At 34.2% G+C, this 72,089-nt stretch overlaps 3 protein-coding genes and 1 long non-coding RNA gene across 4 annotated transcripts; 1 reads left to right on the top strand and 3 right to left on the bottom strand.

The window, feature by feature from the left end:
- Nucleotides 1-1,284: 1,284 nt before the first annotated feature.
- LOC104649319 (uncharacterized) lies at nucleotides 1,285-2,151 on the bottom strand. Its single transcript, XM_010328212.1, has 3 exons — nucleotides 2,050-2,151; nucleotides 1,634-1,725; nucleotides 1,285-1,564 (listed from the first exon to the last, which is right to left on the bottom strand). The coding sequence occupies exons 1-3, from the start codon at nucleotides 2,149-2,151 to the stop codon at nucleotides 1,285-1,287; spliced, it is 474 nt and encodes a 157-aa protein (XP_010326514.1).
- Nucleotides 2,152-22,853: 20,702 nt separating this feature from the next.
- LOC138338608 (uncharacterized) lies at nucleotides 22,854-23,384 on the bottom strand. The gene has a single exon (XM_069289586.1). The coding sequence runs from the start codon at nucleotides 23,382-23,384 to the stop codon at nucleotides 22,854-22,856; it is 531 nt and encodes a 176-aa protein (XP_069145687.1).
- Nucleotides 23,385-28,510: 5,126 nt separating this feature from the next.
- Nucleotides 28,511-53,682, top strand: LOC104649318 (uncharacterized). Its single transcript, XM_026033068.2, has 3 exons — nucleotides 28,511-28,517; nucleotides 29,182-29,283; nucleotides 53,121-53,682. The coding sequence occupies exons 1-3, from the start codon at nucleotides 28,511-28,513 to the stop codon at nucleotides 53,489-53,491; spliced, it is 480 nt and encodes a 159-aa protein (XP_025888853.1). The 3' UTR covers nucleotides 53,492-53,682.
- A 7,501-nt stretch (nucleotides 53,683-61,183) lies between these two features.
- LOC138338300 (uncharacterized) lies at nucleotides 61,184-69,174 on the bottom strand. The gene is made up of 3 exons (XR_011211739.1): nucleotides 68,911-69,174; nucleotides 65,397-68,208; nucleotides 61,184-61,925 (listed from the first exon to the last, which is right to left on the bottom strand). It is a non-coding gene; the product is annotated as an uncharacterized lncRNA (long non-coding RNA).
- Nucleotides 69,175-72,089: the final 2,915 nt, after the last annotated feature.

The raw sequence follows: 72,089 nt of genomic DNA, 5'->3' as shown, positions 1-72,089 counted from the left end.
ATATTGACCATAACAGGTCCGAAAGGCTTTCTTTGGGACATCTCTATCCCTAACCCTAAGCTGATGATACCTTGAACAAAGATCAATCTTAGAGAACAAATTAGACCCTTGGAGCTGATCAAACAAATCATCTATTCTGGGAAGTTGATACTTATTCTATATAGTGACTTTGTGGAGCTGCCGATAATCTAGTCACATTCTAAGGGTCCCATTTTTCTTCTTTACAAACAACACTAGAGCACCCCATGTGGATATGCTCGGCTGAATGAAACCCTTGTCAATGAGATCTTTTAAATGAAGCTGCAACTCTTTGGGTTCTGCTGGAGCGATTCTATAAGAAGGAATTGAGATTGGTTTAATATCGGGTTCTAAGTCGATATCAAAGTCAATCTCTCGAAGGGGAGGGACTCCAGACAAATCTATAGGAAACACATCTAGGAACTCATTCACTAAGGCACTTAGTCTATGAAAGGATTGTCATTATCTAAATCATTAACACTCACAAGATTGCATAGTAACCCATTGGACATCATCTTATTAGCCTTAAGATTTTAAATCAAGGGATTCAAACTACTCGAATTGTACCCCTCCCAGATTAACTCTTCGTCATTGAGGAAGCAAAATTTACCACTTTACTACGACATTCCAAGCAAGAATAACAACTGTGAAGCCATTCCATACCAAAAATAACATCAAAATCATGCATGGGTAGTTCAACCAAGTCCACACATATAGTTTTACCACATACAACTATTGGGCAATCCTTGTTTACTCTATCAGTTCTTACACTTTCTCCTTAAGGCGTACTAACAAATATAGGATCATGCAGAACTTCAGGTAGTATTTCAAAAGTAAGAGCAAGCAGAGGAGTCACAAAGAAAAGTGTATACCCTGGATGAAGTAGATCATAAACAGAAATTGAGAATACTTGCAGCATACCTATGACCACGTCAAAGAAATTCTCCCTCTCCTCCCTGCCCTTCAGGGCATATAATATGGTCCTGTTGGGAGGCTCGGCTGCTACTGTACTATGTGGGTTAGGCCTTTGCTGAGCATTACTTCCATCCTGACCTCTATTTGTGGACAGTCTCGGACCATGTGTCCACTGTTATAACAACCAAAGCAAGCATTAGTGCCCTATCTGCACTATCCACTGTGAGCTCGGCCACACTTAACACAGTTCTTCTTAGGACAATGTATCTCACCTCCATTGACCCTCTTGGGTTCAGGTCTGCATCCTCTAGGTGTTGTTCTCCTCTAAGAGTTAGAATTGCCAAAACTCTGTTACCCCTTCTTGAAACTGGGCTTCTCACGGACGCCAAAATTGTTTCTGTGGCCTCCATGGCTGGGACCTGCCTGATCTTGATGCGTAGGCCTCCTAATATCATGAAAACCTCTATTTTTGCGGTTGTCCTCTACCTGTTGGACATGCACCATAAACCTTGAAAGGTCCATATTATCATGGAGCATCGCAAACCGATACTCATCCTCCAGGTTTCTATTTTTTCCTGTGACGAACCAGCTCATTTCATCGATGTTGTTCGAAACCAGGTAAGTTGCATACCTGGATAATTTAACCAAAGCTCAGTACTTTCCTCATTCTTGATGTTAAATACTAAGGAAAGCAACATACCTTGATAGATTAACAAAGTTCAGGGAATACTCCCTGACCGTCATAGAGCCTTGTTTAAGGTTGATGAACTCTTCAACCTTGGCTTTCCTCATCTATCTGGGGAAGAAATTCTATAGAAATGAGGTCTTGAACAGCTCCTAAGTGACTAGCACTCCACCCAAAACACGTTTATCTTACCACATCTTGAACCAAGTCTGTGCAACATCCTTGAGCTGATAGAAAGCCAGCTTAGCCTTCTAAGTATTTGTGGCCCCTATAGGCACCAAAATCTTATGTACTTCATCCACAAACTCCTGAGGATCTTTAGATGTCTTAGACCCTATGAAAATAGGAGGGTTTATCCCCGTAAAGTCTTACAGCCTATCAGCCATGCTGCGAACCAGTGGGTTTTCTCTCTGAACATCCGGTCAGTTTACTTGGGCAGTCATAGCCTGAGCCTGCATCGTAATGGCCTGTGCCATCTGAGCCAGAGATGCCCTCACCTCAGCATCAATCAACCTAGCTGGGCTAACTGGCATGACCACTCCTTCATCTAGAGCCTGGGGTGGATTCTGATTACCCCTAGTAGCTGCTCCTCGCCTCCTCTAACCCTTAGTTCTCCAAGTGTTCATTATCTAAAAAACAATAGTAACGCTCATAACACCAAGAACTCAGACATTAGGAAAAGCACGATAAGATCTGAAGAAGGGATATTTTTCCTACGCATCACGCAGTCTCTAATCCAGGATAGTTGTGCTCTTCACTACCATGACATAGAAACCACTCAATGTGGTTGATCTGAACTCAGTATTCTCAGAATTTAAGCTATTTTTCTAATACAAATTTTGTCGCGAGTGGAATCTAGATCCCAAACGAGACCAGCCTCATTGACCTCTCAGAGGTTACAGACAAGCCTACTTACGTCATTCTTACTTTACATAGGTTAAAATTTATGGAAAATTTGAAACTGTTTGCTTCTTAAGATACTTATAAAATATCCTCGTTAATACCTAATTGTTCGCCATCAACCATCTAAAATTATGAGATAAGCAACTGAAAGAAATACTTCAATTCTTATTGAGTGTATACTTGCCAAAATGGAACCAATATATACTCTGAATAAAAACAGGAAAGAAACACTAGTGGAACATGCTCCACTAGCTCAACTCTAAAACTAAGCTAGAACATAAAAGAGTAGCATCCTCGAAAGCATAAGGACCTACCAAAACCGGATGAATGTTGATCGTCCAGAATAACTACAGCGATGATCCTGTAGCTCTATCGTCCACCTGAGCATTCACCTAAAATAGTAAAGTTTGTATAGGTTGAGTACACACTTGTACTAAGTATGGGCATATTCAATCACACACTAAGGACATGCATGAGAAAGAATAGTTCTTCTCTAACAACCTGATTATGGGAAGTCAAGTCAGTGGACTTGCCAAATTTGGATTATGAAAGTCAGTGAACAGTCTAAATTTGGATTACGAAAATTCATGAGCTTCCTCGATTGGTATTAGGAAATTCATGCCATGAGAATAACATGAATAATCATAAATATCATATTTCACCCAACAAATAAGATATAACACATATCTTCCTTCATATTATTCATTCATATGCCATGAGATCTTGGAATCATGGACTTGACATTAAGACTTTCCAAAATGAGGGCTCAACATATGGGACCTCAACTAGGGAGTCTTTATTAGCAAACACAGAGCCTGCTTCATTCATTTATACATATTTCATTTCATTTCGTTCATAGGCTAGAGTGGTCAAAAGCTATATGTAGGGTGTAGTTTAAGACTTTCATCGGGTTTGCTGTGCAATGATCTATAATAACCTAATGTCACTATCTGAGTCTAGATCACCTCTTGATTATCCTATTCTAACCCTTTTTGGTATCATTCATTTCATTATGTTCTTCATATGAGGCTGGCCTCCTTTATTCATTGGGAACTTTAACTTTAACCGATATAGATCATGTGAGCATCATGAAATCCAGTGTCGCTCCAAACCAAAAAGAGGTGGAATAACCAGCCAAAGTGACCCTAAACATGCTAGAGTACATGGAAATTTAACCATATTAGATCCCTATATTGTCTGTATAGGTTCGAAGACTAGAAGATATTAGGAAACCCATACCCGGAAAGTCGGACAGTCTCATGTCATGAGAGTTATGTGAACCTCTGCCCTTCCCGAAAGAAGGCATCAACCGCTCATAGCTAGCCTATTGGTGCTCAGCATAAAGTTCCATTTCATTCATCTCATACGTCATGCAAGCTAGCTTCTAGTATGAGGACATCATAGCTAATTAGATGATTTCTCATCTCATTATTAGTATCAAGTGTGTTAATCTCAATATTTTCATTAGAGTGTTTATAGAGTCTGATCTCTTCATTTACTTCACACTCTCGTAGGTGAGTACGTTTTGGTGAAATTTACTTACGCTCATTTGAGATTTGCTCTCATCTTTTACATTAGCTTCATATCATGTTTTCACCTCATTCATTAACATTAGCACATTTTCTCTTCCTGATTATTCACCCCATTTTACGTGAATGTTCATTTCATCATATGCCAATGCACTTGGCCATCCACTGTATTTCACACTCTTACTTAACCCTTCTAGGTTTTCATCATTTCATTGTTTATTTCATCATTTGTTTGTTGATTTCATCATTTCTTTGTTCATTTCATCATTTCATTGTTCATTTCATTTCATACATCTTAGGTATACTTACTTTTATACGTATGTTATACTTATGAGTCTATATATACAAGCCATGAGGCTTCATTCATAGTTCGTGAAGTAATATATACATTCCCAAGATTATGTAGTACAAGACTTATGTATCTTGTATATATGCCAATATCATGATTTCATCTAAGTAGGTGACATTATTCTTGGATATTTTGTTCACGTATGACTTATGTGTCAATACTGAAGTTTGGGCAACGGAACCCAAGTTCGAATCTCTTGGATAACACTTTACATTTTCACTGATTTTATTTTTAATTTCTATGATATTGGGACTCTAGATTAAACCCCAACATTAATAATATATTTTTGATTCTCTATTTGGTTTTCCTCTTAAATTGGACGAAGGGTTGTGGGTTTGAACCCCCCACAACCCCTTTTTATTTTACATTAACATCACTTTACTCATTTTTTCCCAAACCAAGAGGTTGTAGAATCAAACCTCCATAGCCTCTTTGATTTTTATCATTAAATTCGCTGGAATAAGGAGGTTTGGGGTACGAACCTCCATAGCCTCCTTATTTTAATTTAATTTCACTAGGGGCTTGAGAGGTTGTGGGTTTGAATACCACTCATCCCATTTGTTTGCTTAGTTATTTTCTTCTCTTTCTCCTCCAGTTCGCGAGTTTGAATCCCCAGCCCCTTTGTTTTTTTTTCTTTTCTTTTCTGGCGAATTTACACTGGCCAGGTTCTATTCCCCTTAGTCTCATTTTCTTTTTCCCTTCTCGTGATCCAGTAGCCAGGTTCGATTCCCCCCAGCCCCATTTTCTTTTTTTTATTGGCAAATACACAGTGGCAAAAGGGTGAGTTCACAGGTTCGAATCCTGATGGCCTCACCTCTTTAAAATGTGTAAATTTCCAGATTTCTTGGTTAAACATTAGCCTAAAATAATATTGCATAGTTGCTGAAAATTTTAGTCACTCTTTAACTCATTTTCATCAACATTTTCACATGATTCAAAGGGTGCACTCATAAATCGTTTTGATACATTTTTAGGCGTCTCTTTCATAAGTTTATTTGGCTAAAAGATTGTTATTCTAGCAACCATATTTCATTACAATGAGCATCTCTTTTCATACCCATTTCACTCATAAAATACACATGATAGGAGTTTTAGTTTGGGAATTAGTCAAACTAGGACTCCTTATTAATTAAAATAAAAAAAACCTTATTTAATTAGCTTAGTGAAAGGACCATTGTGCCCTTAAAATTTCTGTTTTTAAATAATAATTAAATCACCTTAAGTACTTATCCTATTCATTTTTAGGTTTGTTACAATTTGAGCTTAATTGGTTATTCTGATAGTGATTCGGCTTGAAGTATAGATGACATGAAGAGTACTTCTGTTATGCTTTCTTATTTGGATCAAGTATTTGTTCTTGGTTATCAGAAAAGCAAAGTGTTGTTGCTCAATCCATTGCCGAAGCAGAATATTTTTCAGCATCCAAGGCTACATCGCTATTTGGCTTAGGAGAATATTTGAAGATATTCGTGAAACAAAAAACGAGATTGTTCTATTTTGTGATAACAAATCAGCAATTACAATTGCCAAGAATCAAGTCAGCCATGAAAGATCCAATCATATTTACATCAAGTATCACTTTATCCGAGAAGCACAAGTGAAAGGCGAAATTCAGTTGCATTATTATCAGACAGGAGAACAACTTGCTGACATCTTCACCAAAGCACTTCCTAGAGAAAAAAATTGCTATCTTCGAGAACGCATTGGAGTTATCAAGCAAATGCATTAAGGGGGAGTGTTGGATTAATTATTCAACTTTTAGTCTTCCGAAATTGTTTCTTAGTTTTTCAATAAGTCTCTTTAAAATTTTGTAGTACATGTATCTAGTAAATTGTGATACATGTGTTTACTTATTTGTGCAAGACTTTTTGTTTTCTATTTTGAGTAGTATAAATAATGATGTAGTTGATGATTTTAATCATCTCAAGTGGCCTTAAGTAGCCTAGAATAAACTTGAGCATTCTCTAAAGAAATTTATTTTCCTTCCATATTTCCTACAAACTATACACTCCAACTTCACGGTTGTACTTTTACCCCCTTAAAATATTTTAAAGCTAAATTATTTGCTCCCTAATGTTGGGGTGACAAAGAAAGTGTATTTCACATTCTCAAAGAGAGTGAGAGACAAAATTTTTTTAATTAAAACTTTAACTTTAAATGATTTCCCTATTTCATATTAAGTTTTTGATTTTCTAAATTTCTATCTTTTACTCTAGTGTCTTTTATATGTTTTTATTTTTTCGTTTCTTTCTTCTTCAACACTTTGCCAAATTTATGTTGCCGAAAAATAGAATGGATTCATCTCACCTTTCAGCTAGGGGTGTACATGACCGGATTTGTTAGGTTTTTTAAAATATGAAACCAAACCATTTGTGTTGAACTTTTCAATTCATAAAACCAAACCAAACCAATAAATCTCAGATTTTTCAACTTCGGGTTTTTTCGAGTTTCTTCGGATTTTTTCGATAAAGTATTCAATCAAACATATAATTTACTTGTATTTAAAATATTTCTTTATTCCTACAACTATCTATGTTATTTCTCAAGAAAATAATAAAAAATATTATATGATTAATGACCCTTCAATTTTCTTCAAAACCCCACTTCTCCCAAACTCTCAGAAATCCCAAAACCCTAACCCCACCAGTTTCTACTCTGTCTCCTTTGTGTGTTCTCTTGTCGGTGTTCGAAGGCGGGATCGGAGGTTGGTGTTGAAATATCACCCACTCATTCACTCCACTACAGTTTAGAGATATTTCATTTCCTTTTGCTTAATGAATTTTAGTTCATTTTCTTTTGGAAACAAATAGATTGTATATGGGTCTTGACTTAGGGAAAAATTTGCATGTTAAACTTGATAAAATTTGGTTCTATGTCCCTTCGAATGATAGAAAATGAATGGGTTGGGGGTGGAATTTATGTAAATTAAATATGCTTGTTGATTTTACGACTTAGGGCTTGATAGTCTCGTAGAATCTGTGTTCAAAATATGCGAAATTGAAGCCTTAAGGATGACGAATTAGTCTTGAACTTGCGATCTGCTTAAAAGTGTTATAATGTGTTTTTAAAACCATGCTGTGAAACCTGTCTCTGACCAACAACACGAGACCCTATCTACGGATCATCGATGGAGTCCGTCAATGGCTAAAATATAAAATTCTTAACTTTGGAATGCCAGAAGTGGACTACTGTCCGTCAATTGATCGACGAGCCATTCTGTACGTCCGTCTTTTTTAATAAAACTATAATTCCTGAGAAATTCTGAATTATTCTAAGTGTCAGCTGACGGAAGTTGACTACGGTTCATCCATTAATTGATGGGACATTCTGCATAACCATCGTTTCTAAATGAGAGGTCTGTGGAATGTCAACTTCTAAAATTATGTAAGTGTCCACCGATGAACACTATCGACGGACCGTCGATAGTTTCTGTCTCCTAATACTGCAATTTTGCACTGGCCTGGGTCTTATGTATCAATATTCTGTTTTGATCATTTTGCTTGTGTAGTTTGATTACATTGAGACTAATGGCCCCGAAACAAGACCTCGTTTATTAGAGGGGTAGGTCCAAGTCCGTGGCACCTTTTCGGCGGTTGATAGGTATATCCGATGATGAGCAAGATTTAAAATATGTGCCCCTTGCACTCGGACCTCGACACCAGCTGCTAGAGCCACTTGAGGCACCCCAAAATGGTGGCGTCCAATGTAGTCACTGCCTCCCAGTATGATGAGGATCGCAGACAAACCGACAAACTGTCTAGGTCTGCCTCAGGTTCTGAGGGAGCATCGTGCTCTAAGGAGGCTTCAGGTTTAGAGTCGGCCCACTCCTGGGGTCGAATAAGGCCACTGCCTCTGGTTATGGATCACTGGGATCCACTCTCCCAGATTTTCCTACTCGCAATGCCTTGTCAGATGAGGCCAAGAGTTCGGAGTGTGCTCCGACATAACAACATGAGGTCCCTACACCGGTTTCTGATAATCCCAGCCGGTGGTGCGTAGATGGCCAGTACCCAGTCTACAGGGATTCAAAGGTTTTGAATGATAAGGGGGTGATGACGCGTTTTGTGACAGTCAAGCGGCGAGTTCTTAAAGGTAGCCTATTCACACAAGCTCGATTGGATGGCCAGGAGTATGGGGTCCTACAGTGAGGAGAATGTGCGAGAGTTCTACGCCTCATGTGTAGAGACACTTCGAGGTGCTTTGGATAGGTAGTTGAACCCCGCCAAATACGACCCACTCACAGATATTCTAGTTCAAGGATGTCGGGTGGACATTTATTCTACTTCCATTTGCCGCTTCCTGTGCAGTGGATTCACTGAGGTCGCGAGGGTTCCCCTCAATCCAGAGTTCGACTGCAGGTGGGAGTTGTTAAAGAGTGTCCAGTTTCAGCGAAGCAGAGATCAGAGAGAGTCCACCAAGAGGTGGATTGCACAACAACTCTTCATTGACGGTGAGGAAGCATATTGGATGTTGGACCCTTTTCAAGAAGGCCAACCTCACCTTTGCAGCCATGTTCTTCTGGTTATTATTCTTCCACTGCCTTTCTCCCACGACATTAGATAATATCCTTACATGGGATAGAGCGGTCATGGTAGTAGCATGGTATCCACGTTGGAGATCGACTTCGCGAGGTTTTTGATCTCCGATACATAAAAGGGCCTTTAAGAACTCTACCACTTATTCGTTCGCCTGTATGATTTTCCAGTTTTGCAGTGATGCTGGAGTGACCCTCTATCTCTTTAAAGTCATTCGTACTCCAACCGGGATTGTGGATATCGGTCTCATCAGGGATGAGGCCAATGTGGTTGCACCACGATGAGGGCCCAGAGTTGATTTGTAGACACTGAGTGAGAACTTGCGGATATTATAGAGCAAGCCCAAGGGGCAAATCCTGTAATTTTGAGCCTATCGATATGACCCCAGCCTATTTTGCCCCTAACACTAGTAGGGCACCTAGTTCCTCCCGGTCTACACAACCATTAGCAGTATTGGTCCTGATTGCTAGGGTCCAGAAGCTAGATGCCCAGATGGCCACCTTGCTACATCATATTCAGCCTTTGATGCAAAAATCCATTGCCGAGGTTGAGGACCGAATTGAGAAGAAGGTGGCTCAGCAGAAAGAACGGAAGATTCAAGCGGTCCACCAGAGCCTAGATGCATTTGAGCTGTGAGTACTAGCACGCTCAACCCCCACTATTGATTTGACTACTCTTTAAGAGGTTGTGGCGAGTCTACGGGTAGATGTTGACAGCATACTAGAGATAAGGGTACCCAGCCTGAGACAGCACCAGTTAAGATAACGGAGGATACAATGTTTGCTGCACTTTTCACTAATCTATTGCACCACCACCTTAGCCTCGTGAGCGTGAAAAGCGGCACCATTCCAGCCGTACATCTGTAGGAGATGAGGCTCGTGCTAGGAATAAAGAGCGGACAGATCTTGAGGCGGCGACGAGAGCCTCATTAATTGATGATGAGACCCACCAGATGAGGGCTTGAGAGTTTTCTGTTGGGGCATCAAGCTCCAGAGTAGAGGTTGTTGAGAGAAGCACCACTAAGGGTGCGGATACTGATGTGGTCACTACTGAGGGTGCGGGTTACATGAAGCTGGACCCGCCTGCTTGTTGATCTTCGGCGCTATGCACCTCAGTTTTGCTTCACTTGCCACCCTATCTTTATATTTCTTATGTATTGGGGACAATTGTATGTTTTTTTGTTTGGGGGTGCGGTAAATGGAAAGTGAGTGCTATGGTGATGTCTGAGTATCCTAACTCACGATCCTCTTTTGGTGGTTTTTTTGCCTTTGATTTTTCACACCAAGAGACTGATACTTTATTATTGAACTGGCGTGTATCGTAACTTGTACAAAGTATGAAAGTGACAAATGAAGCATGATGGCTAAACACGAATGATATCTCGTTCTACGAGAGTGCTTGAAGGAATAGGCATAATGAATATTTAATGTTGGCTCTAATCATGACATAGATTTGCACCCACTGCATGATCCTCAATCTAAAACTCAAACTAGATAACCCATAATCTAATAGTGTAATGAGGTGTCAAGAGAGTGTGAGAAAATTTGAATGTTCCGCTGTAGGTACCGAGCTAGAACTTGCACGTGTGGTCCTACAAAAGGAATCTGTGTTAGACAATTAGGAAAGGATCATAGTCCCTTGTTCAAGAAAACATCTATCCTAAAGTGAAGTGATACAGATGAAATTGTTATACCTTTTCTATCCAAATATTTTGAGCCTATAATAGACCTTTCTTTTCTTCACCAACTCAACTTCCCTGGGTATAATATGTTGGACTTGGTCCCTCCTTGGACATGTGCACTTCAACTTAGGCCAACAACATAAGTTGAGGGTGGATAATGCAGAAACTGACCTCGTCTTGGCCCTAACTTAACCTTGGGTAGTGTGTACCTCGTTCATGGCAAAGCGATAAGTTAAGGGTGGCTATTATGAGTGATGACCCGAAAATTGGGTATAAAAGAGTAAAGTGGAAAATAAAAGAAACAGTGAACAAGAGAAGAGACTCGGTCAAAATTGTCAATTGAATAAAGAAAAGAAAAGAGAAAAAGAGTGTTAAATAAAAAGAAGTAAGAGTCACTTCCACAAAAGAGAAAGAAAGGAGAAAATAAGGCAAAGATGACAAGAAAAAATAGGCCATACTAGATAATGAAAGAGGTAGGACGCTTAGTCATAATGTCAAGGAGCAGAACAACTTACTAAAAAGTACCCACATTTGCCATACCTTACATGAGCCTACTTTACAAGCCAACGTCTTATCGTAATCCTAAGAGTCTAATATGGTGAACTTTAGTTGTGCAAATAAGGGCAAGCCTATGGAGACAAGTACCAATTAGGTGTGAATTTATTTTGAGCGTGAGTGTTGAAAAATGATCCTTATACTCAAAGTTAAAATCACTGTGTCAAAAAGGAGGATATCTTTTGAAGTGAGGGCACTAGTTACAATATCGGAAAGTTGGTATTTTGGCGAGAGACAAGAGAGTAGAGGTGTCGGTGCATAGTGAGTCTGTGTCATGGTCTGACCCATATGAGTAAGTCTATAAAGCCTAAGAGGAGAAACAGTCTATCAAGCCTAAGAGGAGAAACATGCACTAAAGCAACGGGAAAGTCAGGATTGATAACCATGTCATTGCAAAAGCTTAAAAAAGAATACTTGTAACAAATTTTTATATTGAATCATAGTGCGTCGCTTGAGGACAAACAAGGAATTTAAGTTGAGGGTATTGATGTACCGTGGTTTCACGAAACATTTAATGCTTTTTCCTTAAGATTGGTGTGTGTGTAGAGCCTTTTTGTAATAATTTTAATATGTGTTTATCTATGTTTTGCCAGAAAGTTGTCCAAAACCAAAATGCAGAAGGCTGTGAAGAATTAGTGCATAGGTGACCCACGAAGGCCATCGACTGACCATTGGTGGTGACTGTCGACTGTAGGTTCAGGCATCTATAAGCAACTAGGGGAATTACGACTAAGTGTGGGGCTATATAGGATGGACAGTCTGTCGGGGGACCGTCCTGTCAACACGTTAATCTGATAAGAGAATTTCCTAGTACCCGATGTTGAAGAAAAGCTAAGTACGGAACTATGAGAAGCATCGACGGACCATAGGTAAATCGACGAATCGTGTTGTTGGTTCGTCGATTGAATCAGACAATATGCAAAGTGAAGGTCGAGAAAAGATGCTAAGCATGAACTTATGGAGGCAGTCGACAGTCCATCGATCAAACGACGGACCATCTATGGGGGTCGTCGATTGAAGCCGCATTATGTACAAACATTCCTTATTTGAATTCCTTTTAATTTAGGACTGTGTTTTTATAAATAGGGTGTAAAATCTCGTTTTGGGAGGTTGGATTCTATTACTAGTTTCAAGTTTTTTTCTTTGAGATTTGTCTTTGTAACTTGGGCATTAATTCAAATTTTTGGATTTGGTTTTTAATATAATTGTGTGATTTCAAGTTGAATTACTTGATTTACTTCGAATTTGACAAAGGAAGTTCATGATTTATTATTTTTAAACCATGAATCGTGTTCTTCTATGCATGGGTAACTAAATCCAGAACTCGGGTTGTGGGAACCATGGGTGATTAACAAAATAACCTAGCTAGATAACAATTCTTAAATATGTTATTGCATCCATCGATAATTCTTTCGTTTAGAAGTCTTTTTGATGAGTGCACGCGTTAGAAATTTCCTTATTGCTACTTGCCGGGCCAGGGGGTACTTAATAAAAAAAGAATTATCAACATAGATTTAGTGGGATAGTATCTAATAAGATAGTTTCAATTGGTGCAAATTAATAACTAAGACATTCATCGAATATGATGCTTAATATGAAGTAAAAGTAAGGGTTAGTAACTTCGACACACATAGCTGGACCAAGGTACGGGGTGAAATTCTCTAAATGTCGGACCAAAGATGTAGAGATACATAACTTATCACTTTTCATGCAAAACACTAGGGAAGAATTGTTATCAGTAGGATTATGGCGTTATGAACCTTTGAGGAACACTTACACCCTAGTTTCTCTCACAACTTGATAAACACCAATAATTCTCTCTTGCTACTTGTTTGATTTCACAATATTACAATACTTTGTTTCACAAACCCCCCCTCCTTTAATTACTAGTTTTCGGAAAGGACTTGACTTAATAGATGTAATCGTGCGTTGAAGTTAAGTCTATATTATTTTCCTCGTGGGATCGACTCCAACCTAATAGTTGGGTTTTTTACTTGATACGACTGCTTATACTTCTTTAGATAAGTGTAATTTGAGCGTATCAGCCCTCTCATCCCACAATAAAATGGTTCCGCCTCTTGTTCCACTAGCTTCCAGACAAGCCTGTCTGATCTATATACCTCCCCATCTGATTCACTACTTCTGCAATATTCTCCTCATGCTTAGTTTCTTGGAGAGAGATAATGTTTTCCCTCCATTCAGAAATGAAGCTTTTGACAGTCTCCCTTTTCTCCTTATTATTCATTCCCCGAAAATTCCACGACACTAGATGAAACTTCATATTGTAACTAGAGTGATGTTCCTCCCTTTTTCCTATTCCTTGAGCTTTTGAATGTTACATCAAACGAGAAAAGACATTTAAAGTCTTCTGCATCTTTGATTTTGTTCTTTTTATCTTTAGTGCCTTGTTCCACTCTTCTTTCTTGTCTAGAAGTAATTATATGGCCTTCTCTTCATAGCCTTGGAAATGAATTCTAAAGATCTTCCCTAATTTGATCAGATTCTGTTGGACTCAAGAGGGATTTCGTTGTTGCTGCAGAATTGGGATGACTTCCTGCACTTTCCAATCAATAATTTATGTATTTGAATTTAGTATCACTAGCCCTTTCCCCCTAATTTCTGTGCTACTACTGATTCCATCCTTGTAATTGTAATGGTGAATTTCTTTTACCATAACCATCGTAGTTTTCCTATTTTCATCTTCAGATATCATCATAACAACCTTTGCATATGTACTCTTTTCTGGTGAGACTGTTATACTTGCATGCATAACTTCAATGTTGCATACAAAGCCCTGTTCTTCTGATCGGTTAGGCTTTCCTCCTTATAAGTCATTAAAAATGACTTGAGATGCATTGTATTGGCCTTTGGATCCTTTAAATATATGATAGTTATGGGCTTTTGTACAATGCCCAAATCCAATTTCTCATTCAAAAACATAAATGCTTCTCATGTGACCCACTTGTACTAGACATTCCAGTTGTCAACACAGAGCCCAAGTGCTGAGTTGTACCCAAATCCCTAAAAAGGTTTTTTATCCGATATTACCGTTGTATGCAACTTCTATACCTTACGTAAAGTCATTAACTAGGAAAAATCTTTGTCCTCTTCTCCTTCAGTTTCCCTATGACTTTCTCGCAGCAATTCAAACCTTAGTTTGCCCTCCACCCAAATAGGGAAGTAATATTTTATCCCATCACATGAAATGGAATCCTCAAATGATAGATTTCTTCCATCATTCTTCACCGGGATTTTCTCTCATTTCATGCTTCCTTTCTTCTTTCGTTGCACCCCATCCTCCACATACTTTCCCTACGCCTTTAAATATCTTCTTGGACCACAAACGTAGGGGGGATCCCTACTACTTTAATCTATGTTTCTCTCACAAAGGTAGTGTGGGAGACGCATCATATTGTTAGGCTTCACTAGTTGATCTGCAATTTCTTGTTCTTCCACCTCCATTGACCTTGTATGGTTTGTTCCCCCATATATCTATTAGGGACTCAAATAACAATGTCTCACTGTACAATTCATATATGTTTAACACTAAACACTTTTTTCCAGTTTGCTGAAACTTACTTTCTGATATTCGCAAGAGTTAATTTTTCCTTCAATTATTCGCTGAAGTATCCTATCAGGCATCTCTTGAGGAGGTCTTCCTATTGTATATTCACTGACTTGGTTATCTGAATTCCTCCTTTGTTCCTATTAATACCGGTCCTTCTTAAATCTCTACTCCTCTATCTATTTTCTTGTACAACCTCTATATAAGGGTCGTCATCCTCATTCACCCTATAGAAAGGTGTGTCCTTCATCTTACTCTAGCATTAAATAAACCTTTTAATCTTAAGTACTATGTTTAGCCACCCTGCATTCCATGTAAGCTCAGGAATAATTGACGCATGACCTTCCCCCACTATTTAGAGATATTATGCTTATAAATTTCCCATATCCATTTTGTTTCCTTGTACAGAAGTGTTCTGCTCCTTTCTTTGAAATTTCTCACCTCCTAATCTTCTTATAGACAGGACCAAGTCTATTCCATATACTTATTTCTCATAACTGATCTTTGCATCATCTTTTATCTTTTTCAACCCATTCGTACAATTCAGACATTCCCATGATCCATCTTGTTATGTCAAATGATATGAAATTTTGTTCTCATCCATCCTACAATCCAAGGTGTATGCAATAATCACAATGGGTTATTATTGTTGGCTTGATAGGAAAGGGCTTGGAATCCGGCAGCTCCAATAGAAAAATGGGCTTCTGCAGTCCTACAAAGTAGGAAAGGAAAGTTCATTGGAAAACGTGTATTCCTAAACAAGGATTTACAACTTGAATAAAAACTTAATGAGGAAAATAAAAAAGAAGTTTTATTTAACTTAGATCAATAAGCTTGGAATTTGGAACAAAGAAATTGTTTTATCTACAAATTCTTTCTCACTAACTATTCTTTAATTATTTATAATATTCTCCACTATATTATATTATTACCATAACTCATACTCTCAAAACAAACAAAAAATGCATAAAATTCCGTTATAAAGTTCTTTTTAGGCTATTTACTATAGAACTTCCACAAGCGTACATTGTCTAGTAACTCCTATAAGGCCTTATCATCCTCCAAACCACGATGATGGCAAAAGAGACCATATTAGTGTCAACAACAATGAGGGAGAAAATTTTTCCCTGTTCTTTGTGGTAAATGTGGCGGTAGGGGAGATATTTTATAGGTAGAATAAATTGGAGGGAGAATAAAAATTAGAGGTGAACGGTACCATGAAAGCCCAAGGAAAGGTATATAAACTGTTCATATTTGATGATAACTGTCCATTTAAGAATGCAGACTTGACATCCTTGTTGCTGTGCATATCCCTTTGCAACAAGTCGAGCTTTATGCTTTTGAATAGATCAATAGAATTCACGCACACACACTACAGGAATGAAGAACACAAGAACTTTCAAGAGAAAGAGATGAGAGATCTAGAGAGAGAAAGAGAAAAGCCAATATTTCGTTGTAACACCCCGTGAGTAAACTTCCACGGCGGTGAGGTATATTTATATTAATAAATCAGAGTATTTTTTGTTACAGAGAATAAATAGGAAAACCTAAAATAGAGAATAAATATGAAAACCTAAAATAGAGAATAAATAGGAAAACCTAAAATTAATCAGGCTCCACTAGCTAACAATTCTCCCACTTGGAGACTGACTTAGTCATCCAAAAAATACAATCTCAAAATGAAATCTCTTCATTATCAACATCTTTACTGCACCGCAACATCTGTAGCAACAACTACAGAAGACCAACCAAGGTTTTACATAACCTCAGTTTCCCAACATCAACACATTTCGTCAACATATCTGCCGGGTTCTTTGCACCCTCTATCTTTACCAAGCACATATCACCATCCTCCACTGCCCTTCGAGTTAAATGGTATCGTCTTCTGATGTGCTTTGTCTTCAAATGATAGACTGGATTTTTCACAAACTGTATGTCACTCTGGCTATCTAAGTAATGAATCTTCTCGCTCTGCTTCTTCCTCAATTCCTTAAGATAATCTGGCAGCCATATCATCTCTTTCCCAGCTTCAGCTATTGTTACATACTCAGCTTCAGTAGATGATAGAGAAACACACTTCTGAAGTCTGGACATCCAACTCACTACTGTTCCACCTATGGTGTAAATGTACCCGGATGTACTCTTTCTTGAGTCAACATCCCCACCAAGATCAGCATCCATAAAACCCTGTAGAGTCACCTTGCCTTTGCCAAAACAAAGTGAAGTATTGGATGTACCTCTCAGATATCTCAGAAGCCACTTCACAGCTTCCCAATGCTCTTTCCCTGGGTTCGCCATGTACCTTCTAACAACTCCCACTGCATGTGCTATATCATGTCTACTGCAGACAATAGCATACATCAAACTACCTACTGCTGAAGCATATGGAACAAGTGCCATGTGATCACGCTCCTCGGCAGTCTTGGGTGACTGCTCCTTTGACAATTTAAAGTGATTAGCCAATGGAGTAGTCCTAGGTTTAGCATCATTAACCCTGAATCTGCTCAACACCTTCTCAATGTACAACTCCTGAGATAGATTTAAAGTGCCATCAGATCTATCTCGAGAAATATTCATCCCTAAAATCTATTTTGCTGGACCCAAATCTTTCATCTCAAATACTGCAGACAACCTTGTCTTTATATTTTTAATCTCCCTCATACTAGATCCTGCAATAGACATATCATCCACATACAAGAGTAGAAAGATATATGAATCAGTGTATTTCTTGAAGTAACAACTAGGATCCTTTTCAACTTTGCAAAATCCACTCTTGGTCATGAAGGAGTCAAACTTCTTGTACCACTGCCTTGATGCTTGCTTTAGTCCATACAAGCTCCTGGTGAGCTTGCACACCATGTGTTCCTTGCCTGGAACCACAAATCCTTCCGGTTGTTGCATATAGATCTCTTTGTCCAGATCTCCATGTAAAAACGCTGTTTTTACATCCATTTGCTCTAGATGCAAATTCTCTGATGCAACAATACTCAACAGAATTCGGATAGAGGTTAACTTCACAACAGGAGAGAATATTTCAGCATAATCAATACCTTTCCTTTGTGAATATCCTTTAATCACTAAACGAGCCTTGAACCTTCTTTTGCCATCTGGTTCAGTCTTGATTCTAAACACCCACTTGTTCAGCAAAGCTCTCTTCCCTGCAAGTAACTCAGTCAACACCCATGTGTCGTTCTTCTCAAGTGACCTCATATCATCTTCCATGGCTTGCTCCCACTTGATCGAATCCTCTACCTGTAGGGACTCATCAAAAGAATCTGGTTCCCCCTCATCAGTCAGCAATAGATAGTGTAATGAAGGTGAATACCTATCTGGTGCCCTGATTGATCTGGATGATCTCCTTAACACCTGCTCAGGTGTAACTTTCTCCACTTCAGATTCTTCAGTAGGAGTTGGTTGAGTATTTGCTTCAACATCTCTGGGGTTACTCTTCTCAAACTCAACCTCAACTCCCACTTGCTTTGTAGTCTCTAGAACCTTATGCTCTCTGTTCTTGTACAGGACAGACTCATCAAATGTCACATCACAATGTCTCAGGATCTTTCTGTCCTTGTAATTCAAAAACTTGTAACCAAACAAATCAGAAGCATAGCCTATGAAGTAACCCTTCACAGCCTTGACATCAAGCTTGTCTCTCTTTTCTGGATTAACATGAACATAAGCAGTGCTACCAAAAGTTCTCAAGTGTGAGTACTTGAGTTATTTTCTTGTCCACACCTCCTCTGGAATCTTGAACCCTAAAGGAACTGATGGTCCCCTGTTGATCAAGTATGCAGTTGTTCTCATAGCATCCGCCCAAATTGTTTTGGGTAGCCCACAGTGTAATGTCTTACTCCTTGCACGCTTATTCAATGTTTTGTTCATCCTGTCAGCAATTCCATTCTGCCTTGCCTTACCAAGAACTATTCTCATCAATCTGATTCCCTATGCTGCACAAAATGCCTTGAACTCTTATTTGTCATACTCTCCTCCATTGTAAGACCTTAGGCATTTGACTTTCAAACCGATCTGATTCTCAACTTCAGCCTTCCACTTCTTGAAAGTTGCAAACACATCTGACTTATGGTTCAGGAAGTAAACCCATACTTTCTGCTGAAATCATCAATGAAGGTAACATAGAATCTGGATCCTCCAAGTGATGATACTGGAGATGGTCCCCAAACATCTGTATTGACCATTTCCAACCGCACATTCTTTGGCTCTCTAGAAGTCTTTGTGAAGCTTACTCTTTTCTGTTTGCCCTTAACACAGCTCTCGCAAAAACCCATATCAACAGACTTCAGATCCTCTAATGTTCCTTTTGCAACCAGCATCTTCATTCCTTTAGTACTCATGTGTCCAAGTTTGTTGTGCTACAGACATGAACCGGAAGCACCTTCAGCAACAGTGGCCATGTTTATACACCCTGCAGTGGTGTACAAGGTTCCAAATTTGGTGCCATGAGATACTACCATAGCACCTTTCATGATCTTCCATGAATCTTTCCCAAACTCTGCTGCATATCCCGTGCTATCCAACTGACCAACAGAGATCAGATTTTTCTTGATCCCAGAAATATATCTGACATCCTCCAATGTCCACTGGTTTCTAGAGGTCGTCTTTATGCAAACATCCCACTTTCCTTCAATCTCAAAGGCTTTATTGTCAGCAAGATATACTTTTCCAAAATATCCAGATTTGAAGTTTTGGAACAACTCCTTGCTTGGAGACGAATGGAAAGATGAACCAGAATCCAAAATCCATGATTCAACCAGGCTGTTCACACTAAGGATTATAGCATCCCCAATGTCCTCTGCTGAATTTAAAGAATCATTTTCATCGCTAAATTTCTGATTCTACTTTTTCTTTGGCTTTGTACAGTTCGTCCGAAATGGCCCTTTTTCTCCAGAGATCCAACAAGTCACGTTTGATCTATTCAGTGATTTTCCTCAATTTTTGATCGACCATGTTGATTTTGACCTTTCGTCTTACTTCTCCCCCTTCAATTAACTCTTAGAGCATTGCCCGATGAATCTCGCACTTCTCATTTGTGAATACCTTTGCTAAGAACAACGTCACGAATTTCATCAAATTTCAGTTTCTCAAATCCATGGGAACTGCTAATCGCACAAACAACAGTATCCCAAGACTCGGGCAGAGATGACATCAAAATCAACGCCTTAATTTCATCTTCGAAATTAATTTCCACAAAATTAAGTTGACTCACAATCATATTAAACTCGTTTATATGATCAGAAACACATCCATTTTCAGTCATCTGTAAATTGAAGAATCTACGCCATCAAATATATACCTTGTTCATAGCCGATGGTTTTTCATACATGTTTGACCGTGCCTTCAATAGAACGGACTTAGTCTTCTCCTTCACGATGTTGAACGCCACATATCTTGACAAAGTAAGCTGGATCAACCCTAGAGCCTGGCGATCCTTGAGTTTCCACTTCTCCTCTGTCATGGATTCCGGCTTCACCCTGGTCAACGGTTCGTGAAGATCTTTCTGGTACAGATAATCTTCGATCAACATCATCCAGAAACTGAAATCGGATCCATCAAACTTCTCGATTCCAAGCTTCGAACTATCCATCTTCTGTGATCATGTTTAATCTCCTTAGGTCTGATACCAGTTGTTAGGATCGAATTCACGCACACACACTAGATGAATGAAGAACACAAGAACTTTCAAGAGAAAGAAATGAGAGATCTAGAGAGAGAAAGAGAAAAACCAATATTTCGTGGTAACACCCTGTGAGTAAACTTCCACGGCGGTGAGATATATTTATATTAATAAATCAGAGTATTTTTGGTTACAGAGAATAAATAGGAAAACCTAAAATAGAGAATAAATAGGAAAACCTAAAGTTAATCAGGCTTCACTACCTAACAATTGGTAAACTGGCCAAGAGAGTTGAGCAGCAAGAGATAAGAGAGTTCTCACCGTTTCAAAGCGTGCTACGGGAGAAAATGTTTCATCAAAATCAACCCCTTCTTGCTATTCATATCCCTTTGCAACAAGTTGAGATTTATGCTTTTGAATAGATCCATCTGCATTGTACTTTGTGCGATATACCCACTTTAAACGATAACATTCTTACCATCTGGTAAGGTGACCATTTCCGTGTTTCATTCTTCTTGACAGCTTTAATCTGTACAATCATTGCCTGCTGACACTCTTCTTTTTCAATTGATTTTCCATAATATATAGGATCTGAAACAAGAATATAAAATTGACAAGAAGTATACATGTTATTAGAGAATCTCGGTTTTGGTCTTATTTCCCTTGTTTGACTTCTTAATGGACTTGGCTCTGCCGAAGATTCTCCAATAATTTCAGATGTTATTGAAGTCAACTGCTCAGGTACTGGTGACTCGGGTACATCGTCAGGAATCAGAGAATTTGTTAGTGCTGGAATATTTCTTTCATTCCAAGCCCAACTTCCTGTTTCATTGAACTTAACATCCCTGCTTATGATAACTTTTCCACTCATTGGGTTATACAATTTATGTGCTTTGGATGTAGGACTATAGCCTACAAATATGCATTTTTCTGATTTCACATCAAGTTTGCGACGAGATGGAGAAGTATCCAAAGCATATGCTAAACAACAAAATACTTTTAGATGGCTTACCCGTGGCTTTCTATCCTTTCAGGCTTCATATGCGGTTCGATTCATGACTATTTTTGTTGGTGAGATATTGAAAATATACACTGTTGTTGCTACTGCTTTTGCCCAAAACATCGTTGAAAGTTCTGCTTCTTTAATCATGTTACGAGCCATTTCCACCACTGGTCGATTTGTTCGCCCGACCACTCCATTTTGATCCGACGTACGTGGTTCACTACAAGAAAACTGTGAATTACATGGGGATTTTTCTGGGGATTAGTATGAAAATTCGCAGAAAACTTATATTCCTGCAACTTTTCATACTAATTCCTAGAAAAATCCCCATGTAATACACAATTTTCTTGTAGTGGTACTGACAACTCCATGTGGATACCGTTTTCCTCACAAAAAGCATCAATTCTTGAGATGTAAATCCACCACCTCTGCCCGAACAGAGAGCCTTTAAAGAACATCCACTTTGCTTCCCTACTAATGCCTTGAATTTCCTAAAATTCTCAAAAACTTCAGATTCGAATATTAAGAAATTAACCCAACTCATTCGGCTATAATCATCAGTAAATCAACATAAATATCGACTCTACCTAAGGATTCGATACTCATAGTATCACAAACATCTGTGCACCAACTCAAGAACACTTGAAGCCCTCCATGCCTTATTTACAGGAAATAAGTCTCTACTTTGCTTCCCATAGACACATCCTTCACAGAATTCAAGATCATCAATTTTAGGCAGCCCAATGACCATATTCTTTTGACCCAAAAACTTCATCCCTTTAACATTCAGATCTTCGTACCTTAGATGCCATAAACTAGTATCAGTAGATTTCGCAATTAAAGCACAATTTTGCACACTTGACACTTCTAACGGGAACATATGATTTTGTGTCATGGAAATCTTGACAATGCTCTACGAATATTTCTTATCATAATCAAGGCAACAACAATCGTCAAAAAAATAGAGCAACCACCAGTTATCAGTTTCCCGATTTTAACAAATTATGAGCTAAATTGGCAACATATTGCACATAATGTAGGAGCTTTACATTACCCTAGGTGGTTTTTATGGAAATCGTACCTTTCCCTTCAACCTTCATTAGCTTGTTGTCTCCAAGTCAAACCTCACTTTTTTGGGATTCATCAAAATCTTTAAATATGGTTTGAGCACCCATTGTCCATGAACCACACCCCATTAAGGTCATCATCCATAGAAGATTTTTTCATGAATAAATTACTCCCCTCTTCGATTTCCTCTATGAAATTTGCTTGATTTTTGTCGTCCCTCTGCTTGGTCCAGCAATCCACTTCTATGTGGCCCGACTTATTGCAATATCTACACAAAATGTTATTTTTGTTTTGATGTTGTTCACTAAAATGGCATCTTCCTCTACTGTTTCATCAACCTCTACCTCGATAACCACCTCTTTCTCTGCCACGACCACCACCTGAATATTCTGATTTTCCTTTATAAAATGGCTCCTTAATTATCCTGAAAAGCCTTCTCTTCTACCTTTTCATAGGACGTACTGATTCGAACTTCATTGGCTAATAGTGAACTCATTAATTCATCAAAATTATAAGTAGATAGGTCCTTGGATTCTTCTATTGCAGCAACAACATGATGAAATCCTTTAGTTAAACTTCTCAACACCCTACTCATAACCATTTCATTATTAACATTTTCACCATATATTCTCACGTGATTAACAATTCCAGACACTCTGGACTTAATTTCCTTAACATATTCTTTTTCTTTCATGGCCAAAGTTTCAAACTCACGATGAAGTGTTTGTATTTTCACAGTAATTACCTTTTTATTGTCCAAATATTCTTGTTTTTGAGTATCCCATGCTTGTTTGGAATTTGCTGTTGTTGCAATTCTGGGGAAAATTTTATCATCCAATGCTGATTGGATGAGAAATAATGTGTTCTCATCTGTCTTGCGAGTCTGCCGTAGTTGATTGTCAGGTTGAGTCGGTGCCAAATTTGGCTCAATATACCCTGTCTCCATTAAATCACATAGCTCCTAGGACTTGAACATTGTCTTCATTTTGGGACTTTATAGATGATATTTCTCCCCTTTGAATATTAGAATCAGGGGCAGAGAAGAAAAATATGAACTGTTGCTCGCCATGGACAACTCTCACTCTATTGGCCAGATTGTTTGATCTCGTCTGCGTTAAGAGAGAAAGGGTTGTTCTCTCTTGCATTTCTCTAATACCACAATATTATGGCGACTAAAAAAGGACGAAGAGGCAGAAAAAAAGAGAATTTCTGAAGTCTTTTTATAGCAGCAAAAAAGGTACAGCAGTGACCTGTTAAATAGGCCTACAACTAACTAAAATTAGCTAAAAATAAGCAATTAAAAGATAGGGGATAAAAATGCCCACTAAAACCACCCTATAAACTTGAAAACATCAAATATTTTAATCCTAAATAACTGAACAACATTACTTTTTACTAGCTAAAAACAAGGAAACATATTGACTATTTTGAAGCACTAATCAACACTTCTCAAATGAATTAACCAAACACAAATTGTTTTTTTCAAAAGCACTTCTCTTAAATGTTACTTTAGAAAGGGATTAAGAAAAAATATACCTTAAACTATCGTAAATGGCATTTGTATACCTGTCCTTATACTTTAAGGATGTTAGTGCTCTAATCGTCCAAATTTTTTGCATATATACGTTTAATATTAACGATGGTACATGCATGTGTCTCAATCTTAATTGTCTATCCATTATTTGATAAACTTCTATCCAAAATCTGGAAAATCCACTCAAATTATAACAAAATCCACCAAAATTAATATAACCCAAAACCCTCAATCAATTCACTTAATTTCAAATTAAGAGTCTTAAAACACTTAGATCCCATCTGGATTGACTTAAAAATTAGTTTTTATGTCAACAATAAAAAGTCAAACTAAAGAGACATTTAAGTCAAAAATATAAAAAGTAAGGGGCGATTTACTTTTGGTTTTTGACTTATTTTAAGTTATTTTTACCTTGTCAAACACTTCCTAACTTATAAGTCTATATTTGAATTATTTTAAGTTTTGTTAATATATATTTTGCAAAATACTTCTAGAAGTCAAAAACCAACTCAAAAAGTAGGGTTGACCAACTTTAAAGCCAATGCAAACACCCTCTTATTTAGCAACATATCTTTTCCCCAATTTTCATCCCCACACCCTCATTCTTAACAAGTATCCTCTTGTCCTTACTTGATTCCAATTTTTCGTATAAGAGGTCTTTTGGGGGTTTCAATGGCTTCATGACAGGATTCAAAATAATTAGTTAGTGGTGAATCTTCATCTTTCTAGTTCTTGATGCAACTCTTCCTATTATAGATCTGGTGGGATTTCTTTTCTTAGTAATGAAGTTTCAACTAGAAACTTCCCAAAGACCGTGGCGGCGAAAACAGCAAAGACACTGATAAATAGTTAGATGGAAGCAAGTGCAAAATTGTGATGAATGACGGTGAGATATATAAGATTTATGATATTTAAAGTTAGATTCATCTCCTTGTCTTTCTGCTTCAACTCCATCTCCATTGTTGTCATTTTCATCAATTCGTCCTTAAGCTCAAATTTTAATTTCCAAAAGGTAATTTTTTTCCCTTTTCTCAAAGTTAGGGTTTCATCCATTTTAAGTTGCTTAAAAATTTATAGAGATAGATAAAAATCAATCCATAATTTTAAATGTTTTTTACAAAATCTTCAAAGCATTAATCTTGGTTTAGTTTATTTTTAAGTACATTTTTCAGTCAAATTGACATCAGTGATAGGTTGTTGATTGTTTGCGATATTGTTTAAATTGTATAAGTTATGCTTTGTTTTATCAGTTTATTTTAGTTGCATTTGTTGTGGTGTGTTGTCTGAATATTAATTTTATTAGCTCAACCTCCAATAGATAGCATAGTGAAGGTGACATATGACGTTTGATCTATAGTTCACATCTTCCCATTAATAACAAGTGTGGATTTATTAATAGCTTACTGTATTACTTCAACAATTACTAAATGTGCTAGTTTTAGAGCTCTAGCATGTCCTTGTTCCTTAACATAAGCCAAGCAAATAAACTTCTTAATTATTATTCATAAATAAAGTCCTTCAATAGTCTATATGTTGCAGAAGGATATGATAGAGGAGGAACGACATGTTACACCTAGTGAAGTAGACATTTTCAATTATTGAGACTTCTCCAGTTAGTCCTTCAATCGATATTTTCTTTGAGAAGTTCATTAGGCATGCAAATTAATGTTTTGTGTGAATGATTGATATGTATTCAGATTTATGATGGTTTATATTGTTAAGTCAGAATTATGCAATTTTTTTTTGAATTTAGAAAGGTATTAGAAGAACATAAATTGCAAATATTCATTCGATCTTCTATTTTCAGAAGCTACTTATAACTTAAGTATGTGAGTAATAGATTTTATACGAGCATAGTTTATCAACTTCTTTGACATAGAATTTGTAGAAATCAAAAATAGGAAGTTTAGATAAGTTGTAGTGGCATTGCGATTTATTTTGACATGAAAAAGTTTGTTGTCATCACTAACATAAATTATCACAAATGTATGATAATGTAAAATTTTCAACTAAGACAAAAAGGAGATTACAAAAAATTCTTAATGAGATGGAAAAGAGTTGCAAGAGAAATGTGTTGATTGAGCATCTCAAAACCAAAGATATTAGTAAAGGTGTAAAAAAATGTTGGGCTTACTTTATTATTTTCATAGAATTCTTAGTGGAAAAGATTACAAAATAAATATTTTTAAGAAATGAACTTTGCTCTCGGCCGATAGATAAACATTTTATGTTTATCCATGGGCCGTATTAACTATGATATTACAATCAACCATCTATTGCAAGTGGTGAAGCCCTATATGAAGACCACCAATCTCTATGGATTTTCATGAGCCTTTATGATAAATATAATTTATTTTAGTCCATATTTAGTTTTTCATTATTTTTTGGATGCATCCAATATTTTGCTCTCTTTTTTAGATAATTTTATGTGATTTTTGTATTTGAGATTGTTCCTTTACTTCGAAAAAGTACAAGGTGTTTTTTTGGAACAAGTGTCTTCACAAAGAAACTTTTTATATCTTTGATGAATTATAACGAATTGGTTAAGATTAATGACTTGTTTGATGCCTCGGAGGACTCAGTAAGCATCATTCTTTAACTTAATATACAAACACTAAATTCTATTTGTTGCTTTACATATGCAACCAAATTGTTATTCTTATTTAGAAATAAAAAGCTAAACATGTAGGATAGGTCAAAATCACTTGTTATTATTGCTAACAAGCAATTAGATGGGGAAAATATAGTAATTGTATATTATTCTAAAAATATCATTTCAACAATCTGTTTGCTTCGATTTATGTAAACCCTAGGCCACAACTCCTATATATCCATACATTTCTCTATACATGATATTTTTCTTATTTTACAAAAGTAAATAAGGAAATTCAAGTATCTAACATATCATGTACCCCCACCTCCATCGCTTTTCAACTTGAAGACCATTGTTGAAATAAATAGCTTTTTATATGTTTGCAATAGCTATTCGAGCCGCTTCTCTATTTTATTTCTGTTGCGATTGTACTTTCTCTTACTACAACTGCTTGTCTTGCAACTTAAACATTTTCTTCTTATTTTTTAAATAAAATGCTTTTCCAAGAATTTGTTATTTATTTTTTTTTGAATTTGAACATCATATAAGCATATTATTTCTTTTACTTCAAGACTCTTCTTTTACCTTGCTTGTAGACCTGCTGAGGAGCAAACCCTTGTTCTATTGGTTTGGTGGTTGCTACCAAGACGATTTCTTTATGCCCATCAAAAGACCTCGAGATGCTAATCCACGAAAAAGGATACGAGAAATTAAACTAATGTGTACCAAGAATTTATATTTTAAATCTGTTTGTACGGGCCAGTTTGAAGAGGAGTGATGAAGTAAAAAAAGTGATATGCTTATATGATCTTCAAAATAAAAAATTAAATTCTTGGTGAATTGTTTGCTAAACAAGAGAAGAAAGAAATAGTTAAAGTTGCAGGAAAAGCACTTGCAAGAAAGAGATTTGTATTTTCCATCAAAAGTTAGCAGGATCGCTATTGCATACATCAAGAAAATTGTTAATTTCAAAAATGATCTTCAAGATGAAAAGGATTTGTTGGTGATTATAAATAATGCAAGTTTATGATAAAGTAAAGAGTACTTTACATGTTTTCTAAAAAACAAAGGGGACATGATGGTATGTTAAATACTTGAATATCTTCCTTGTTTAGTTTTGTGAAATGAATAATTATCAGTTGCAGAAAAATATATGGATATAAAGGAGTTTTTTGCCTGGAGTTCACATAATTGAAGAAAATAGATTATTGATATTTTTGGAATAATAATAATATATAGTACATTAACTATATATGTCCTAAATTGTTTGTTAGTATTATGACAAGTAATTTTGACCTATCCAACATTTTAGTTTTTTTATTTCTAAGTATCAATAAAAATGTGGTCGCACATATGCATATGATATTTATCAAAGTAGTAGATCCGCAGAAATTTTCTTGCATAAATATAAATAACCTTAATTAACTATATCCAATGGTTATAAAACTAGTCTTTGAAATCATAATTTACCCTACTTATTCAAATGACATGACTATTTTTGATTGGGTAGAACACGTCACATGTTCATATGCAACTCATTTTTTGGCCTTTTATTGGACTAGGCATTCCATGTTATCTGGACATGTAGAATGATCCTATTGATTTGTTCGTTTGACTTTGCGTGTCCTTTTATTTAACGGGACACCTTACATAAAACTGGATTTTTAGAATGAAATGATACATTGTTATAGCAAAATAGATCCATCATTTATTTCCAAAATAAATAAATCATACCAATGAAATTGGACTTTGATTAGATTTATTTTAATTAAAATTAAATAATTAATTCATGATATAATTTTAAATTCATATATATCTTAAATTTAATATAATTTAAATTATTTTATAAATTTATGTTTAATAGGGTATAAATATTTACAATAGTTCTCTGGACATCATGAGAATATAGAGAGTTACGTTTGTTATTCTTTATTAAACATCTAAAATGGAAAGTAATGTCATGCATGAATAATAAATACAATGAGAGCAATAAGGAGGTACTATATATTAGCTAGATCCCACTAACCACAAATATAAGCACTCCACTAATTAATACCATCACAACAAATTTAATTTCTATGTCACTAAATTTTGAATTTAATCTTAAAAATCACTTAATTATGAGTGTTGTGGCACTCCAAAAAATTTTAAGTTAAGACTCAAATCATTCTTTATTGATGAATAAGATCGTACGGAGTGATTCTTAAATCATCCATAAGTGTAAAGGTCAATTATTTAGAGTTGAAATGCATTTGTATATGAATTAAGGTAACTCGAATCCCCTAGCACAAATTTGAGTTGAAAGTTTTCATACCGAAAAAGTTTTGATGTAAGATTCTAGATGGGTCAACTTCAAATGATCACATCCTTAGAATTGAAAGAGTTATGTAGACCATAACCTATCAAATTAAAGATATTTGAATCTTCTCTCCAACAACATAAATTTTGTAATAATGCACGTTTCAATTAAAACATTATTAAAACTTTTGTAATATTATACAATACAGTGACGAATTAGCCAACGAAAAAAATATTAAAAAGGGTTGTTTTCGACTTTTTACCTCTAATAAAATACTAAAAGAATTTCTCGACTAATTGAAGGCCCAAATCAATGAGATTTTCATCTATTTATTCAACAGTTTCTTCTCTCTCAAACCGTAAGGCAGAAACCTAAGGAAAATCAAAGTAGAAGACTTTCATTCAAGATTCTTCTTCAAGGTAAATTTTTCTCCAAGAATTTCATTCTTTCAAACTCAAATTACTCAATAAAATTACGAATCATTAATGAGAATCTAACACTTGGTCATAAAGTTTCAAGAAACTAATTCAACGCTTGTAATAAAATTTCTCTTCAAGATTTCTCAAGAACTTTGTTCTTCAAGGTATGTTAGACTATAATAATGTTGCACTAGTCCATCGTCACACTCTACATCTACTTTCAAATTAGTAAAAGAGTAATCTAGAATTCTATCCTTAGATTTGAGTATTCTTGAGTTGAGTTAATTTTGAGTTAGATCTTCGGCTCTTTATTATTTTTGAAATTTTATTTCTAATTATATTGAATCAATATATGCTATCCATTGAGATTCTTGAGTTGATTCGTTCATGCCTATATTTCAGAACCCTATGAATGGATTATTTATTAGATGAGTAGTATCGTCGAGTTTTGAGTTATTGATTTTTTTTATTGTTATTGAGATCCTTGAATTGAGTTTTTCATGTCTATATTTCAGCATGAACCCTATTTTGCGTTATACATTTTTTGAAAGTTGGAAAGCTTAAATTTTTTTTAAAACTAAAATTTTGAGAAAGTATACAGAAGTTAGACAAAGAGTTTTAAAGAGAAACTTTGAGTAAAATTTAAGGTAACTAAGTAGTCCCAAATGTATCATTTTGTTATATTGATAAAAGAAAAACTTTTTTTTACTAAAAAGAGTTCATGAGTACAGAGATATTTCAGAGAGGTGACCTCTTCCAAGGGATTGTTTTGAGTAATTACCTCAAAACAAAGAAAGATTAAGGTTTATACATTTGAGAATGAATATATATATTTTTGTTGGAGTAGTATTGAGCACCGATATTGAGATGAGTTCACACAATTTAAAATCCCCATAAACTATGCCCGCCACCATGGATAAAGAATCAAACTTTTTAGATGAAACTTTTTTGGTTTTCTTGTATAAACATCAATAAACTTAATTAACTATAGCCAAAGGTTGTAAAAGTAGGCTATGAAATCATAATTTACCTAATTTATTTAAAGGACATGATTATACTTGATTGGTCAGAACATGTCATCATGTGTACATATGTGACACATTTTTTGGCCTTTATTTGACTATGCATGTCATGTTATTTTGACATGTATTATGATCATATTTACTTATTCTTTTGACTTTGTGTTTCCTATCATTTCATAGGACACGTGACTGGATCTTTTGGATGAAATGATAGATTAACATAGCAAAATAGGTTCATCATTTTTTGTAAAAATCAATAAATTAGACTATTGAAATTAAATTTAAAATAAATTTATTTTTATTAGACTTAAATTATTAATTCCTAATATTTATTTAAGTTAATATATATTTTAAATTTAATATAATCTAAATTATTTTATATTCAATAAATTTTAAATAATTACAATAGTAGTCTAAACATCATGAGAATATAGAGTTACTTTGTATTCTTTATTTTCAAATTTTAAAAATAAATAATTAGTTCCCTGATTTCACAAGAAATATTTAATCACAATCTGCTCTAACAACATGGTTAAGCATTAAATAAAAACAAAGATAGAGATCTAACCTAACATTCAAAGAACGTAAAAACTTATACGACCACAAAATAAACTCTCGATCGCCAAGCAAAATAACAAAATTTGCATCAACATAAGCTTATTATAACTATGTTATAACATGCATATACTAGTTAAATTAAATTTAAGATATAATACCTTAGTTGTCAATCCCAAATAGAGTAACAAGAAGTTGATGTGTACTAATGCTCTTCAATCAAAGTTCTTATTAAGCAAAGTCAATTCAAGAAATGAACAAAAAAAAATGAACTGACCATTTCACAAAACATACAATTGTTGATGGAAAAACTCTAGATCAAATCTTATTTCCCGTGTGATACCTGCTTGACGAAAGTCTTTCTTGGGCTTTGTTCTAATTTGAATGTTCGAATGTTGAAATGAGAATATTTTTTTTCCCAAATTTATTGTGATAGAGTTGCAAACTAGAATATTCGTTCTTCCAAGAAACTTTACAAGAAAACATATGAAAAAATTAACAATTAGAAAGAACTCAATTAATTAAGGGTAACAGAAGAATATAAAGAATTAACTTTCCTAATCTCAAAAATCAAATCCCATCTGTGCATGTTTAGTCTCCTTCCACAATCTAGATAGATCCAATTTTGTTTTTCTTATTGAAATGTGTGCATAGAAGTCTTACTTGTATCAAAAAAGTTGTATTCTTTTATATTACTTCAATTCTATACCTTCTTTTTCGATTTTTAACGATTATAATTAGTTTTTTCGAAAGTTAATTTGATCAATTTTCAAAAAAAAATAAGATTAATACTTATTTGATATTTTTTAAAAAAAAGTATTTTTATTTTTCAATTCTATATGAAAAGTACTATAAATATTTATTATTTGCATTTTAACATGATAAAAAAATATATCGTAAATTGTTAGTCCAAATTCTTATAATTTAATTTTAAAAAAAAAGAATAAATGACAATTGAAAGTAAATTGATGAATATTAGTTTATTATTATACTGAGTATAATTGTTGCATATTAATTTATCATTATACTAAATATAATTAATTTATATTAGTTGATCACCTTACTAAATCAATAAAACTTTAATAAATTTTTTACTAATCTTGCAATTAATTTGATTTTTGAAAGTATTTATGTTTATTTGTATAATTCACAATAAGTATTTTAAGGAGTGAACTTGAAAAATAATTTTCTTATTTATGTTTTGTAAGCACTATAAAAAATTTATAGAGATCAACTTATATGAGACGAAGAGAGTATTTCACATATACAATGCCTTATTATATATTATATCATATTATATACAATGTGGCCTAGGAATGCCACAGACCTAAGCCAAAATTCACACTTGGAGAACTTGGAATATAGCTCCTTATCTGTCAACATCCGAGGAACTATCCTTAGGTGACTAGAATGATCTTCTTCATTCCTTGAATAGATCAGTACATCATCAATGAAGACGATGACAAACAGATCTAAATAGGATTTAAGACTGTTCATAAGATCCATAAATGCTGCTGGTATATTCGTTAAACCAAAGGATATAACCAGAAGTTCATAATTCCCACCTTGTTCTAAAAGACGTCTTGGGAATATTATATTCCCTAACCTTCAACTAATGATAGTCAGATCTGAGGTCAATCTTGGAAAAGCACGAAGCACCCTGAATTTGGTCGAAGAGATCATCTATCCTTGGAAGAGGATATTTGTTTTTTATGGTCACCTTATTCAACAAACGATAATGTATACACATCCTAAGAGACCTATCCTTATTCCTACCAAATAAGATTGGAGCGCCCCATGGTGAGACACTTGGTCGGATGAAACCCTTATCTAACAGATGTTTCAATTGTGCCTTCAGCCTTTTTAACTCTGCTGGTGCCATTTTGTATAGTGGAATAGTCTTAAGACAATTATCTGGGATGATGTCTATGCCGAAGTCTATCTCTTTTTCAGGAGGGGCTTTGTGTAGGTCATTAGGAAAGGCTTCTGGAAACTCACTGACTATAGAAACTGACTGAAGGGAAGGTACCTCGACACTTGAGTCATTAACTCTTACTATGTGATATATACATCCCTTAGAGACTAACTTTCTCACCTTAAGTTATGAAATGAAACGACTCTTAGGAACTACTGAACTACTAGCTTACTCTATGACTGGTTCATTTGGAATTTAGAACTTGACAACTCGAGTTCTGCAAGCTATTGATGCATAAAAGTCATCGTACCAGACAATACCTATAATGACATCAAAATCTACCATGTCTAACTCTATTAAATCATCCATGATACTCTTTTGACTGAACGCAACAGGACAATCATGATAGACTCTTTTTGCTAGGATGGATTCACAATATGGTGTGGACACACTGAATTGTTCTCTAAGTTGTTCAGGAGAAACCTCAAAGTTCATAGCAACATACGGAGCTACAAAACATAAAATAGCTCCTGGGTCAAATAATACGGAAAAAGTAAAGTCAAAGACTCGAATCATATCAGTGACAACATTTGGAGAATTCTCTTGGTCATGGAGATTAGTAAGAGCATACAAGTGGTTTGTTCCTCCGCCTGTACCAGAAGTAGCTCCACTAGGTGCTCTGTTTGGTGAAGACAATGATGAAGACTGAGCTCTGTTGCCCCCACTACCACCACTCTGATTACTCTTGGGTCATTCTATCATGAAATGTCTGGTCTGTCCGCAGTTGAAACAACCCACGGAACCTTTGCGACAAATGCCGGAGTGATTCCTACCACACTTGGCACATGCAGCAGGCTTAGTACTTCCTGGCGCCACACTAACTTGAGACTAAGTCGGTCTAGCCTTGAAGTTCTGTGAGTTATGTCCACTATACCCACCTCTGTTTCTGGTTGTTGATGCACTAATAGGTGATGGTGAATGTCTCTTTGATTTCTGAAATTGTGGTTGACTTGAACCACCTTCTTGTTGATAAAAATCATTCCAGTCTTTGTCTTCTTTTTCCGGTACTCTTCTCTGTCCTGCACCTTCTTTTGTTCGACTTGTTGCACCTATACCATAAGTCTGGATATGTCCATGTCACCTATCAACAAGGTAGACCAACTTCGTTACTTGAATTACGACCCAACCCATCAACAAACAGACTCATTCTGCTCCGCATGTGATTTACCACCTCTGGAGCATATCGATACAATTAGGTGAACTTCAACCCGTATTCATGAACACTCATGTAGTCCTGTTTTAGAGTAAGGAACGCCCTCACGCTGGCTTCCTTCATTTCTTCTGGAAAGAACCTCCCTAAAAAGGCTTCTTCAAAGCAAATCCAACTTGGATGTGGTGCATCCTCAGCTCTACCATCCTTCCATTGGTCAAACCTGGTTCTAGACACACCCTTCAATTGATATGCAGCTAATTCAACCCTCTCCACATCGACCATATGCATTACCTCTAAGACCTTCTTAAACTCTTCTATGAAGTTCTCCGGATCTTCATTAATGTTCGATCCTATGAAACTAAGGGGATTCATCGTAAGGAACTGACGAACTCTCAAGGTTTCAGGCCTTTCCTTTAGAGCTCCTCTATGTTGTCCTACTTGGTTAGTCACTGCTTGGCTCAACATTCGGATAGCTTCACGAAACACAGTATTGGTAACCTCTCCTTGGGGTTGTAGCTCATGCACATTTGAAATCTTTTGTTCATTAACATTTATTTGTGGTCGAGCTCGAATTACTCTTCTTAAAGGCATGATGATCTGAAAAATACGTGTAAGCACGAATTAGAGAAAGAGACTTTACATATAAATTCTTCGCATGAAACAAGATGAAAGAAGTCAACCATTCCTAAATGTTGTAGCCTCCTAATCATAGTTGGGACACGCTTCACACCAATGACTAAGACTTTAATGACATAGCATCATAAACTCCCTAGGACTCTTGAACTCTATGGTCTGATACTAAGTTTGTCACTCCCCGAGCCTATACCCTGGGCGGGACCGGAACTCAAACACCATTTCTGGACCCCAAGCGAACCTTTGTCCTTACTTACTTAACTCAGCGGAAGACTAAACTCAACTAAAGCAAGAATGAAACATATTTTAAGAAATACTTCATATCGTAAATCTTGCCAAAATGGCACTTAAGTCTCAATAAAATAAAATAAAACTCTAAGCAGAATTTTTACTGTCCACGAAACCTCTAAACTGACTGAGGAAGGATGTTGGGACATACCCCACAACATCCTAAAACTAAAATACCAAAAGTAAATGAAATGGATGTCCTCCGGAAAGCAAAGAGGCTCACCACTGACTTTGGATGTCAATATGGATCAACGAAATGCTGGCATGTTGATCATGGCTACCGACGTCTGCATCATAAAGCGGTGCATGCCAACGGACATCAGCACATTAAATGTACGAGTACAAGTTGGAGAACTAACAAATCTAAGGCTTGAAAGGGAGTAAGAATGAGTACTTACCTTGGCTCTACTCAACTCATGATCTACTAACTCTTATTCAATATACGCAGTTAAAATAAATGCAATATAAAGAAATGCTGACTGAAAGCATGATTAAATCTCTAAGTGTATATATCTATATATATATATATATATATATATATATATATATATATATATATATATATATATATATATAAGTATACAATAATGTTTGAGATGTATATAAAATACAATATTGTTGTGTATCAGAATACAATACTATTGTGTGTGAAAATACAATAACTGATGTATATGAAAATGCACTACTCTACGGGAGATTCTATATATGTATATATATATATATATATATATATATATATACACTGACTCTTATGTTTTTAAAACATACTGGATCTGTGATTTTACATTAGTGCTCAAAACTTAATTTTTTTTTTAAAAAAAAATCTCTCTTGGAAATCATATTTTCCTCTTTCTTCTATTAAAACTAGTCATAGGCTTTGTGGAAGTCTAGCTTCCCTTCCATCTCAAAAGTTAAATTTTTTTTTTGAACTCTTAGTGACTACTTAGTTCCCATATAACTCTTGAGAATGGGAATAAACTTGATACTCTTTGCTTACTTGAAACTTAAATCTTAGTGATACTTAGATCCCTTATAATCTTTTGAGAAATGAAATCAAGTTTCTACTCTTTCTTGACTTGAACTTTAGGTCTTTTAAAATAAAGTGAAAACGTTTGTAAATGTCTTTAGAAAACATTATAACTTTATTTTGACTTATTTCATGACTTGTAGACTTGACTCTTAACTTCCTTGACTTTGATCTTAACTTTCTTTGATTTGATGTATGGATTCAAGGATATTGATCTCATGTTTATAGATGATTTCATGATGTTTAGATGTACTCTAAAGTGTTAAATCAACTAGGAATAAAGGGTTCATCACTTATGAACTAGTACGAAAAGATAAGGAAAGAAAGGGGTCTCCAGGGGGTATTGGATTTCTTTGAGAGGTGTGGAGCGCCAGGGCCTGTCGGAAAGAGTCTGTCCTCCGTTGCGGCGCACCAGATCCTGATAGACAGACTCTGTCGTGAGGCGCGGTGCCCTAGTGTCTATCAGACGGGTTTTCCAACTTTCTTCTTCATTATCATCACTAAACCTTCCCAAACACTCATGGGTTCCACCCCCAAACACTTAGGATCCCTAATTAACTCATTGCCGAATAGTTTAGACCTGAAAATAGTCTGGATACAAGAACCCAACTACTAGAGATCAACTACAAATCAAACAACAGGATTTCACAATGTTTCATCAAGAATTTCATGTTCATCATTCTCTAATTCAAACTTTACTGAAGTGAAACAATTTGGGTGTGGGTGAATGAATCCAACACGAAGTGATCTCCCACACCTTGTTAAGGATCACCTCCGACGAAATCAACGAATGAATTATTGGCATTCTCGCGTCTTCTTCTCCCTTCTCGTATTTTCTCCTTTCTTTCAAAGCCCTAACTTAGTTTCTAAATGTGAAAATTGATTGGGATCAGCTTAGACCCCAACTTATTACCCTTCAAACGAAAATGATAACTAATTTAGGAAAGACTCAAATACCCTTAACAAATACAGATTTGGAATTTTCTATGCTTAACAACCCAACTTCCGGAAGTCATATCTTCCTCATACAACTTCGGAATTTTGCAAACATGATTTCGTTTGAAAGATCTACCGACGAGTTTTCCAGTCAAATAAAGAAGGCATAATACATATATTGGACCTTAAACTTGACTTCAAATTTTAACTTTGACCTCAAACTTTCATAGTGCACACATAGACATTTTAACTTTCCTATCTTTAAATAAATAAACACGCGATTCCTACACGGCAAACTGCATGAAATTCACGCATTATGTGCGAGTGATGGGTAATATTCGAGGCCCACAACGGTAAAAAAATGCTGAAATGATAGTTCTACCCTTAATTAATCTCTTTTATATTAATTAAAATTATTTTTTTTGTTTCATAATGATGTGTTCTACCCTTCTTTCTAAATTGTAATCCTAAAAATGCTACATTCTTTGCAAATTGGCAGTAGTTGATATGAATTAATATAAATATATTATAATTCAATTAATTTGGAAGCATAAAATGCAGAACAATTTTCTAAAGCATCCGATACATTAAACGACATTTTAATAAGACTGAGTAAAAAGACAGCCATATTATTATAATGTATTACTCGAAAAAGTACTTCAGTTTTTATTTTTATAAGTTTGTCTATAAGAGTTCCCATAAAAGTAGATGAAAAGACTTAATTACAATATTATTTATTTATTATACCATATAGTATCATTTAGATTTTAAAATGTTTAACTTGAAAACTTATGTCTCTATGGAATAATATGTATTAGAGTACGATATATATTCTTATATTTATAGGTTTAGATCACGTAAAAAATACAAGATGTGCAAATAGACTTTTTTTAATTTGCATTTTTATTTATAATTGTTCAAAAATAAGTTAGTCGTAGGGGTACAAAAGTCCATTTTTATGAGTATATAATTAATATTTTTAATTAAAAATTCAAAATCAAAGGAAAAAGGAGAAGTCAAAACCCTAAAACTTGTGAAATGCAAAGGTTGTAATAAGGTTCTTTTTAGTATTCAAAAACTTTTATACTCCCTTTATATGTGAGTTGGTACACATCCGTCACATTCTTTAATAAGCAATAATTAAAAGAGTAATTATATTTTACCATTATTAATTCAATATTTTGACAAATGTATCGGGGAAAAGAATTGTACTTCATCTAATCTATATATGAAGTGAAATTTTAGGATATAACTCTCCTTTTAAATAAAAATATTTAAGGATGACTTTTTTTTTTATTAATGTTCCTAAATTATTCTCATAACAAATGTAAAGTAGTTGATAACATCATTAAAAGAATGGATAGATATGGAAATAAAAATCCTACGAACAATTATCTTGAACTTTGAATATTTCAATTATTTTGAACTATAAAAAAACTTTTGACAATTCATTTAATTTTGGACTAGAGAGAATAATCTTAGTAGTTCTATTGGTTGATTACCTGGAATTTTATTTCTTCTTGTTGATGAAGTTCCAATTTATTAAAAATTCATTGACGGTAAAAGTGGACATCTTTTTTCAAAAAAAATAAGTAATGGTCAAAGTCACACTAGCATTATGAGTTTTTTTTTCTTTTTACATAAACTATCAACATATATGTGTTAAACACACATCATTTGAATAGTTGATTGAATATTATATGCACTATGTATTTTAATTCAATAAAATATGTCAAGTAATAATCTACAATGCTCCATATAGTCGGTGGTGAGCCTCCCCTAACTATAGTAACTTTCTTCGGTGGGTGATTTATGTAGTTATGAACTTTATATAATAGCAATGATTCTCCATATACTATATGAATAAATAATAAAACTTATCTAAATTTATTTTATAATGTAATATAAACATATTTTTTTCCTTAAATTTAAAATTCAAGAGGAAAGGAAAAAGGAAAAATCAAAACCCTAAAACCTTGTGAAATGTGATGGCTATAATAAGGTTTTTTTTTATGTATTCAAAAACCTTTATACTCCCTTAGTATGTGAGTTGGTACACACCCGTCACATTCTTTAACAAGCAATAATTAAAAAGAGTAATTATATTGTATTATTCTTTGAATCTAATTAATTCAATATTTTGACAAATGTATTGGGGAAATGAATTGTACTTCCTCTAGTTTATGTATGAAGTCAATTGTTTGGATATATCTCTCCTCTTAAGAAAAATATATAAGGACATAAATACAAGATGCTCTACTAACTAATATTAATTTAGTATATGTGCAATGTGTTTTGCAGACAATAAATCTAAAGTAATTATCAATCTTTCTTTCAGGGGTTAATAGAATCCCAAATTGCGGTATTAGAATTTTGAACCTCTTCAACATTTGTCTTCTTCATCTTCTTATCGTTTCAATTCAACCCCCAACAATTGGTAGAAAACATTCTAATTTTTCAGAAAGGCAACAACATATTCCCGATTCCACAATGAAGAAACTCAGGAGAATTCCTCACATATTTAAACTACTTGCTGGAATTGCCGTTCCGTTCTAATGAATATGTGGCGGTGGAAGAGAAGTAAGGATTCTTCCATTTCATGGAAAAACTCGAACTAGAAGGAGCTGGGGATGGACAAGTGAGAATACTTCAAGTAGAGATTCATCCTGCAGGGGTAAGAAAGATCGTTGTGAGAAAGGGAAATGTAGACGGTGAAGATGAGCATGAATTGATTGTGGATACATATTGGAGGTACAAATTGACTGCTTCGACTATGCCGGAGCTGGCCTCGGTGGTATTTGTGGATGGAGAGCTGATAGTGATGGTACCCAAGTATGATCAAAGGTCGTAGAGAGTTTGATAATGTATCTAGAGGTGTTTGGAGAGACGCTGAACTTGTTGTTGTAGAATAGTTAACATTTTCACATTTTATGAATCAATTAAACAAACTACTAGTACATCAAAGTATATGCTTTCTCAAACAAAAATACTTAAACTTCAATCATATAGACGATATACCTCAACTTTAGCCACATAAAACTTCAAACATTGTATAAAGTTACACTTTGTCGATACTGCCTTTGAACACCACATGTCCAAATTTGTTTGAAATAGTACATATGCAAAACAACAATTTCTTGCCAATTGTAACATACATATGTATGTTTACTTAAACAACAAGGTATATAGCTAAAAATTGAACAAACTTGCGCTCCATCTGTTTGAGCATATTCTCATATTGTATAAATGTACCAGTAGTAATATACTGAATCATTTTTATGACATTGGTGTCCGGAATAACTTGCTCTTTTGACTTGCTACTTGTTACCTTCAATTAATTAGCATAAGGTAACTCTGCGATCAAAGTTTTTAGGGATATTAAAATCATCTAGTGTCTTTTGCTTCTGACCAAGATTTTGATCTTACAAGTACAAGAATTAGCTGAAAAATCAAGAAATTAACTTCATGAAAACCATTGTCCAAAATTTGAAGGATTAAAATAATCCTACATGACATTAGAAATAGAGTAGGGTATGAAATCCCACAAGATTCGTTAATAATAGCAAATTGAGTACTAAACTAGAGTTCCAGAAATATGAAAGACACAACATATAGACATGTTCTATCATTAGAAAATGTGATTGCACATCAAGACCAACAAGAAGAATCACAAACACAATAGCGACAATATCTATCTAGATATATCCGACAAACAGATAGGCTCCGATAAATATGAGTAGTAGTGCTAAAGGCAGAGAAAAAAATAGCACGTACTGATAGCTTCGCTAACTTATATTTTAATGATCAAACTAATCCTAAATGATCCGCGCCTAAAAAAATGAGACATCCAAAATCTGTGAAAATAAGGCATGAACCAAGGAAGAATGACTTGTCTACAATATATTTAAATGAAGGAAAAAGAGCACACGCTAACCACAAGAAAGAATATGGATATCAGCGAGAAAATCCCTTGGGTTAAATTAAGAGCAAAACACTGAAAATCAGAAAAGAAGATTGCGCAACTTCTCTTTCTCTAAGATCAATCTCAGTGACATTCCAAATAAGAGATTAGTTGAAGATCAGCGAATTGATGTCAATTCCATTTTGTCAAGGCAACGTTAAAGAAGTAGCAAGCAATACAAAAGCAATTAGTTACTGTAGATATTAGTTACAGTAACTAATACTGTTTTAGACTCCCCTATTGTTTTGTAATTCAGGTAGTAGGTTAATTTTAGCTGTAGGTTGTTTTTATCTGTAGTATATAAAGTTTGGGTACTGAATGAATAAGATATCTTTCGACTACTTTGATAGCGCAATTTACCTTGACCAAAAGCATAGTAACTCTTTTATCACTGTATTCAAAATAGTTTACTAGTGAAACGAAAACTATAAGAGTAGAGGATGTGATCGACAAGAAAATCGGATTTTTTCTGGTCAAGGAGTTCAGAACAGGCCATCTGTCTAAGCATAAACATTCCAGCTCTAAGGAAACCCTGGTAACTCAAGGGGACTTGAATAGGCGTTATCCGAACTAGCATAGAATTCTTTCTCTACTATGTCTTTTATCTCTTTATCGTTATACAATATGTTGTTTTATCTAATTGTCTAAACTCTAGGGAAGCCGACTCAAAGAAATCAACAGTTGGGCAATTATAACTTGACTAACATTAGAAAAGAATTATACTAATGTGGTGAGAAAAATCATGGATGTGACATTCAATTCTATGCCTTACAGGCTAGGCCGAACACTCTATGCCAGGAGATGTTATTAACGCAATTGACCAAAACACCACCCTACAAGAGATCCATGAGTGATCCATTCCTTTCTCTTTAGGATGATTACACCATAGTTCCAAAGTCTTTTTAAGTAAGGTATTCATTTCCTCTAATGTACTTTTTACAAGGCTATACAATTTTATTTTCTTGTCATATTGCAGTTTAGTTGCAACAAGTATTTTTGGCATTTGTGAACAATGGGAAGTACGGAAATAGACATACACGTATATATGTGTATCATGAAATAGACAACACTTAAAGCAATATAACCACATTTGCACATACTGAAATATCTTTCTCCAATACATATATACAAACAAGAAAATGACAAGATCGAGAAGTTACCAGTGCTATCAACACAACTTTCCTTTTTGAATGCATCTTGAATGTTGACTCCTTTCATAAGATGATATGATTATCAAATTGGTCATTCTAGTAACTGTAAACCTCAAAAGTGGAAAAAGAAGATAGCATCATAGGAAACAAAGTACCATTAATCAATTAGCGCTATACCTTTGCATTTATTAATTCAATACGATGCAAGAATGTTTTTGCAATACTTTTTTTTGAGCCACGCAAAATACGAATGCCAACATTAAACGTGTTCTCGATGTTAGCATAAGAAGCAATGGATGTGCAAATGTTTAAATGCTTCGAATAATGTGGAACCAAATCCATCCTTGAATCACAGTATCGACAGAGATACTGTACATCCAAATTGATGCTTCCTCCGAATCTCCCAGCCATGTAAGTTCGTAGATCACACTCTAGTTGGAAACATGTCCACATATGTGGCCAGAAACTACTGTTGCTTCACAGCGAGTGTAACTGTACCAATCATAGTCCAGACAGATAAGATTGTTGCAAAGGATACAGCAACAATCTCTGCAAAAACCAAACTCACAAAGTTTGACTTCAAAATTAGGACTCAAATAGCCTCTACTGATGAGGTAATAAAATCTTGAAGTAAGTAGTGGGTAATAAAGATGGTGAGTTAAAAATCGTTACCCAATTGAAGAATCTCGAAAAGTCCATTTAAAATAGTCTCTACCAAGCTTCCAAAGTACAAAAATGAAGAAATGAGGATGATTGCCGATTTTTTTAATAAAATCTATCCAGGTCACTTTTACCCTTCGGTATTTTGACCCATACCTCTCAATTGATATTAGTAATGCTGGTCAACTCATTAGTTGACCATGCGATCACGACACAAGGCCACAGGATCACAATGCTCAAGATGCTATAGTGATTGCAACATCCTCCATGCGATCGTGAAGCACAAGACCGCATACCATGTGACCACGACCAAGAGCCTCGTGATCCAAAAAATACTTAACGTGCATCATAAACAACATATCAGCAAACAACAAGACTCAACAAAATCACCTAATGAACCCTCAGAATTCATTCAAAATTTTCACATACACAAACTAGATATGCTACCCAACCAAACTTAACGTTCAACACTTAATGAGTCTCGGGACACGTATACGAAGTCTCCTTGACCCAGAATCAGTTTAAGTAGCAATAAAACAACTTTTACTCAAAAGCACTAAATTTCACCCGGAACCTCTGAAAATTCAAACAAGACTTCACGTAGGACTCAAAATTAAATCTAATGGTGTCGTCGAAATTCCAATTCGAGCATTCAAGCTCCAAAATGTTGACTTAAGTCTACTCTTGGCCTAATTATACTTAAATTTCCACTTCAAGATCTCAAATTTACGAAAGGGTCTCCATATTTGAAAACAACTAAACCTTCAGACAAAATTCTGCATTCTAAAGCTGATGGGACAGACTAAAGTTCCTTCCATGACTCATAGCTCCAATTGTTGCCAAAAGCTACTTTTAACAACTTGAGGTCTCCAAAACTTTAAAACTTCAAAAGTCTCAACTTCCCAATCCGATTTTAAAACCAACATCATAAACTGAAAACCATGACTTGGGCAACTATCGAGAGGGGCAAAATGATAAATTTTCCAAAAGTTTTTAACAATGGCCTTCAGGGTCGTCATTACAAGAGGTTGTGATGGTTCAGACACGTACAATAAAAATGCACAGATGAGTTATAGCAGAATTGTGAGAGGTTAGCTATGAATGGTCTCAAGAGAGGCAGGGTTGGCCAATGAAACATTAGGGAGATAAGATTAGGCATGATATATCACAGCTTAATTTTACAAAGAATACGACCTTAGATAGGGATTATAGAGGTCGCAAATTAGGGTAGAAGGTAAGTTAGATAGTTAAGTGTTTCTTCATTTATTTCTTATAGTTAATGGATTATGGAGGTCGCAAATTACGATCACAGTATTATCCTTATAGTTTCTTCTCTTTGAGTTTGGTAACTTTTTTTTCGAATTAGTAACAATATATACTTCAACATTAAGGATATGTTGGTACCTTTAGAAAATCACAAAAGAAAAAAAAGTGTAGCACTTACAAGAATGCTAAGAACTATAAAAGTTGATATGAATCCACTAATCCTATGTCTTTATACCAAAAATATATATGTTAATTATGTCTTGAATTTTTCCCTTGTTTATTTTAGGAAACTATAATTCCTATTTGTTTAGAAGACCCTTTATCCTAATTGATTTGGAAAAGGAAAAAATTACTTTTATAGGATTAGAAAATAGGTTGGGCATTTACATGGGATCTATATATTGGGGAGATAGATATGGATCCTATAACATGGTATATGATACACAATGTAGGATAAGATACTCTTAAGTATTGTAAGCTTCATCTTTTCTTTCACAGTAGAAAACTCTCTCTCTAGGCCTAACTGAACTTCATTAAAATCCTTTTATTAGTCTCTTTTCTACTTTTTTTTTAATTTTTGATTGTGTGCTAGTTAATCCACTATAGTTCTGCGTCAACAAATATACAATACAGCTCCATTTAAACTTGTGAATGAAGTTGAATATATATTAAAAATTCCTACTATTTATTTCCTTCAACCTTTGAGTTTGGTTATTATTCATTTCTTTTTGTAATTCAATTATTGTTTTACCTTGTTCTTTTTAATTTTGTTTAGGTTGATTTGTAAGATTGTCTATACTATCTTGCTATAAGTTTTTCATTATGTTATTTCTTTTCTTTATACTACTTATGACTGTTTTTTATGTTGAGCTGAGGGTCTATCATAAATAGTCTCTCTACCTAGATAGTAATAAGGTCAACGTACACTTTACCCTCTTCAAATCTCAATTTGTTGGATTTCATTGGCTATTATCTGCTGTGGATAATTAAACATTATAAAACAGGTAACTAATGTTTAATTATCCACAACCATTCCAAATACTTTCAGTACAAACAACACAATTGTGTTTACACTTTTATATATTTTGATTCCTATAATACACAATTCGACGATCAAAAATGGATATCAATGAATTCCCTAATAATTTCTAAAGTAAAATCATCAACCTCAAAGCTTAAAAATATAATGTGTGTGTGTGTGTATATATATATATATATATATATATATATACACTACTAGGTGGAGTCATTGGATAATAATCTACATCCATTGTTCTCTTTAGTAATTAATGGATATTCAATATACTTCTCAAAGAGTATTATCAATATTAAATAATCTCATTAAATATGAGAACATAACAAAGTTTACTCCTAGCAGCATTATACAAATTTTCACATTTTGTTTGGTAAACTGCAAGTATTTGTAACTGGTATGATAACATTCACGTTTGAGAGAAAAGGAAACAAATAAAATACTACATAAAGATTAGAGATGGAACAAAGTCCATGGTCAAAGATAAAAATTTAAAGGCCGGGGGGGGGGGGGGGGGAGAGGTGATTTAGAATCGGTCCTTACACATAACTTGGTAAATATAAAATTTATCTGGAAATTCAGTATACATAATGAGCCATGTGGTTATTACTGTTTCTTTAGTTGTTGCAAACAACTAAATAAATCTCTACATAATATATACCGAAGATCCTTGTTGAAGCTAACCTTTTGAGCTTGACGACTGCTTTGAAAGAATCATCCAACTGAATGAGGCGAAGAATTGAGCGATATCCACAACAGGATACTCATATTGGAGATATTTTTTAACTGGAGTCTTACTTCAGAAGGCATTTTTCTTTCCATCTTTTGGTGCCTTAAAATGCTCCGGAAGATACAAATATCTATCTTTGAAGGTGCCTGAGTTTGTAGCTCTTCTACCTGTCCTCCAACCCCACTTATCACAAGCATTTGGCCAACCCATAGGAGAATATGGTAAACCTTCACCATATTCATACTCAGAAACTGGATAAAGTTGAAGCCCTGTTTCATTGATTGTAGATGAACTCTCATTATCTACAACAAGTGCAAGACTCTCCCCAACCTCCTCCTTGGTTGATATTAAGCTGAAAATCTATAACTCTATTGATACCAATGAAAGTCTGAAATCATAGAAAAACTAAAAAGAAAATAAATGTCAAAGTCCATATCAGAAAGCAAATTGTTTTAGGCTTTAAAAACTATACATCATATGAAAATAAATGTAAGAACTACAAGTATTGCCAACCTGACAAGCAGTATGCTTGTACAGTGCAACATTCTTTACATAAACATTTGAATTTATAAAACACTTTATCGATTTCCTCTCATTAATGTTATGGTTTGAATTTACTTTACTCCTAGTTTTAGAAGAAACAATAAGCTCAACTATATTTTTAATTAAACTTACTATTTATAGGACACAATTCCATTTAGAATGGGAAGTGATAGTAAGCGCTTTTATGTAGTGGCGGAACTAGTTTCTCACAATATAGTCAATTGGACCCCCTTCACTGAAAAAATATACCGTGCATTTATAGCAGACCCAATCTTCCTAGTTATGTGTAAATTGTTGAATCCCCTTGACATAAGGGAAGATACTAGTGTAGTGGCCAATGGAGTTCAAAATTTGTTTTAGAGATTCAAATATTAGATGTACATTCTTGTATTTATCTCAAAACTTATTTCTGAATCTCTATAAGACAATGCTATAAGTGCGTCTACCAACTGCAGATTAACTGTTTACAAATAGCAACTTGCACTAGATACATTTCGGTAAGATGTTACATGTTATTCTACAAAGTAATGAACATTTGAGTCTAACTTAACAACAATGTAATGAAAATTAGTTTATATATACATATAAACTAATTTTGGAACTGTAAAACCACTCAACCACAACTCAAAAGTTAGCAATTAAGGTGGGAGAGCCTTGACGGATAGGTTTCACTCTACCACTAGTATATAGTTTTTTCCCTGGTAGTCCTTTTCAATTTAAGTAGTCAGGCGCCTCCATGGCACAATGGGTGATGGATGACTCTAATGCCATTGATACAATCAAGAAGAACATGGAAATAATATGGAGTTAAGAAGACAATAAAAGGCTTCTAACACAAATGAGTATATTTACCTACTTGAAGGGAAAAAAGTTATTTTTTAATAATTCAGAACAAGTATATCAATTAACAGAAAGCTCTGATTGAATTTGAGAACATACCTGAGAGATTAGGGATTTGACTAAATTTGTTCCTCTGATTGAATTTGAGAACATACCTGAGAGATTAGGGATTTGACTAAATTTGTTCTCCTGCTAATCCCAGACAAACACGACAAACATAAAATTCAAAAGCAAAGGAAAAAGAAAATCAAAATCCTTAAACGGCCTTGTCAAATGAGAAGGTTGTAATAATGTTTTTTTAGTATTCAAAAACTTTTATACTCCCTTCAGGTGTGAATTGGTACACACCTGTCACATTTCGTAACGATCAATAATTTAAAGAGTAATTATATTGTATCATTCTTTGAATATAATTAATTCAATATTTTCACAAATGTATTGGGGAAATGAATCATACTTCCTCTAGTTTATGTATTAAGTGAATTGTTAGGATATAACTCTCCTCTTAAAAGAAAAATATTTAAGGACAACATTAAAGACTCCTTTTTTTATTAATATTTTTAAATTATTCTCCTAACCAAGGTAAATAGTTCATAACATCATTAAAAGAAAGGATTATATGGAAACAAAAATCCTACTAACAATTATCTTGAACTCTGAACATTTCACTTATTTTGAACTATAAGTTTTTTTTGACAATTCACTTAATTTGGACTAGTGAGAATAAATCTTAATAGTTATGTCGGTTGATTACCTGGACTTTTGTTTCATCTTGTTGGTGAAGGTCCATTTTATCGATAGTCGATTGACGATAAAAAAAGACATCTATTTTTTTAAAAATAAAGTAATGGTAAAAGTCACACTGGCATTACCTATTATTTTTTTTCTTTCTACATAAACTATCACCATATATGTTTTAAACACACACATCATTTGAATAGTTGATTGTATATATATAGTATGCACTATGTATTTTAGAAGAAGAAAAATATAGAAGAATAAAGAAAGAAAAAGAGCAACATAAAATTATATGCTACTGCACTTTCCATTTAAATAAACTATACAAAATCCTCTCTTCAAAATAAAAACTATAACCATATAACTTAAGGAAAATTAACAATACCCCCTCAAACTATGCCTGAAATCACATACACACACTAATACAATACTAAGTGATACTCAAGAGAGGTGGGGGCGAATTATAAATTCACTCAGTCAGCTATCAATAGTCGATAGTTGACTCACCTGCAAGTTAGTAAGATAATAAACAGTAATAGAAACTTGCAGTAAATAGTTGACAGACAAAATTTTAACCTGGTTGGGATCACTAATGTGGTGCCTAGTCCAGTCCCCTTGGATTTCAAGGGTTTTCCTTAAAAGAGTTGAAGAAATATTCTTTGTTACACCAATAGTTACACTTTTAATATGTCTGATATGCAAATCAGATTTCTACCTTAACATTGTCTCAACTTGTATGCCTGCACTCAGATGTTTTCTTTTGTCTTTTCTTTCCAATTGTATCACTCAAGTGTTCACAAAATTTTTATGAAAGACAAAAGAAACTTGTTTGCTAAGCTCAAGTAAAGTTGTGTGCTTCGCACTATACATCTTGATCGATATAAATAGATGATAACCTCTACTCTTTGTAAGGAAAAAACCTATGGGATTTTATCTTAATCAAAGATTACTTTAGAGAGTCCTTAATTGAGGCAATTTTGTTTACTGTAGTAGATCGCTTCTTCTGCTTTCCTTCTGCTAATTTAATCTTGTCCTTGTGTGATCATCGGATGTCTTATCTTGTGGCTTGATTTATGGCTCTTTGCTTTTCATCGCTTCTTATGCTTTTCTTGTGTTGATTTGATCTTGTCCTTGTGTGATCAACAATCTTCTTATCTTGTGGCTTGAATTGTGGTTCTTCCTATTTCTTGATGAGTTAATTGTGATTGCTGCCAAGAGTGTGAGATTCTTGCTTATTTCCTCTATGTGCTGATTGACCATATATTCCAATCATATAATTCTTTCCTTTCTTTTGTCCCTTATATTTGAGGCTTTCCTTTCCAATGCATCTCTGTATTTTGATGAAATATTTTTTTCCTTCTTGAAGTCGTGTGTGCTGATGACTTCCCTTTTTAGATTTGTGATCTACGAAAATTGAGATATACATTATGAGTCTATTTTCAAAATCAACTAACCATATGGAGTTAAAAATCTCCACCTTTTTGATACTGACAAGTTTGATCACAATTTTAATAGTAATATGGACAGTCAATTATACGGAGAGTGTTTAATTATACTATCATAAGGTTAGATGTTGTTGATGTATGTAGCTCCCCCTATCTTAGCTCTCCCTGTCTCAAAGAGAGGGATGTAATTGTTTTCTCCTCCTTTGTCATAATCAAAAAAGAATATCTAAAAGCATAGACATTAGAAATCAGAGTTGTCTAAGAGTTAAGGAAAACCAGTAGTCCAAAGGATAGAGAGGGACAAGCTCTTATTCAGATATAGAGAAAAAGAAAGAGGTGCAACCACAAGAGTTAATTGCCACCCCAAAAGTACTTGAGGGAGTTTCTCACATTTTTGTAAAAGGTATTGTACGAACGTTCCACATTCTTGGAGAAACTTGAGTAAGAGGTCTGAACTATAACAACAAGCTCATTGTTGGAGAAGCTCACTCCACTTTTAAGAGAGTCAACTTGCTTAATCAAGCGATTAAATGTTGAGATACCTTCCTGCTTTGTTGGAATTCTGAATTCTGACACCCAAATTCGCCTAAAGAACAAGTATATTTCATATGTTCCTTTTTAGATTATAAGAATCACGTTTTTTGAAGCAAATAAAATAATAACATAATATTTTATCACGGAAAATTCTAACTCATAAGGGTAAAAACCACGACCTACACCTCTGTAGGATTTAACTTCACTTTATTAAACTCCAAGTTTCAACCCAATAATGCAAACCTATGTAACCTAAGGAATTATAACTCTTATTCCGAGAGGAATTATAAAATCTAATTCCTTGCTAAGAAATTATAAACTCTAATTCCTAGCTAAGAAATTATAAACTCTAATTCTTTGCTACCCAAGACAAAAAAAACCAGGTTTAAGTCTTCTTGTCAAGTTTCTCAAACTTGTTAGACGAATTCAACACACACATCGATTGTAATAAAAAATCTTAATTACAATCTTACAACTTTTTCCTCTAAAATTGCAACAATCACGATAAATATCAAAACTCTCTCAAACCTCTTGATGGTGTTTTGATCTTCTCTCTATGTAGGTGCGCAATTTTCTCCAGTGAAACTATCGTTCTATTTATAGATTTAAACTTTAGTCAAAAACCTATTTCAACTAGAAATACTACTTATGCTCTACTTAATTTTATCTTAAAACTTAGAAGCTCACGCGTAGGACTCCTACATTGTGCGGAACTCGTCTTGCCGCATCTTCAATTTCTTCTTCAACTTTCACTCGGTTGCATGAAGACTTTGTAGAAGTCAACCAAAATTAGGTAATATACTGGCATAAAACTTTCCTTAATTAAATAAGAAAAACCTTCCACAAAATGTTTCTTTTGTATTCCTACAAAACTATCCTTAATTAAATAAGAAAACATTGTTGATCCCTAATTCCTTTTTCGACTTGGTTGCGAACTCCTTATTTAAAAGGAAACATTCTATACTGGTTGTTTGTCGAAAAAGCAATACTTTCACAGCTTTATATCTTCTAGTTTGCGAGGTTGACGTTCTCTTTATCCAAGTCGGATTCGGTCTATAAGGAACATGTTGCACAACCTGTTTCTTTCATCTGTTCCTATATTTGTCAATTATCACAATCTTTCTCATTTTCACTTGCTTGATTCCTGTCGTGGCAACTCACAACTTACCAATATCAGTGCTAGATCTTTCTGCAAGCGAAATACCCTCTCCACAACATCATGAAGGGTTTCCCTTTATTGACCTATGTGACACTATCTTGTGGGTCCAACGTGTGTTGACTTTTTTCCAAGCTCGTGCCACGTATGCCGTAAATGGGTAGAAAATTATTTATGAAATGAAATCAGAGGATAATAGGACGTTAATATAGTGTGTCTCTGTGATTTCGGGCAAAGGTTGAAGGGGTACTTATGCATTTTCCCTATAATTTATACTAAGTGTAAGCATATAATTTAATTTTTTAAAAATTATGAACATTTATTTTCTTAATGGTTGAGGAATACAGTGGATGTATAACTTTTCGGATTTTATTTATATAAAATAAAGCAGTACTCCCTCCGTTAAAAAAAGAAAGTCCCTATTTTATTTTTAGTTTGTTTTAAAAAGAATGACCCATTTTGCTTTTTTTTGGCAACACTTTAACTTAAACTTTATTTTCCTCGTGGCATGGTTAATACCACAAGATTAAAGGGCATTTTGGTACATTTGACATAACTTTAATTTAGAACCACAACATTAAAAACGTTTCTTTCTTCTCTTAAACTCCGTTTCAAGTCAAACTAGGACATCCTTTTGGAAACGGAGAGAGTACTAATTAATGTGGGATTAATAGTACATAAATGAAAAAGAGAAAATTTAAACAGAATAACGATAAAACGAAAAACAAGAGAAGAGATCTTAATAACATCAATATATACATATATATATATATATATAACTCAAGGAAGATTCTCAAGGAAAATTCTTTGTGGGTGATTTAGGTGGTTAGAAATTCACATAATAGAAATTCACATAATAAAATTTATGTTAATAGTAATATATACATATTTCTTTCCTTAAATCTAATATTGATCCGTAAGAAGATTGCCCGTATATTTTTGACCTTCTTCATTAGGTGAATAATTATTGTTATCTTTTCATTTTTTATTCACCAAAAACTATGTTGGGAACTTGATTACAAGAAAATGTCTTGTACTAGATTAGAAGAACCCTAAATAATAGAGACAAAAAAAGCAATATACAAACGAATTGAGAAAGTAAGCATGATGGACTTTTGATGGTTACTATTATATAGATTTTACTTCATGAACATGGTAAATTAAGAAGAATTTGGCCTACTGGAGTATTCACAAAGTTTTGATCTATTTTGATACCTAATAAAAAAGGCAAAAGAAAATAAGAGTATAGTCATAAAAGCATATGCTTAATGAGAGGCAACAAAAATTATAATAACTTCACAAATCTATTTTCGTTACAAGATATACCCATACTCATATAAAATAAATAGAATTACAAATGAAGTAACAACACTACATCAAAAAATTATAAAAAGATCAGAGATACGAAAAAGTTACCTAACGAACTGATGTGGTGTTAAAAGTAATGACAAAACTAACTATGCACAAAAAAAATTAAAAACAATCGTGCTATTCCAACAAAATGAAGGTTTTCGTCAATTTTTACCTTCCTTCTAAATTATAATACTAAAAATGCTACATTCTTTGAAAATTGGCAGTATTTGATATGAATTAATACAAATATATTGTTGCAATTTAAATAGGAAATTTCCTCGTTCTCGAATGATTGACTTATTTGCGAAAACAATAAAACAGCAATCTATTCTTTTTTTATTTAGAAAAAAATCTATAAAGAATCCAAGAAATGTAATGGATTTTTTAATTTATGTCAAGTACTTACATCACTCCAATAAATTTATGCCAATTCAAATACTTAGTTATCAGAAATTTTTGGTAATTATTTATTTTTATCCTAAGTTAATATCTATTTAATGATAGATCAGTTAAATTCGAGATAAATACAAGATGCTCTACTAACTAATATAAATTTAGTATATGCGGAATGTATTGTGCTGACAAAAAATCTAATGCAATTATCAATCTTTCTTTGAGGGGTTAATAGAATCCCAAATTGCGCTATTAGAATTTTGAACCTTTTCAACATTTGTCTTCTTCATCTTCTTATCATAACAATTCAATCCCCAACAATTTGTAGAATTCATTCTGATTTTTAGAATGGCAACAACACATTCGTGATTCCGCAATGATGAAATTTCGGGACTTCCTCTCATATTTAACTAATTTCTGGAATTTTTGTTCCGTTCTAATGCAGATGTGGCGGTGGAAGAGAAGGAAGGATTCTTCCGATTCTTGGAAAAAATCGAACTAGATGGAGCTGCGGATGGACAAGAGAGAACACTGGCAGTAGAGATTCATCCTGAAGGGGTAAGGAATATTGTTGTGAGAAAGGGAAATGCACATGGTGAGGATGAGCATGAATTGAATGTGGATACATATTGGAGGTATAGATTGACTGCTTTGACTATGCCGGAGCTGGGCACGGTGGTATTTGTGGATGGAGAGCTGTTAGTGATGGTGCCCAAGGATGACCAAGGCCGTGAGAGTTTGATAATGGATCTAGAGGTGTTTGGACAGACGCTGAACTTGTTCTTGTACAATAGTTATCATTTTCACATTTCATGAATCAATTAAACAAACTACTAGTACAAAAGAGTATATGCTTTCTCAAACGAAAATACTTCAACCATATACACGATATACTTGAACTTTAGCCTCAAAAAACATCAAACATTGTATAAAGTTACACTTTGTCGAGACTAACTTTGAACAACACATGTCCAAAGTTGTTGGAAATAGTACATATGCAAAACAACAATTCCTTGCCAATTGTAACAAACATATGCATGCTTACTTAAACAACATGGTATATAGCCAAATTATGAACAAACTTGAGCTCTTTCTGTTTGAGCATATTCTCATAATTTATAAATGTACAAGTAGCAATATACCAAATCATTTTTATTACAATGGTGTCCAAAATAACTTGCTCTTCTCAGTTACTACTTGTTACCTCCAATTAATTAGCATAGGAACTTTGCGATCAATGTTTTCAGGGATATTGAAATCATCCAGTGTCTTTTGCTTCTGATTGAGATTTTGATCCTGCGAGGTACCAGAGTTAGCTGAAAAATCAAGAAATTAACTTCATGAAAACCATTGTCCAAAATTTGAAGGATTAAAAGAATCCTACATGACATTAGAAATAGAGTAGGGTATGAAATGCCACAAGATTAGTTAATAATAGCAAATTGAGTACTAAACTAGACTTCCACAAAATACTAAAGACACAACATATAGACATATTCTATCATTAGAAAATATGATTCCATATCAAGACCAACAAGAAGAATCACACCCACAATAGCGACAATATCTATCTGGATATATCAGACTTACAGATAGGTCCGATAAATGTGAGTAGTATTGCTAAAGGCAGAGAACAAATAACACGTACTGTTAGCTTCATTAACTTAAATTTTAATGATGACACTAATCCTAAATTATATGCACCAAGAAAAATGAGACATCCAAAATCTGTGAAAAGAAGGAATGAATCAAGGAAGAATGACTTGTCTACGATAGATTTGAAAGAAGGGAAAAGAGCACACGCTAACCACAGGAAATAACAGGACAGTCAGACAAATTTGAATATTAGTGAGAAAATCCCTTGGGTTACATTAAGAGCAAAACACTGAAAATCAGAAAAGAAGATTGCTCAATTTCTCTTCTACTAAGATCAATCTCAGTGACATTATAAATCTGATATTATTTGAAGATCAACGAATTTATATCAATTCAATTCTATCCAAGCAACGGTAAAGAAGCAGCAAGAAATATAAAAAAAGATCATCATCACCGAAGTATTAAGCATTGGTTACTGTAATTATTAGTTGCACTAACTAATACTGTTTTAGACTCCCCTATTGTATTGGAATTCAGGTAGTAGGTTAATTTTATCTGTAGGTTGTTTTTATCTGTAGTATATAATGTTTGGGTACTGAATGAATAAGATTATCTTTTGACTACTTCGATAGCGCAATTTCCTTTGACCAAAAACATAGTCACTCTTTTAACACTGTATTCAAAATAATTTACTAGTGAAAAGAAAACTATAAGTGTAGAGGATGTATTGACAAGTAAATTGGAATTTTTCTGGTCAAGGAGTTCAGAACAAGCCATCTGTCTAATCATAAACATTCAAGCTCTAAGGAAACCGTTGTACCTCAAGGGGACTGTATTAGACGTGATCTGAACTAGCATAGAATTCTTTTACAATTGTGTCTTTTATCTCTTTATCGGTATACAATATATTGTTTTATCTAATCGTCTAAACTCTAGGGTAGCCGACTTGAAGAAATCAACAGTCAGCCAATTATAAATTGACTAAAAATCGAAAAGAATTATAATAATGTGGATAGACAAATCATGGATGTGACATTCAATTCTATGCCTTACGGGCTAGACAGAACACTCTATGCCAGGAGATGTTATTAACGCAATTGAACAAAACACCACCCTACAAGAGATCAATGAGTGATCCATTCCTTTCTCTTTATGCTTATTACACCAAAGTTCCAAACTCTTTTTAAGTAAGCTATTTATTTCCTCTTTTTTACTTTTTACAAGGCTCTCCAATCTTATATTCTTGTCATATTGCAGTTTAGTTGCAACAAGTGTTTTTGGAATTTGTGGACAATTGTAAAAACGGAAATAGACATAGATGTATATATTTGTATCATGAAATAGAAAATACTTAAAGTAAGATAACCACATTTGCACATACTGAAAATATCTTGCTGAAATACATATATACAAACAAGACAATGACAAAACAAAGAAGTTACCAGTGCTATTCACACAGGAAAAAAAAAGATAGAATCACAGGAAACAAAATTCCATTAATCAATTAGCGCTATAACTTTGCATTGATTGATTCAACACAATGCAACAATTCTTTTGCAATACTTTTTTTTTAGCCACGCATAATACGAATGCCAACATTCAATATCTTCTCGATGTCAGCATAAGAAGCAATGGATGTGCAAATGTTTAAAATCTTCGAAGCATGTGGGACCAAATCCATCCTTGAATCACAGTATCGACAGAGATACTCTGCATACAAATTGATGCTTCCTCTAACTCTCCCAGCCATGTAAGCTCGTAGAGCACACTCTAGATGGGAAACATGTCCACATATGTGGCCAGAAACCACTGTAGCTTCACAACGGAATTAACTGTACCCATCATAGTCCAGACTGATAAGTTTGGTGCAAAGTATACCGCAACAGTCTCCGCAAAAACCAGACTCACTGCAACAGAGATCACAGAATCTAGTCTCCATAAAAAGGGTTTTCTGCTGCTAAACTACTACAGATTCGGTTACCAGCCTTACATGTAATGGCTCTAAAGGAAGAATCAGAGAGTAAAGGCTGCATTTTTGTCCCTGCAGATGTAGTCCCCTCTTTCATATCTGAGTCAAAATCAATATCATGTAAGTCTTCCATCTTCCATAATGGAAAAAATTGGGGATTCACAACTTGTTTCCTTCATCTGTTCCTATATTTGTCAATTATAAAAAATCCTTGTCATTCTAACATGCTTGATTCCTGTCGTGGCAACTCACAACTTACCAATATCAGTTCTAGAGTCTTTCTGCTAACAAAATACCCTCTCCACAGCATCTTGAAGGGTTTCCCTTTATTGGCCTACGTTACACAATCTTGTGGGTCCAACGTATGTTGACTTTTTTTTCAAGCTGGTGCCACGTATGCCGTTAATGGGTAGAAATTTATTTATAAAATCAAATCAAGGGGATAATAGGACCTTAATATAGTACAAGTGTGTCTCTGAGATTTCGGGCAAAGGTTGAAAGGGTACTTATGCATTTTCACTATAATTTACACTAAGTGTAAGCATATAATTTAACTTTTTAAAAATTATGAACATTTATTTTCTAAATGGTTGAGGAAGAGAGTGGATGTATCACTTTTCGGATTTTACTGATATAAAATAAAGCAGTACTCCCTCCGTTTAAAAAAGAAAGTCCCTATTGTTTTTTTAGTTTGTTTTAATAAGAATGAACCATTTTGCTTTTTTGGAAACACTTTAAGTTTAACTTTAATTTTTCTCGTGGCATGTTTAATACCACAAGATTAAAGGGCATTTTGTTACATTTGACATAACTTTAGTTTAGAACCACAACATTAAAAACTTTTCTTTCTTCTCTGAAACTCCGTTTCAAGTCAAACTAGGACATCCTTTTGGAAACGGAGAGACTACTAATTAATGTGGGATTAATAGTACATAAATTAAAAAGAGAAAATTTAAACACAATAACGATAAAACTAAAAACAAGAGAAGAGATATTAATAACATCAATATATATATATATATATATATATATATATATATATATATATATATATATATATATAAAACAATGCTCCATACACAATATGGTAAAATAATAAAATTTATGTTAATAGTAATATATACATATTCTTTCCTTAAATCTATTAATGATCCATAAAAAGATAGCCCGTATAGTTTTGACCTTCTTCTTTAGGTAAATAATTATTGTTATCTTTTCACTTCATATTCACCAAAAACTACGTTGGGAACTTGATTTTAAGAAATTGTCTTTTACTAGATTAGAAGAACCCTAAATCATAGAGACAAAAAAAGTAATATACTAAAAAATCGACAAAGTAAGCATGAAGGAATTTTTCTGGTTACTATTATTTTGATTTTACTTCTTGAACATGCTAAATTGAGATGAATTTGGCCTACTGGAGTATTCACAATGTTTTGATCTATTTAGATACCTAATAAAAAGGGAAAAATAAAATAAGAGTATAGTCATAAAAGCATATTCGTAATGAGAGGCACCAAAAATTATAATAACTTTATAAATATATTTTCGTAACAAGGTATACCAATGCTCATATAAATAAATAGAATTACAAATGAAGTAACAACACTACCTCAAAAAATTATAAAAAGATCAGAGATACGAAAGAGTCACCTAACGAACTGATGTGGTGTTAAAAGGAATGACAAAACTAACTATGCACATAAAAATTTTTTAAAAACAATCGTGCTATTCCAACCAAATGAAGGTTTTCGTCAATTTTTTCCTTTCTTCGAAATTATAGTACTAAAAATGCTACATTCTTTGAAAATTGGCAGTATGTGATATAAATTAATACAAATATATTGTTGCAATTTAAATAGGAAATTTCCTCGTTCACGATTGATTGACTTATTTGTGAAAACAATAAAGAGCAATCTATTCGTTTTTTATTTAGAAAAAAATCTATAAAGAATCCAAGAAATGTAATGGATTATTTAATTTATGTCAAGTACTTACATCACTCCAATAATTATATGCCATTTCAAATACTTAGTTATCAAAAATATTTGGTAATTATTTATTTTTATCCTAAGTTAATATCTAATTAATGATAGATCAGTTCAATTCAAGATAAATACAAGATGCTCTACTTACTAATATTAATTTAGTATATGTGTAATGTGTTTCGCAAACAAAAAATCTAATGCAATTATCAATCTTTCTTTCAGGGGTTAATAGAATCCCAAATTGCGCTATTAGAATTTTGAACCTTTTCAACATTTGTCTTCTTCATCTTCTTATCGTTTCAATTAAACCCCCAACAATTGGTAGAATTTATTCTGATTTTCAGAACGGCAACAACACATTCATGATTCCGCAATGAAGAAATTCCGGAGACTTCCTCTCATATTTAACTACTTTCTTGAATTGTCGTTCCATTCTAATGCAGATGTGGCGGTGGAAGAGAATGAAGGATTCTTCCATTTCATGGCAACAATAGAACTAGAAGAAGTAGGGGATGGACAAGTTAGAACACTGGCAGTAGAGATTCATACTGCAGGGGTAAGGAATATTGTTGTGACAAAGGGAAATGTACATGGTGAGAATGAGCATGAATTCAATGTGGATACATATTGGAGGTATTGATTGACTATTTCTACTATACCGGAGCTGGGCACGGTGGTATTTGTGCATGGATAGCTGATAGTGATGGTGCCCAAGGATGACCAAGGCCGTGAGAGTTTGATAATGGATCTAGAGGTGTTTGGAGAGACGCTGAACTTGTTCTTGTACAATAGTTAACATTTTCACATTTTATGAATCAATTAAACAAACTACTAGTACATCAGAGTATATGCTTTCTCAAACAAAAATACTTCAACCATATATACGATATACCTGAACTTTAGCCTCAAAAAACATCAAACATTGTATAAAGTTACATTTTGTCGAAGCTAACTTTGAACACCACATGTCCAATGTTGTTGGAAATAGTACATATGCAAAACAAAAATTCCTTGCCAATTGTAACAAACATATGCAAGTTTACTTAAACAACAAGGTATATAGCCAAATAATGAACCAACTTGGGCTTTTTCTGTTTGAGCATATTCTCATAATATATAAATGTACAAGTAGCAATATACCAAATCATTTTTATGACAATGGTGTACGAAATAACTTGCACTTTTGACTTACTACTTGTTACCTATAATTAATTAGCATAGGGTAACTTTGCGATCAAAGTTTTCAGGAATATTGAAATCATCCAGTGTCTTTTGCTTCTGACTAAGATTTTGATCTTGCGAGGTACTAAAGTTAGTTGAAAAATCAAGAAATTAACTTCATGAAAACCATTGTCCAAAATTTGAAGGATTAAAAGAATCATACATGACATTAGAAATAGAGTAGCATATGAAATGCCACAAGATTCGTTAATAATAGCAAATTGAGTACTAAACCAGACTTCCACAAAATACGAAAGACACAACATATAGACATATTCTATCATTAGAAAATAGGATTCCATATCAATACCAACAAGAAAAATCACACCCACAATAGCGACAATATCAATCTGGATATATCAGACTAACAGATAGGCTCCGATAAATCTGAGTAATATTGCTAAAGGCAGAGAACAAATAACACGTACTGTTAGCTTCATTAACTTATATTTTAATGATGACACTACTCCTAAATGAAAAGAAGGCATGAATGAAGGAAGAATGACTTGTCTACGATATATAAGAATGAAGGAAAAAGAGCACAGGCTAACCACAAGAAAGAACAGGACAGTCGGACAAATTTGAATATCAGCAAGAAAAGCCCTTGGGTTACATTAAGAGCAAAACACTGAAAATTAGAGAAGAATATTGCACATCTTCTCTTCTTCTCAGATCAATCTCAATGATATCCCAGATCCGATATTAGTTGAAGATAAGCAAATTTACATCAATTCCATTCTGTCCAAGCAACGGTAAAGAAGCAACAAACAATACAAAAATAGATCATCATCACAAATGTATTAAGCAATAGTTACTGTAATTATTAGTTACAGTAACTAATACTGTTTTAAACTCCCCTATTGTTTTGGAATTCAGGTAGTAGGTTAAGTTTAGCTGTAGGTTGTTTATATCTGTAGTATATAAAGTTTGGGTACTAAATGAATAAGATTATCTTTCGACTACTTTGATAGCGCAATTTCCCTTGACCAAAAGCATAGTCACTCTTTTATCACTGTATTCAAAATAGTTTACTAGTGAAAAGAAAACTGTAAGAGTAGAGGATTTGATCGACAAGTAAATTGGAATTTCTCTGGTCAAGGAGTTCAGAACAGGCCACCTGCCTAGTCATAAACATTCAAGCCCTAAGGAAACCCTTGTAACTCAAGGGGACTGGATTAGGCGCGATCCGAACTAGCATAGAATTCTTTGTCAACTGTGTCTATTATCTCTTTATTGTTATACAATATGTTGTTTTATCTAAACGTCTAAACTCGAGGGTAGCCGACTTGAAGAAATCAACAGTCGGCCAATTATAACTTGACTAACATTCGAAAATAATTATACTAATGTTGTGAGACAAATCATGGATGTGACATTCAATTCTATGCCTTACAGGCTAGGCAGAACTCTCTATACCAAGAGATGTTATTAACGCAATTGACCAAAAACACCACCCTACAAGAGATCCATGAGTGATCAATTCGTTTCTCTTAAGGTGGATTACACCAAAGTTCCAAACTCTTTTTCAGTAAGCTATTCATTTCCTCTTATGTACCTTTTACAAGGATCTCCAATTTTATTTCCGTGTCATACTGCAGTTTAGTTGCAACAAGTGTTTTTGGCATTTGTTGACAATGGGAAGTACGGAAATCATAGATGTATATATTTTTACAATTAAATAGACAATACTTTAAGCGAGATAACCACATTTGCACATACTGAAATATCTTGCTCAAATACATATATACATACAAGACAATGACAAGACAATGACAAGACAGAGAAGTTACCAGTGCTATCCACACAACTTTCCTTTTTGAATGCATCTTGAATGCTGATTCTTTTCAGAAGCTGATAAGATTATCAAATTGATCATTCTTGTAACTGTAAATCTCAAAACTCGAAAAAAAAAGATAGCATCATAGGAAAATAATACCATTAATCAATTAGCACTATGCCTTTGCATAGATTGATTCAATACGATGCAACAATTCCTTTGCAGTACTTTTTTGTGAGTAACACAAAATGCTAATGACAACATTCAAAATCTTCTCGTTGTTAGCGTAAGAAGCAATGGATGTGCAAATGTTTAAAAGCTTTGAAGCATGTGGAACCAAATCCATCCTTGAATCACAATATCGACAAAGATACTATAAATTGATGCTTCCTCCGACTCTCCCAGCCAAGTTAGCTCGTAGAGCACACTCTAGATAGGAAACATGTCCACATATGTGGCAAGAAATTAATGTTGCTTCAGTGTGAATGTAAGAGTACCCATCATAGTCCAGACTGATAAGCTTGCTGCAAAGTATACAACAACAGTCTCCGCAAAAACCAGACTCACTGCAACAGATATCACAGAATCTGGTCTCCGTAAAAGGGTTTTCTGCTGCTAAACTTCTACAGATTTGGTTACCAGCCTTACAAGTAATGGCTCTGAAGGAAGAATCAGACAGTAAAGGCTTCATTTTTGTCCCTGCAAATGTAGTCCTATCTTTCATATCTGAGTCAAAATCAATACCATGGAAGTCTTCAATCCTCAATAAAGGAAACAAATTGGAGATTCAAAGAAAAAGTTTTATGCCAAGCAGATTCAGCAACTTACAGATATGCAAAAAAAAAAAATTTTCCCTATCTATATTGTGTAATTTTTCAATTAAGCAGTGTCCCTGACTACGTGCACAGACTGTGTAATCATGGACAAAATTCACTTCAAATATAAAATGATAGAAATCAGTGTGGACTGGCTAGATATTTGTAATGAATAGGAAACAAAGTTTAAATCTCCATTTTTCTAAATTTCTGAATTCTTGAGAAAAGTCTTCTCTTCCTATCACTTCACTTCGTTCCTTTTTTTTCAAGGGATGGGGTTGGGGTGGCGTTTTCTTCGCTTAGAAAAGTGTTCCTTCTCTCAAGGGATTTCCATAACACAACTAACTCTCGGCGACGGTGCATTTTCAATTGGGCTTGGTCGCTTGACTAATAAGATATCAAAGGGGCCTGAAAAAACGTAAGAGGCTGCTACTCTAGGCTCGCTTTGCTTCTTCAAGCTCCGCCCCTTCTTTCAAAAATCAACAAACAGCGCTAACGAGCAAGAAAGGTTCACAAAGTTTGACTTCAAAATTAGGACTCAAATAGCCTCTACTGATGGGGTAATAAAATCTTGAAGTAAGTAGTGGGTAATAAAGATGGGGAGGTAAAACTCGTTATCCAATTGAAGAATCTCGAAAAGTATCTTTAAAATAGCCTCTACCAAGCTTCAAAAGTACAAAAATGGAGAAATGAGGATGAATACAAATTTTTTTAAAAATATCTATCCAGGTCACTATTACCCTTCGCGATTGCGACCCTATACCTCTCAATTGCAATGGCTAATTCTAGTCAACTAATTAGTTGACCATGCGATCGCAACAAAAGGCCACAGGATCACAATGCTCAAGATGCTATTGCGATTGCAACATCCTCCATGCGATCGTGAAGCACAACACCACATACCAATGCAACCGCGACAAAGAGCCCCATGATGCAAAGAATAATTATCGTGCATCATATACAACATATCAGCAAACACCAAGACTCAACAAAATCACCTAATGAACCCTCAGGATTCATTCAAAATTTGCACATACACAAGCTAGATATGCTACCCAACCAAACTTAACGTTCCAGACTCAATGAATATTTGGACACGTCTACGAAATCTCCTTGACCCAGTATCTGTTTAAGTAGAAATAAAATATTTTTTACTCAAAAACACTAAATTTCCCCTGGAACCTCTTAAAATTCAAACAAGACTGCACGTAGGACTCAAAATTAAATCTAATGGTGTCATCGAAATTCCAATTAGAGCGTTCAAACTCCAAACGTTGACTTAAGTCTACTCTTGGCCTAATTATACTTACACTTCAACATCAAGAGCTCAAATCCACAAAAGGGTCTCCATATTTGAAAACAACTAAACCTCTAGACAAAATTCTGCATTCCAGAGTTGATGGGACAGACTAAAGTTCCTTCCGTGACTCACAACTCTGATTATTGCCAAAACCTCCTTTTAACAACTTGAGGTCTCCAAAAATCTAACACTTCCAAAAGTCTCATCTTCCCAATCCGATTTTAAAACCAACATCATAAACTGAAAACCATGACTTGGGACAACTATCGAGAGGGGAAAAATAATAAATTTTTGAAAAGTTTTTTTAAAATGGCCTTCAGGGTCGTCATTACAAGAGATTGTGATGGTTCAGACACGTACAAGGAAGATGCACAAATGAGTTACTGCATAAATGTGAGAGGTTCCCTATGAATGGTTTCAATAGAGGCAGGGTAGGCCAATGAAACATTAGGGAGATAAGATTAGGCATGATATATCACAACCTAATTTTACCAAGGACACGACCTTAGATAGGGATTATGGAGGTCACAAATTAGGGTAGAAGGTAAGTTAGATAGTTAAGTGTCTTCACTTATTTCGTATAGTTAAGGGATTAGGACGGTCGAAAGTTAGGGTCGTAGTAGTATCCTTATAGTTTCTTCTCTTGGAATTTGGTAGCTTTTTTTCGAATTGGTAACAATTTATACTTCAACATTAAGGATACATTGGTACCTTTAGAAAATCGCAAAAGAACAAAAAGTGTAGTATTTACAAGAATCCTAAGATCTATAAAAGTTGATATGAATCCTCTAATCCTATGTTTTTCTACCCAAAATATAGATGTTAATTATGTCTTGAATTTTTCCCTTATGTATTTTAGGTAACTATAATTCCTATTGGTTTAGAAGACCTTTTGTCCTAATAGATTTGGAAAAAGAAGATATTACTTTTATAGGATAAGAAAATAGGTTGGACATTTACTTGGGATCTATATATTGGGGAGATCAATATGGATCCTATAACATGGTATATGATACGCAATGTAGGCTACGAGAGTCTTAAGCATTGTAAGCTTCATCTTTTCTTTCACAGCAGAAAACTCTCTCAGTAGGCCTAACTGAACTTCACTAAAATCCTTTTATTATTCTCTTCTCTACTTTTTTTTGTTTGTGATTGTGTGCTAGTTAATCAACGATAATTATGCGTCAATATATATACAATGCAGCTCCATTTTAACTTGTGGATGAAGTTTGATATATATTAAAAATTCCTACTATTTAACTCCTTCAACCTTTGAGTTTGGTTATTATTCATTTCTTTTTTTAGTTCAATTGTTGTTATACCTTGTTTTTTTTTACTTTTTTCAGGTTGATTTGTAAGATTTTCTATAATATCTTGCTATAAGTTTTTCATTATGTTATTTCTTTCTTTATATTACTTATGAATGTTTTTTTATGTTGAGCTGAGGGTCTATCATAAATAGTCTCTCTACCAAGATAGTAATAAGGTCAACGAACACTTTATCCTCTTCAATGACTTCCCTAATAATTTCTTATGTAAATGAGCACCCTCAAAGCCTAAAAAATATATATATATTCCTGTAGGTAGAGTCACTGGATAATGATCTAAATCCATTGTTATTTTTAGTAATTAATGGATATTCAATATACTTCTCAAAGAGTATTAAAGATATTAGTTACTCTCCTTAAATATGAGAACATAACAAAGTTTACTCCAAGCAGCATTATACAAATTTTAACATTTTGTTTGGTAAACTGCAAGTACTTGTAACTAGTACGATAACATTCAGGTTTGACAAAAAGATAAACAAATAAAATTCTATGTAAATATTAGAGATGGAACAAAGTCCATGGTCAACGATACAAATGTAAAGGCCAAGGGGGAGAGACAGGTTATTTAGAGTCGTTCCTTACACATAACTCGGTAAATATTAAATTTATTTGGAAGTTCAGTATACACAGTGATTCATGTTGTTATTACTATTTCTTTTAGTTGATGCAAACAACGAAATAAATCTCTACATGATATATACCGAAGAGCCTTGTTGAAGCTAACCTTTTGAGCTTGACGACTGCTTTGAAGGAATCATCCAACTGAATGAGGAAAAGAATTGATCGATATCCATACCAAGATACTTAGATTGGAGATATTTTTTAACTCAAGTCTTACTTCCGAAGGTATTTTTCTCTCAATCTTTCGGTGCCTGAAAGTGCTCCGGAAGATACAAATATCTATCTTTGAAGGTGCCTAAGTTTGTAGCTCTTTTACCTGTCCTCCAACCCCACTTATCACCAACATTTAGCCAAACCGTAGGAGCATATGGTAAACCTTCACCATATTCATACTCAGAAACTAGATACAGTTGAAGCCGTGTTTCATTGATTGTAGATGAACTCTCATTATCTACAACAAGTGTAAGACTCTCCCCAACCTCCTCCTTGGCTGATATTTAGCTGAAAATCTCTAACTATGTTGATACCAATGAAAGTCTGAAATCATAGAAAAACAAAAAAGAAAATAAATGTCAAAGTCCAGATCGGAAAGAAAATTGTTTTTGGCTATAAAAACTATACTTCATATGAAAATAAATGTAAGAAATACAAGTATTGCCAACCTGACCAGCAGTATGCTTGTAAAGTGCAGCATTCTTGTCATAAACATTTGAATTTGTAAAACACTTTATCGGTTTCCTCTCATTAATGCTATGTTTTGAATTTACTTTACCCCTAGTTTTAGAAGAAACAATAAGCTCAACTATATTTTTAATTAAACTTACTATTTACGGAGACAATTCCATTTAGAATGGGAAGTGATACTAAGCGCTTTTATTTAGTGGCGGAACTAGTTTCTCGCAATGTTGTCAATTGAACCCCCTTCACTGAAAAAATATACAGTGAATTTATGGAAGACCCAATTTTCCTAGTTATGTGTAAATTGATTAATCCCCTTAACATAAGGGAAGATAGTAGTGTATTGACCAATGGGGTTCAAAATTTGTTTTAGAGATTCAAATCTTAGGTGTACATTGTAGTATTTATCTCAAAATTTATTTCTGAATCTCTATAAGCCAATGCTATAAGTGCATCTACCAACTGCAGATTAACTGTTTACAAATAGCAACCTGCACTAGATACATTTCGGTAAGATGTTACATGTTAGTCTACAAAGTAACGAACATTTGGGTGATAGCTTTCACTCAACCACTAGTATATAGTTCTTTCGCAGGTAGTCCTTTTCATGTTAAGTGGTCAGGCGCCTCCATGGAACAATGGGTGATGGATGACTCTAATACCACTGATACAATCGAGAAGAACATGAAATTAATATGGAGTAAAGAAGACAATAAAGGCTTCTAACACAAATGAGTATATTTACCTACTTGAAGGGGAAAAAATATTAATTTTTTAAGAATTAAGGACAAGTATATTAATTAATAAAAAGCTCTGATTGAATTTGAGAACATCCTAAGAAATTAGGAATTTGACTAAACTGGTTCTCCTGCTAATCCCAGACAAACACCACAAACATAAAAATCAAAAGCAAATAAAAAAGAAAAAAATCAAAACCGTAAAACAGCTTTGTGAAATGGGAAGACTGTAATAAGGTTTTTTTAGTGTTCAAAAACTTTTATACTCCGTTCATGTGTGTGTGTGTGCGCGCGCGCATGCGTGTGTGCATGTGTGCGTGCGTGAGTATGTGCGTGCGTGCGTGCGTGCGTGCGTGCATGTGTGTGTGTGTGTGTGCGCGCGCGTGTGTTTATGTGTGCGTGTGTGCGTGTGTGCGTGCATGCGTGCGTGCGTGTGTGTGCGTGTGTGTGCGTGCGTGCGTGCGTGTGTGTGTGTGTGCGCGCGTGTGTGCGTGCATGTGTGTGTGTGTGTGCGTGTGTGGCGTGTGTGTGTGTGTGTGTGTCTGTGTGTGTGCGTGTGTGCGTGCGTGTGTGTGTGTGTGTGTGAAAGACTAAAGAAACACTCAAGTGTTTATAAATTTTAATGAAAGACAAAAGAAACATGTTTTCTGAGCTCAAGTAAAGTTGCGTGCTTCGCACGCACTATACATCTAGGTCGATATAAATACTTGATAACCTCTGCTCTTTGTAAGGAAAAAAACAAAGGGATTTTATCTCAATCAAAGATTACTTTAGTCCTTGATCGAGGCGATTTAGCTTATCTCTATAAAATAGCTAATTGCATTTGTGGTATTATAATCTACTCCAAGATGTAAATAAAAATTGTGCATTGGCTTCTCTACTGCATAGCATGTATGAACACATAATTTAGTATGAATTTATCAATACAATTTCACTGTCTACTAGTTTATATATATTGCATTTTCAATTTTTTTTATGATGGATCTTTCAATCAGCATTTGGAGGTGCAAGATAGGAATTAAATTAAAAGAAAAATGAAAAAGTAGCATAGGAAAAACATAGAGTTAATATCACGAAACAAGTAAGCATTTATAATTATAGTGAGATATAAAGTATATGTCAACTAAGTATATGACACAACTTGTAAAGTTATATGTCAACTAAGTATATGATAAAACTCGTAAATTAACCTAGACAATGACTAATAGAAATGTTCATCCAATAGGTAAAGGGTGTTAGACACAACTCGTAAAGTTATCCTCCCTTGCAATTTATAGGCCAACGATAAAATTGAAATAAATCATTGTAGATCAAATTTCTTGGATCTTTAGTGATCAAACTCTGAATGTATTGCAGCATAGCTCCCTAGAAAATAGAAAAATTAAGAATATTAAAAGGATGACTCCATTAACACATAAATTATATCTTCATTAACGCACAAATAATCCTCATGCACCATTTTTTTCATCAAAGGGCAGTGATCACCAGTGGGAAGTCACCCTACATAAAAGTCCAGGGTGTAAGAAGATCATATACCATCCAAACAAAAAATTTGAATACGAACTAGTAAAAATGTCCATGTAAAACTACAATTGATCTCGCTTAGAGGGACAACCCAATTCAGGCTCAGAAGTCTAAACTATTGTATTAACAATCCAGAGGAGAAGTTAAGCCATTTTACAACACAACATAGTATTGATAATCGGTTGTTTACATAAATTTAATCAGTTAGAAAGACATATATATCAAATTTGTGAAGTAATTTGATGGAATCCATATTCTTTTTCAATTTTTAATTGTTTGCTAACTTGTAGATTGATGGAACCACACTTGGCAAAGAAATAAAATTTAAAATATGATGTTTTGAAGATCCACTCTGTCATATATCCCATATATATGACTACGCCACTTATATTACAGGAAAAATCCTACCAAAATTCCCAATTCGCATGCACCTAGTAAGGAGTATTACACTTTTAAATTATACATAGCTCATGTATCATATCGAAAATAGTAGATACAATTGAACTCATTAAGCTTATGTTTTGTCCATCACTATGTCTAGACATAAAGTTTAATGAATATAACCATATATATAAATATTACCATCATAAGCAACAACCAAATTAATCATAAAGTGGTAATACTAATAATTTATCTATGCAAGTCAAACTTCTAGATAACAAATGAGAGAGCACTTACATGTGAAGAGTAGTGCAACCACGAGAGGCAACACACATTAGCGCCAGATATATTGATACCTATAATTTCTAATAAACAAAGTATGAGAACCTGATCCGAAAAATGTGTACATTCAAGTAAATTTTATGTATTCTAACAAATAACGCATAAATTTAGCAGCAAAGGGACGAACAAAGATAACTTCCATGATATTGGTGAGCGAAATATTACATCTGATATTTCTAGAAAAAGCTCCACAAATATGATCACTCTTCAACGTTATCACCTCTGCTAACTGTGGAAATAAATCTTGGCAACAATTAATTTGGCAGCCATACTTGTTGAAATTATTAGCCACAAATGTGAAAATTGGTAGCCAACAATGTGAAAGTTGGTAGCCACATTTGTGGAAGTAGGTAGTCAAAGTTTGGTATAATGTTTTGGATAAGCTTGGTAGAGTTAGGCATCAAATTTTTTGTTGAAATTGGATACCACATTTTGTCATCAATGATGTTTTCCAAACTCTATAATAGAGTAGCAATTGAACACTTGAAGACACACCAAAATAGAGAAGCAATTGAGAGTAGAGAGAGTAATCCACAATCTAGTTTTTTAGTTTGTGAGAAAATAGTGTGCAAGTAATATTATTGTGAGTTGTAAGAAATAAAAGAGTGTTGAGTAGTAGTATTTTGACACTACCAAGTTTTTCATCAATATTATTGTATTACTTTTTCGGGTATCATATTTACCCATTTTAATATTTGGTGTCGTTGTTACTCTCTTCCTATAATTAGTTTGGCCATTATCCAGGAAGATTATCGTTTTTTCCAACAACGTGATATCAAAGTCATGACAAATAATAGTTCGTTGTCCTTTCAATACCCCCGTCTAACAAGAGAAAAATATGAAAAATGGTGTCTACTAATGAAAGCTATTCTTGGCTCTCAAGATGTTTGGGATATTGTAAACAGAGGGTATACAAAACCCGCAAATGAAAAAACTTTGCCCTTCAATGAAAAGGAGGTCTTGTTAAAGACAAGAAAGAAAGATCAACACGCCTTCACTCTTATCCATCAATGTTTGGATGATGGCATGTTTGAGAAGGTGGCTGATGTAACCACCTCAAAAGAAGCGTGAGAGATTTTAAAAAATTCTTTCCAATGAGTTGATGAAGTAAAGAAGATAAAACTTCAAACTCTAAGGGCTGAGTTTGAAGTTTTAAAAATAAAAGAATCCGAATCCATTTCGGAGTACTATTCAAGATTGATGGATGTTTTAAATCAACTAAGAAGATATGGGGAGGTAGTAGATGATGTTCGTGCGTCGAAAAGATCTTTCGTTCTTTAACATCTAAATTTTATTATGTGGTGTGTGCTATTGAGGAGTCTAAAGATCTAGAGTCTATGATGGTAGATCAACTGGAAGGTTCTTTACAAGCCCATGAAGAGAAAATTAAAAGGAGAAAAGAAGAGCCACTAGAACAACTTCATAAAACTCATGCATCCTTCAAAGGATTTGAATTTCAAAAAAGTTACAAAGGAAATGGACAATGGCGAGGCCGTGGCGGTCGTGGAGGCCGTGGAAGAGGAAGAAGTTGTACCAATCATTTCAACAATGATGCTAAAGGTCACCAGTCATTTAGAGGTCGTGGTCATGGTCAACGAGGAAGCAGAGGAGGTGGAGCCTATCAAGGTACAAATGAAATGAGGTATGACAAATCTAAAATTGAGTATTATAACTGTCATAAAATGGAACATTAGTCTTGGGAATGTCATAGTAATGTTGAAGATAAAGTTAATCTTGTTGACAATTGTTATATTAACCTGTATTTGTAAGGTTAACCAATAAACAGAAACAGAAATAAGATGAAGCAGAAAATACATAAAATACAAGAAGTAACCGAGTCCACAGAAACTAGTGTGTGTCCTTAAGAAATTTAATCCCCTCACTGTACCCAACGTTATGGATTAATTTCTCCCAAGATAAAACGGATTAAACCTATTAGAGAAATCGCGGTACCTCAAATTTCCTTGACTTCACCGAACTTTAGAACACCAACAAGTCACACAGACTCAGTCGATCGACACTTTGATTTTATTTGAGAGAAAAATAAATGTAAAGAAGGAAAAAAATTTCAGAATTTGAAAAATCAAAAATTAACTTCCTTTTATAGCCATTTTCAGCAAGAAACGTGTCTGTTCAGAGAAATCTGTTCAGACCCGTTTATTCAAGAAAGTTGTATCTTTTGGAAAAAATAACAACTTTTTGAAAGAATGTGTCTATTAGGAAAATAACGACATTTCGGAAATGGTAACAACTTTTCGAAATGTTACCGTTACCCGCAAATTTATAAGAGATAATATTAAAAGGATTTATTTGATTGAACAAAAACTGATTAAATAAATTTTGTCCAAAAAATTTATCAATCAATCACATCATTTTCCAAATCTGAATCCGAAGCCGAAGCCAAGCCGAGCGAGCGCCGACAACGACAGTGCGAGGGGCATCTTCTTCTTAACTCTTTAAGACATAATGGAAGTGTTTCCTTATATAAGGATAACAATTTCCCTTTCTTTTGACGTTATGGGAGAAATGACTTTTCATTTGCACTTTGCAAATGACTTTTCATTTGTACTTTGCAAATGACTTTTCATTTTTCCTCCAAAATAGTTCCCTCACTTTTCAAATTCTCTCTTTTCTTTTTCCATTCACACTTGCTAAACCCCAACAATAATAATAAAGTTGAAGATGAGTCAACACTGTTATTAACACTCAAAGAAGAAGATAAAGATGATTGCAACTCGTGGTATCTTGAAAATGGAGCAAGCAATCATATGTGTGGCCACAAAGATAAATTTGTGGAGATAAAGAAGGTCGTGAAAGATAATGTGTCTTTTGGAGATATCTCAAAGATCCAAATTGAAGGGATAGGTACGATTCTGATATCCTATAAAGATTGTGGTCATAAATTGATTATTAATATTTAATGTGTGCCAAAATTGAAAAGTAATATTTTGAGTTTGGGTCAACATATTGAAAAAGGATATGACATTCATATGAAAATATATGCATCTTTGGCTAAGAGATTCAAGTAACAACTTAATTGCTAAAGTTTATATGGCAAAGAATAGGTTGTTTCCTTTCAATCTTCAAACTATTGAAGTAAGTTGTTTGAAGACTAATGTGCAAGATGACTCATA

This window comes from Solanum lycopersicum, chromosome 9, assembly GCF_036512215.1.
Source record: "Solanum lycopersicum chromosome 9, SLM_r2.1".
Classification (NCBI taxonomy): domain Eukaryota; kingdom Viridiplantae; phylum Streptophyta; class Magnoliopsida; order Solanales; family Solanaceae; genus Solanum; species Solanum lycopersicum.
The sequence above is the reverse complement of the archived record's forward strand: the minus strand, read 5'-3'. Positions and strand labels throughout refer to the sequence as shown.

Excerpts from the sequence above, each read along its gene's own strand:
- LOC104649319 (XM_010328212.1), bottom strand. The coding sequence starts at position 2,151 with ATGCCAGTTAGCCCAGCTAGGTTGATTGATGCTGAGGTGAGGGCATCT. Across the intron at positions 1,726-2,049 it reads CTCAGGCTATGACTGCCCAA|ATGAGGAAAGCCAAGGTTGA; the intron begins GTAAACTGACCG and ends TTCCCCAGATAG. Across the intron at positions 1,565-1,633 it reads AACTTTGTTAATCTATCAAG|GTATGCAACTTACCTGGTTT; the intron begins GTATGTTGCTTT and ends TAAATTATCCAG.
- LOC138338608 (XM_069289586.1), bottom strand. The coding sequence starts at position 23,384 with ATGGAGACAGGGTATATTGAGCCAAATTTGGCACCGACTCAACCTGAC.
- LOC104649318 (XM_026033068.2), top strand. Across the intron at positions 29,284-53,120 it reads ATTCAAGATTCTTCTTCAAG|ATGTGGCGGTGGAAGAGAAG; the intron begins GTAAATTTTTCT and ends GTTCTAATGCAG.